The sequence below is a fragment of the Phalacrocorax aristotelis genome, chromosome 10 (assembly GCF_949628215.1).
Source record: "Phalacrocorax aristotelis chromosome 10, bGulAri2.1, whole genome shotgun sequence".
NCBI classification, from domain to species: domain Eukaryota; kingdom Metazoa; phylum Chordata; class Aves; order Suliformes; family Phalacrocoracidae; genus Phalacrocorax; species Phalacrocorax aristotelis.
Window position 1 is genome coordinate 4,274,343 of NC_134285.1, and position 68,885 is coordinate 4,343,227.

General features: G+C 44.6%; 1 protein-coding gene and 1 long non-coding RNA gene across 5 annotated transcripts; one reads left to right on the top strand and one right to left on the bottom strand.

Annotated features, from left to right (window-relative positions):
• Positions 1 to 1,570: 1,570 nt before the first annotated feature.
• ARPC1A (actin related protein 2/3 complex subunit 1A) lies at positions 1,571 to 17,283 on the bottom strand. 3 transcript variants are annotated; one of them, XM_075104813.1, is made up of 11 exons: positions 17,099 to 17,205; positions 14,981 to 15,071; positions 13,789 to 13,870; positions 13,100 to 13,204; positions 10,628 to 10,850; positions 8,824 to 8,931; positions 5,231 to 5,443; positions 4,035 to 4,110; positions 3,641 to 3,834; positions 2,839 to 2,929; positions 1,571 to 1,962 (listed from the first exon to the last, which is right to left on the bottom strand). In XM_075104813.1, exons 3-11 carry the CDS (start codon positions 13,850 to 13,852, stop codon positions 1,924 to 1,926), a joined length of 1,113 nt encoding a protein of 370 aa, XP_074960914.1. In that variant the 5' UTR covers positions 13,853 to 13,870; positions 14,981 to 15,071; positions 17,099 to 17,205; the 3' UTR covers positions 1,571 to 1,923. The 3 variants fall into 3 exon arrangements, with proteins under 3 accessions (XP_074960914.1, XP_074960913.1, XP_074960911.1); XM_075104812.1 differs by lacking the exon at positions 14,981 to 15,071 and having other exon boundaries at positions 17,099 to 17,283; XM_075104810.1 differs by lacking the exon at positions 14,981 to 15,071 and having other exon boundaries at positions 13,789 to 13,893; positions 17,099 to 17,283.
• A 6,753-nt stretch (positions 17,284 to 24,036) lies between these two features.
• Positions 24,037 to 60,433, top strand: LOC142062959 (uncharacterized). 2 transcript variants are annotated; one of them, XR_012662591.1, is made up of 3 exons: positions 24,037 to 24,258; positions 24,385 to 24,517; positions 59,627 to 60,433. It is a non-coding gene; the product is annotated as an uncharacterized LOC142062959 (long non-coding RNA). The 2 variants fall into 2 exon arrangements; XR_012662590.1 differs by lacking the exon at positions 59,627 to 60,433 and adding an exon at positions 40,764 to 41,365.
• The last annotated feature ends 8,452 nt before the right edge of the window (positions 60,434 to 68,885 follow it).

A 68,885-nucleotide genomic window follows, 5' to 3' on the forward strand; every position in this document is an offset into this window, starting at 1 on the left:
CTTTAGAGATCCATTTTCTCCACTCGTACATTGGATGATTTTTTCCCATCCTTTTATGTTATTTGGACCACATAATTTAGAATCCATTTTTTTACTACTTTTTGGAAATAAACCATCACAATTTCAGGAAGTGACTTCAGAAACAAAATCATTCCTGTCTGTGAGATATAAGCATCTAACAGTACGCAGGGAGCCGGACAGAGCCAAAGCCGTGCTCCTCTGTCGCCCGCCAAGGCTGGCAGGGTCACTTCGATCCAGAAGACACTAACTCCACCAGCATTGTATCCTAGCTGACAAACCCAACCCAACCACAAGTCATCGCACACATCAGGTCACTGGACTGCATGATGAGTAAAGGTTAAACAGTCATTATTTTATGTTTAGAAGGGAGGGGAAATTGCAAAGCCACGCCTGACTGCCAGGGGAGGAAGGTGGGAGACACAAGAAAGCCAGAAGGAACTGGGAAAAGAGTCAATTCTCTGCACCCAACCAACACCCCACCTGGAAACGATCCAGGTCTGTGATGGACACAGTTCACTTGCAGCAGAACAACAGCAGTTGTTCAGCTTCATGAGCTTATCTTCCACCCTCCCTTTTCAATCACTCCAAGCTGAGAAACGATCAGTGTATGAAGCAACTCTGGTTCCAGAGGAAGTGGTTAAATTTAGTCATTGGGTTTTTTTTAAGACACTTCTGCATTTTCGACAGAAATGACAAAGTCTTTTAAACCTTATAAAGCAATGCTGTGAGCCAGGCAATCCCCTCCAGAGCACAGCCTGCCTCAAGCCTCCAGGCAGCAAGACAGTTAAGAGTAACTAGACCACGTGAATAAAATAAGTTACTTGCAAATGCCTCCACGAGCTACCAAGGCTCAAAACTGAACTTCAAAAGGAGTCACCTGGAGACAAAGGGTCTGCACAGAAGCCAGACCATGCTGATACCTCTGGTAAGTGCATTTCATTTCCCCATCAGTCATTATAAACACAGAGTTTTACAGGCCGAGCACTCGGCTCTAACACAACCCGCAGGCCTGCGTAGCTTCACAGACCTAAGAAGTGATTTGCTTTTAATTTGTCCTCCTAAGATCTGGCTCAGCAGATTTTTGCCTCACTTTCTGCATGCAGCCTTCCACCCCGTATCCCAGGCACTGCGCTGTGAGAAGGCTTTGTACAAATCCTGAAGGGTAACTACAAATAATTCTGAGCATTTGCCTTCGGAAAACTATGACCTGCTAAACGGACAATAAAAGACAGACAGAATAATTGCTGTTATTACTGGATTAAATGCTAGGCAGGCAGAATTAAGAGTAGTAGGACAAAATCGTTCATCCGCCAAAACCACCACCTCAAGGGAACAATTCCCCTGAAAGAAGCCCAGCTGAATCTTCACAACCAGATCATCAGAACTCCAAGTCTTCACCTGCCAACTTCAACAAACTTCCAGTTAAGATGCACTTTTCCTGTTTTAAGGCCATAAAATATCAGTGCAGGGTTTTCCCCGCTCTCTCCTCAGAGTTAATTCCCTTAAGATTCCTTTTTAAATCACTGCTAATGAGCATCAAAACGAAGAATCAGTTTTTCTTTTTTTTATTATTATTATTTCTAGCAGACAATTTACATAAAATTCCCCTTTTAAGTTAGTGATTCAGAACTTCCTGCAATAAACTACTGAAGGAGCAGCTTTGGTAAAGAATGGAATGAAACAACCAACCAAAACAAAACAAAAAAAAAATAAAAGAACAATCACAGCTGATTTTGAAACCAACACAATTCACCAAATTTAGATTCAAAAGAAAATCTGCCAAGCTGTATTTTCTCAGTGTTTCCAAATATTCCACCTTCCTTCTCCCTTTTCAGGTTTGTGCAGATGTGGGAGCTGCATTCTGTCAAGCAGTTTGTCCTGCTAGATCACGGAAATCCATCTTTACATGATTCGTAGACCTTGAATAGAGGACTCTAAGGTCTTGAAAGAGAGAAAATCTTAATCACAATCTGCTACAGTATCCTGTGTTAAATAATTCAGTGTAAATGCTGATGCTAAGAAAAATGAGTAAAAACCCTAAATACTTGAGATTAGACTCATATTCAAGAGCCAGAGACCACTATGGTCATTAATTTCAAACTTGTGCATATGTAGACCAGCAATTCCATCCCCTTCCCCTGAAACTGCCTTGAAGCAGGTTATACATCACCTCAATTTCTTATTTGGCTCCTGTCCCCGCCAGAGCTTTCTCATTACAGAATACAGACAAACTACTCTTTGCCTAAAAGGCAGTGCACAGCTCTCGGCAGCGGGGGAGGCCAGCAGAGACCTCTGTTGGCCAGTCCTCAGCATAGCAAGCACTTGCATTACTAAATCCTTCTAGGGTTTTCACCACAGTGCTAACTGCATCTTCTAACTGCCATAACTTCTTACTACTTCGATAAATTAATTATGAGAGGGCAGGACCGTGTTCTGTGGAAAGGAAGTGAACAGAGTCCAAAGGGATGGGAGCACAGGGCAGCAGGCCTTGTCACACCAACGATCTTTCCAGCCCAGTCGGAGAAGGAAAGAATTAGTGGGATTCCTACAGGGACATTAAGCGATTCCATTAAAAAACTGCCTGGATTAGCACCACCTGCTAAGCAAGGTGGTAATGCTATCTGCATTTATCATGGATCTTGGATCTGTCTTCTTTATGGAGTTCACTAATGGTCTTGAACATTCCAGGCTGGATTTCCTACTGCTAATAAAACCTGCATTAGGGCTGAGCCCCAGAAGTTGACGTTAGAGGTCAAAAAACCACAAACAACCCCACCACCACACCCAGTTCACATAAACATGGTAGTAAAAGCAGACCTTGAAATCCCAGATGGTCATTGCTCCATCAATGCCGGTGGTGCAGAATTTACGACAATCTCGTTTGTCTATCTCATAAATAGACACTTGGCTGAAAACAGAGAGTGATAGCTGTAACATAGACACCCATTCCAGAGAGCCAAAAAGCTGGGAAATTTGGGCTGAATTCAACTCCTGCTCTCTCAGAGGGAGATATGAGTATAGCAGAGCTTATGCTAGATTTTTGGTACAATGCTTCAGAAAAATAAGCAAAGAAAGAGGATGCTGAAAGCTCTTTTACAGCTTGGTGACTGTAGCCTAAACACCTTACTTGAATAAAGACAAACTGCTTCAGAAATGTCAGCATCCTCTGGGCTCACATATTTTTTTAAATGCAAAGATATTTTACTCGATTAACCTGAATCAAGCGTTTTGATGAATAAATACACATGGAAGTAACATCTGAAATAGGAAGCTGGTATGTGAATTCCTGTTTCAGGTGAGTTTTGTTGACCTTATTTTGCACAGTGCTACCAACCTCTTGAGAACTATCTACATATTTGATAAGATAAACTCAGTTCAAGTTACAGAACACCTTAAACATGAGCAAACAGCAGTAGCTGTTAATGATTAACTTTACCAGCTTCAATACAAGTCCCAGAAATAGACAGCTGTTAGTGAAAGACTAAGATGAAAACAGGATGCCAGCTAAACCCATCTGGTATAGCAAATCTGAGCTCTCATAGGTTTGCAGGACATCCTGGGAAACCAAAATGACGTGGAGAGAATTCCTTCCCCTCACATTGGTGGCCAAGACACTCACGTTATACTGTTTTGGTGCAGCGTCTCCAGGGTAGTGTTACGATCTTCTGTAGTGGCTCTTTTATCCATGTTTCGGAAGCGTTCCATAGCGGAAATATTGCGCTGGATGCTCTGTTTTGGAATGTCTAGTTTGGAAACGAAGGTCAGCAAGCCACGGTCATCACAGTTAAAGAGCATCGGGCAGCAGTCGTGGCCCTGCAACCAAACATCACGAAAGCGTGCCAGGAAATGTAACCAACAAATTCACCATTTCATTTTTCTGCTGCTGTTAATTGCAGAAATGCAAAGACTGACACTCAGGGAGAGCTTGCTTGTTACTAACTTCGTAATGTACAGCATTTCTCCCTCTCCAAAACACTACAACACTCTACAAGGAGAATATAATAGACACTTACAGCTGCCACCACGCTGTTCTCAGAGACAAATGACACGCTCAGGAGTGGGAGGAACTCTGTTTTCAGCTGCGAAACCCTGAACACAAGAATATTTGTTAGAGGACTTCATTGAAACCTCTCATCTCCAGCTCCAACAAGAAATAGAGACCATTCCCACACAAGGATTACTGGAAAAGAAGTCAGCGTAGTTCAGCTGTCCTGAGGTGACACCAGATGGTTGTAATTTGTAATAAAAAGTTTTAACCTAATAAAAGCATCCTGCAAGATCTATAGCAAACATGAGGTATCCCAGGTGAAAGGCTGAAGTTATCTAGTACTGTGTGTAAACCGTGGCATGACTTTAAAAAGAATACCCCCAGAAAAGGTTCCAATTAATGATGCTATGACTTCCATTCGCATATAAGACACACTTGAAGTTTTAGTGCTTGACATCTTTTCAGGAGGACAAAGCCTGTATCTTAAATTAAGTCAACTTTTGTGATTTTATAACCAATGAGGAAAGAATTCTAGCAGACTTTATACTTAATGATATCCCCAGCCAGCTACTTATACAGCTGTAGCCATCAGAACCATAATTCAAAATGAAACATAGCAAGGCCTGGATGATCCACCAGAGATCTCTGCTATCAAAATGTACGGGGAATCTCTCTTCCTTGGTTAGAAAGCCACGGACACTGAGAAGTTATTCAGATCAAGATGAGGAGCAGAAGGAAGAGTTGTTAATAAAATATTTCGTTGAATTGGAAAGTGTAAGTTGAAACCTTGCAGCAGCAGTGTCTTAAGGTCAGTGGTTGGAATTAACATTTCATGAAATGAACAGCTTATTTTCCAGATCCTGGCTGGGGATAGGGTCTTAGCGATTACGGAGTGAGATAATTTCTGGATTCTCTTGAATCCATTTACAAGGAAATATTGTTTCCCCAATCACTGGAGTGGAATGTATTTTTTTCCAAATGCTGTTTTTTCCCCCCAAAGTAAATTGACTATACCCTCACTGAAGAATTCTTATAAGAAATTTATATAATAGAAAATTCTAAGAATCTGCTTTATTTATATAGGCCTCAAAGAGACTCCTGGAATCTGCAGTAAAATTGTCAAAACTGGAAACAGCAGCCACAGCCCTCATTGTTGCAAGCACAGTATTCCACATCCTGCTTCCTCCTATGTCAAACAGCTAACAGAAAGAGCATACTTACATCATGTTTTTTGAGGCATCAGCAACTGACACGGTACTATCATGACTGACCCAGGCTAGGCGGTTACCGCTGGCAGAAAAACTGACACTGTGCACCCATCCACCACTTCCAGCACCCCCAAATTCTGACATCAGCTGCCCAAAAGGCATTTTGGAGCCCCACGGCGTACTGGCTGGTTTTTCATCCACTTCCTTAATGTAAGCAGAAAACACCCTGCAAATGAAAGATTTCAGCATGAACAAAGGCAGAAAAAAAAAAAACCTTCCTGGGAGCTTCATATACATTTCACATTGGAAGCAAATAGATGCATTCTAATTCTACCAACATAAAATACTACGTCATCTTTAAACAACAAGCCATTAAGCGGCTGGGAAGCTTCAGTATACGGGAGAAAGCAACAGTACAAAGGGTGTAACACATACAGGTTTCTCGTAAGTGCTGTTCCTGTATCTCTCTCCTTTTTTTCCAGAAGATGGCACAAAACCATACATTGTCATTGCGTTTTCCACTGTGCTAAGATTTCCCTTTCATCCTTTTGCGGTGCTCATCATTCTCAGAGTCTATTCTTCAATTAGACAAAAACCACGAATTGCACTATATCATTAGAAGCTAATACAAACACCTACAAAATCACCCACTTTTTAAGAACATTCAGTTTTTAACAGGATTTCAAAGAAAGGAAATTGATATTCAAATGCCAGCAAAGGGGCTCTGAGCCACCTTATTCTGGCTCATTACTGAAAGAATGCCTTGAAAACCTGAAATACCACCATGTTTTTATAGTTTTGTTCCCAGCACTACAATTTTCAAGATATATTGAAATAGAAAGCCTCCCCCTTTCACCAGATTCCTTCTGCATGATTCAGACATGCCACAATATGGCGTTCTTGACTGTTACCATGGAAGTTACCGGGACGTCACAAACATAGGATTAGGGTCCATTGAACAGGAGGAGCAAGCGAGCGACGCCATACTACCACCAGAGAAACATCTCAGTATAAGCAAAAAAATGTGATCAAATATTCATGGTTGCAGTCACACACAAAAAGGACTTATTTTATAGTGAGTTTAAGGAAATGTTGCTCCCCCTTCCCTGTTTTTCAAATCTTTTACATGTGTGGGGTACGCACTTCAAAAGGTAGCTATATTCAGCTTATTCAAATCAAGCTGATCATTTGGAACAAGAAGGGTTTAACTGCAGCTCTATTACGTACATATTTTCAGAGAATTAAGTATTACTTTAAATTCGGCTCTATCAGTTTAAATATAATCTAATGACAATCCTTCAACAAACAATTTTATAGAGACATCTAAAAGGATGATTCTCTTAATGTATGGAAATAGGACAAGATGTTTAAAGCATAGCCTTTGACACAAGGCAGAAAAATTATTCCTAAGGAGTGGAAGACCTTGAAGATAACTGCTAGTTAAAAAAAGGGTTTTCACCTTCTAAAGTCTCCCTCTCTTTTAAAACCAAAATCATCTCAGCTTGAAGGACCCAGCCTTCAAAGAACATTGGGAAATTACTTTCATTCCCACAGCAACATCGTCCCTGCAAGAATATAAAATTCACACCTATGCATTGCTGTTAGCTATATATATATATATCTATTTCTAAAGACAAATGTCAGAGGAGCTCATCTAGGCCAGCCACCAAAAAAGCTCTGCTGAATACCTATCAACGTGGAGCCTCTTCTGCCCTCCATTCTGTTTCCAAAATGTCTCCCACTCAGCTGCTTATTAGTTGGCAGTGGCTCTGGCAGATCCATTTAATAATTTTCTTCAGAACCACCTATCAGAACAGGTACATACTTCAAGCCTAGATATCTTTATTAACTTTAATATGTAACTGAAAATTCCTTAGAACTGGAATTTTAGAGATCTGTATTGATCATTTACCAAAGAGAATATTCTTTTATGGTTTTGGGGAAGAAATAGAAACATAAATGCAGTACCAATCTCCACTACTTTTCCTTTCTTTAACGTTTCTGTATGGAGATTTCTACGACAAAAGCAGCAAAATTATTAAATGATTCATCCTAAAATAAGATGTTAAGCAAGAGTAGAAAGTTTCCCAAATGTTTTAAACCAAGATCTGGGTTTTTTTTCATAATATGCACCATTTTTCAGAGAAATAAGATGCTGGACACATCTGCATCATGTTTTCTGATGGGAAACAAAAGACTAAGCAAGTCTTCTAGAGAATACTCCTAGGCACATCTTGGCTTTCTTAAAAAACAAACAAGAAAAAAAACCCACCCCAAACCTACACTGAACGGAAAATAACTCAAGTCTAACTTCTCAACCAAAACAGGAAAGAAGAGATCATCAGGGAGGCAAGGTACATAACAAGCACCGAACAAAGCCTGTAGCCGAAGTCCACAGTAACAGAGATATGTGTCAGCTGACCTAACGTCCGAGTCCCAAGATGCTTTATGAACACACATGAAAAAAAACTTCCACATGTGAAAAGCAGCTGCTTCTGGAAGATGAATGAGTACATTTTACATCACATTTTTTTGTGAAAGGAAGTGAACACATATAGTTTAGCTAATTAAAACTGGAGATGAGGCAGGGAAGGGAGACAACTCTCCTTTTCTTCCCAGCTTTCATTTAACATCTCTCCTTACATAAAAAGGTATCAAAGGATCTAATTCAGATGCATGGGTTTCATTCTGAAATAAGGAATGTAATAGTCTGTCCCACCTCCCCCTCCCACTCCTTCTTAGTCATTTTTAGTACACACTTTGAAGCTTAAAAATCACCCTGTTACATAAAGAATTTGAGAAAAGAAGCTTTCCTTATTATTCAAGGTACAAGTGATTAAGTAAATACAAATTAAAGTCCAACCAACTGCAGACAGTTCCCCACGCAGACTTCATTGCAGTGACCCCAATCGCTCCGCACAGAGCAACTTGCAGGGTCTGTCCCTCATGCTGTAATTCCGCAGTCAGTTTGAAAGACCACACCATCCATCTCATTTGCCAGTCTGTTTTTATCAGCCTTTTTTTTTTTTTAATGCTCTTCAAAAACATGTTTTGTTGCGTTGAGTTTCAGATGGATCAATTCCTTGGCCCTGCCCACCACCGGGCTGCAAGAACGTTAAGGCTAGCACAAGCGACGGGGAGAAAACAAGTAACTCGGGGAAGAAAAAGATGAGATACCACCTTCAGAAGTGCCAAGTTACTCTGAATTTTGGAACTGCACCATCAGGATATTGTTTCTTAAACCCTAACTAGCAGTGTTGGTGTTCTACAAGATAGCACCTGCTAGTCTAATTTCAGCCTAACAGCTAGATCTCAGCACTCGGTGCGTGCACAGTAGTACTACTTCTGTGTGCTGCTAGTACCGAAACCCACCAGTTCATTAAATTCAGGAGCGTCCCACAACAGATAAACGTCAGTAGTCCGAAGTCTGCCTGCAGCAGCACCAAAGCCAAAGTCTCAAGTTGGATATTCTATTTTGGTAACACCAACAGTATGCAATGAGCCATCTTCTATCCTGATAGCAAACGCATGATCAACATGCTCATGCTGCTGACGGACTTGAACCAGTGATCCAAACTGATTTATAGACGCTTTATTTTCTCTCACCTGCACTTGAAGTCACAGGATCCAGCAGCCAGCAAAACATTGTTGGGGTGCCAGTCCAGGCTAAGGACAGTGGAACGAATGGGCTTTTTAATATGTTTGCTCACCCACCTAAACGAAGAGAGACATAAAATTCATACGAAAATATTTTACTGGGCTCTCCCAAACCCAAGAAATACTCCCCAAAAAGATCACCCTTTGCCAATGACTAAACACAGCAGTTTTGTGATAAAACTCACATGCTGCCCAAATCTTTCGTATTGCCTTGTACAGTCTGTAACTTTGTATGGTCACCTTAACTAGAATTTTAATGATTATAAACAAATTCACATTAAATATATATCTCTTCACCTGAATCCTATTCCCCTTCTAACTCATTTTTATAACACGTCGGACTGAACTCCTTAGTGTGAATTCTGCACAGTAAATGCATGATCCCTTACATCCTATGAACAAGAGCTCAGCTTTGACCGTAATACTGAGCTACGAAGCGCTATTTTCTTAGATCACTAAGTACGCTTCCTCTCCAGCTCCTTCCAATGAGTTCTACAGTCACCTCTCTCACCTATCGACTTTTCTACTGTCTAACAATACAATAACTATAAAACACAAGACGTAAACAGGTGAACTGCCAATATATGACTAGTGCCTGTATCTCCATCATTTAACGCACAGCAAAAAACGGTCCTGATGTTGAATGCATCAATATTAGCCTAAATATGTCTCGGCAGATTTAGTTTGTTTAAACTATTTACAAAATAGCAATGAAATCTGTCATTCAATTGATGGCCTTTGGGATGATGGTGCTTTTTCTTTGCATTTACTTCCACCAGGCACAAGCGGTTTTAGGGATCACATTAAATTATTTGTCTTCAACATATGGGGTTTTGATTCTTCTGCAGACAAGTGAGGCAGAGAAAATGTTAAGAACGGAATATGCTGGAAAGCATAAAAGTCCAAAACAATCTCTAAAATGTATTTTGCAGATGGTATCATTGTTTACCATCTCCACATGGAAGACTGCACACAGAACGGTAGGCACAGACACCTGTGTTTTTATGCACGGTTATGCAACCCAAAGTAACAAATACTCAACACACCGATTTCACCTACAGAGGATACAGTAAATGTAGCTCCGACATGTACGGCTAGAAATGTAGATCCATTAAAGATCAAAAGCACTAAGTTTAGATGCAAAGAGAAAAAAATAATTGTGGAAATATTTGCAATAGCCCTGTGTGAAATCTATAAACTGTGACAAGAATATATGACAAAATACAGAACAGGTACGTGACAAGCTTGAATGTCTTCTAATAGACCACCGTGGAGATAAGTAACAGATTTGGATTCTTCATTGACAAGAAATGGCCCAAAACAATCCATACAGAAGAAAGACTCAAGTCAAGGTTTCTTCATCCGTTCTGGAAGGAAGTGCGGGGAGGAAACATTTATCTTTTTTCAACCGTACACCTGCAGTAAAGAAATTTTTACTCTGCAAAAATTCTTGCACTTTTAGAAAAGCAACACATGTTTGTGGTAGTCGACCAGAACACATCCAGCCAACATGTATAACCCGAGAACAGGCTAAGTCCAAGGCCTTCAGGTGTTACACTGTAGTAAAAAAAGGGAAGCTTTTCCTAAGATGTAAAAAGTCCATGAAAGAACTGATGAGGCCTATCCTCTACATTTCCTGAAGTTTTCAGAAATAAGGAAAATAGTAACCTAGTTACTGCCATTAAACTCCAGGCTTTAGCTTTTCTGTGAAGACCTTAGGAGTATAAACGGAAATTAAACTCAAATAGCTCACCAGTCATTTTCAGATTCAAAGTAGCACACAGATATAAGTCGAGCTCCGCTTCCCACAGCAAATTTATTCTCCAAGGGAGACCATTTCACAAAGGTGGCTGCACGATTAATTCTCAGGATCACAAGGGTTGGTTTCCACACACCGTCCTTCTGACTCCAGACATAGGCATTACGGTCTGCACCGCAAGTTACAATGCGATCGCTTTTGGGAGCCCAGTCAATACCTGCAAGTTAGAGTTCACATTAATAAACTTTTCCCTTTTTACTGTTTGCTTTACAGAAAGCCAAAACAGAGACAGTTACACAGCCTTCTACTACAGAGACAGTTATTACTGTTATGCCAGTATTCCCCTTCCTCTCTTATTCTCCAGGCACCACTTCAAACTGTTAGTGGTATCAGCTTCTCCCACTAGCTTTCATCAAAATTGCAGATCCCAAATTTCCAGATTCCACAGAGAATTTGCCCACTAAGGAAGCATGCTCCGACGGCTGGCCAACAGGTGGAGCTCTGCAGGCTGGCTAAGGCCTGTCCGCCGGCACTCCTCAAACCACCGACTTCTGCCAGAGACCCGTTTCAACAGCTGAAACCCAGCAATTCTAAAACTATGCACAAACCTCTAACACACTTGCCTGGTTGCTGCCAGACCACGGTCATGATCTAAAAGTTTAGATAGCAGGGTTTTTTTGGGTTAGAAGTTATCAATCTTTATGTACTGATGCAATACTTATATTTTTTCCATGCCTATTTTAGCTGTGCCATGAGAAAGAAACATTTACCAAGCAAACCCAACAAATTCAAAGAATAAAACGAAGCCTTTGGTAAGCCTGCCATTGCTTCTCTCCCCTTCTATGCAATGCAGGATGTTCCCAACTGGAGAGTCTTATGGCAACGTTACTTTTCATCTCTTCTTTAACATCCTTCTCTGAGATGCACAGTGCAAGCCTTAACTCTCCTGCCACAAAATTATATTCCAATGGCTTTTCGTAACTGTGTTCTATATTCAAAACATTCCTTAAGCACACAAACTGAAAGAAGTATAAAAGTTATGAAAGAATTTGTACTAATTTTACCATGTCATTTGTATATTGTCTACTTAACAATAGTCTTATACTTAAGAAGTTTGGTTTTTAAGAGGTTGATAGCCTGAAACCTTAGTTACACGAATCACTCTAGCACTGCTCTCTTTACTTCTCCTCCCCACCCACCTCCCTTGCACCAGTGGCATTTGGACCCATGGCAAGTTCAGCTTTTTAGCTTAGCAGAAAACTAAGCCAGAAAAAAGAGCGAATAACACTCTTTCTGTAAGTGAACAGAAGCAGCTCACCACAAACCTCTGAACCAAGACACAGAAGGCAAGACAAGGGACCTTGTCCCCTGCGATCAGAAGCTGGAGTGGCAGCAGCTGAATCACTCCTGTCAGAGGCAACAAGCAGTTTGATCAGTCTGTCTCCTGTGCCTAACCACAGTTTAAGTCTACTCTTTATGACAACTGCAGCATTTAGTATTCCAAAGGTATATGCTATGCAGGGAAGTGGAGAGAACTCTTTTCCCAAGTCGTGAATATTTGGCTTCTAACACGAACAGGTACAAGTAGAACGCAGAGAAATGTCTCTGGGGAACAGCATGTCACTTGTAAATTCAGCCCAAGTGACTCTTCACAAAAGAGCACACACAGTTGTGCTCTTTGACAGCAAGAATCAGATAAATTGCATAAAGTTCCTGCAAAACACTACTGGGCAGAAACTTCTGCCCATTAGTGAGTTGAGAACAGAATAAAGGATATTGCTGTTTTGAACAAGTGCTTGTATTAATTACTTTCATTTCCTTAGAGAATAAAGCCCTCATAAAAATATCACCACAAAAAAAAGTAAAGTAAGAGACCACCGGAGGACAATAATATTTTAAAAATAACACCTTGTGACCCATCACAGCAGCTCTTGCATTTTCGTTGTGGGGCTACAGATACTCTGGGCCTCCAGTAAAATATGCTCACTGATGGTCTGTCATAAATCCAGGACTGACTACTTCAAGTGTTTATACAGTCCCTAAAAACAATATTTATTGCTGTTGCAAACCACAAACCAATGCAACAGTTGTATACTTGATGAAGTTTTAATACTAGCACTTGAAAGGGAACAGCATGTATCATCAGGAGGGTTTGACACACAACCAGATTACTTCAGAAGACTGAAAATTTATTCTCGTTATGCCATTATGGATTGCGCTGGATGAAAAATAAGCAATAGACAAGAAAGAGAGGCTCAGTTACTCTACCAAAATGTCCAGAAACAAAACAGGGCTTCTCCTGCTAACATTCATTGCATGCAGTTCAGAAAAATGCTGCAAAGCTCTCCATAAGCAGGAATGCCAACCTATAAAAAGATTTACTCAACACTTGCAGATTTCCTGTTCAGATTCACAACTGGGGAAAAGACAGGGTGGGCTGTCTGGCACAGCACAGTATTGTCTCACCTGTGATGTGTCCATTGTGTTCCTTCAGCTCATGAGCCTTTACCCACTGGTTCCCACTCTTCTTGTAGATGTGGACTTCATGATTATTAGGGCTAATGGCAATCTCTTGAAGAAAAAATAAAACAATCCAATAGTACAGAAGGCTTTTTAATACCAAATGCTTTACTTGGAAAGACTTTCCAATCTAAAACCTGTATTCTCAAGTTTCAGAGCATTGCATGGGTGTTGTAAACTAAGGGCCAACATCCCTGGATAATTTCAAGTAATTTTGGTCATAACGTGGCCACGAGCATACCGCACAGAAAGGCAATACATTTGGAACATAACAGTCCACATTATAGTAGAAAACCAGGCTATTAAAAGAAAGGGCTACGGAAATAGATGGTCAGAGAGGGTAACGGTGTCAGGCCATTCTCCCAAGATGCAGACCAAGAGGCCAGGCTTTCTGGAACTCTAGGAAGACTAGCTCTGCTCATGTGCCAGAGTTCCACTAATGGGTTTAGAGAAGTTCAGATTTAGAAGTTGCCTGCTTTTTGGATCATAAGTGGAACATTTAACATGTAGCACCATGTATTTGGCCATACCTTCCCTAGACATGATCCAGAACATTACAAGATCACAAACTGACAGCAAAGATAAAATAGCAATTGAAAAAAAAAATTAAAAATTAAAACTAGCCTATTACTTACGAGTACGGTCTCTGTTCCATGCATGGCAGGTGATTGGCTCTAGTAAAAACTGATGTAGAGACATTCCGAGTTAAAGATATTCCTATGTTGTAAAAATTGAAAAAGCTGAAAGGCGTAAAATTGAAAACAAAACACTTCAAAATTAGACAATTATTAAAACAAAATCAGCCTTCAACATTTACCAAGGTCATTTCAGTCCAGTATTACAATTTACTTACAGAAATCACAACTTAGTAAATAAGTTAAGGCCGCTAAAAAGCTACCTTTGCCACACACCCCGGTACCTTCAGCAGGCTGATGAATTTTACCTGTCCTGCTCACTATAGCTAATTGTAATTGCCCTAAAAGCCATATACACTTGCTTCTTAGCGAGAAGGCGAGAGAGCAGGTGCTTAGGAAATCTAACAAACCTAACAGTTTTACCATGGAAGTAGAATACTTGGAAAATAGAAAATTCTAGGGATGTATCTCAGTGAACTGATTCAAAACCCTGTCATGTATCGAGGCTCACAGGCAGCACTACAATAAAATCTTTTTCTTTTATGTTTTTTGTACCAGGAGGTTAAATTGGTGTGTCCAGAACATTGATATATAGCTGTAATCTGCTGATTTATTATTTGATAAAGCCATTTATATGTATCCTAGGGTAAAATTATTAAGATTAGTAATTATCTAATTACTAATTTATTCAAATTAAATCTAGCTCTCAACTGTTTTAGAGTTAGGCTTTTGCCCCATGAGATTCAAACACTAAAAGAACAAGCTGAATCGTTCGAGTTTTAAGTATTTTGTTTAAAAAAAAGCTAGACACCCAGCTTTTTCTTTAACTTATCACTGCTACAAGAGACAATACTGAATGCTGCACTTGGAGGCACGCTGGCCAGCAATTACAAAGTTGTTTAAAATACCCGTTGTATTTTATGTCCTGTGTTAAACAAGGGCAGCATAAACGGATGGAACATAACATCGTAAAAACTCAGAGTCACCTGTAATAATTAAGATGTGTGTAGTTCCATACATAGAACTTGGATTTGTCAATTCCTTCCATATATTCCACTAATTTTCATAGCAATTTATCCTTGGCTGATGGATCAAAGTCTTTTTTACCCCTACATATATGTCTAAAAAGAAATATCTCTGTGATGTCATTCCAAGACATCCACACCCATTATAGCCTGAAATTACAACATACCCAAGTATGGCCATGTTAGCAGAGGGTGGAGACTTCAGGACAAGGTAGGAATTTGGAAGCAAACAGGAAATGAAGGGCAGTCCAACAGAAACTCCGGAGTGAATGAAAGATGAGTAAGATGTTAAGTTCTTACAGAGCTTAGCAATTACTATCACACCAATAGTTCAGCAAATGCTGAAAGTGCTGAACCTTGGAGCAGAGGTGGTACGGTACTTCGCCAATGCAAATAATTGGAGAGACTTTTCATTTTCCCCCTTTTTTTTAAGAAATCAAGTATCACTATTTTAAAGAAATAAAACTTCTAGTTTAATTTCAAATGCGCTTCAAATAAAACTTTTAACTATATAAGCTCCAAGCCCAGTTCATAATTTTAACCAGCATGATAATCATATTCTACCAATCAAGTGAAGCTATTAAATATACGCAGACCTAAGCAAAATAATTAATTGCGTTTTACTAGTGTGAAAACATTGACATGATCCGAGTTACCTTTGACCTTGGACAGCCATGATTTCAGATTCCATGCTTATATTAAATATAAGCAAAACAGGACTGCAAATTGCTTTTTCCACAATCTTGCTTTAGCACATGCCAACATTCAGTAGCAGTACATTTCCATATACAGGAAAAGTTGAAGAGCTGTTCTACCAACAAGGAATGCTCAGCCTTTTCTAGTCTTTCCGAAATAAAATTTAAAAATATCCAATCTCCCCTCCCCAAGGAACACAGCTATTTTTGAAACACTTTCTAATACAACCCTGGTATTTTGTCCGCAGATTGGCACTACGTATAAATGATACGGTCCCATTGTAACTTCTACTTCCAAGATTTTCACTAACCTACACGCTGCTCCCAAAGACAGCCTAGACAAGCAACATGATCCATTCCTTCCCATTGACTGAGTTTCTTGAGCACCGTAACTTGTAGCAAGCGACTGTTTTCTGTTTTGGTTTGGTAACAAACTCATAAAAAACGAACAGTGATGATAATCAAAAAAAGCACTACTCTTTCTGTCATCTGATAGTTGCAGTGATATTTTCTTTGGGAGGATAAATCTTAACAAAGTCTTCCTGTTATATTTATTCCTTACCAGTGTGTAGACAAAACACTTCACTAAACAAAATGCAACTGGCTCTGATTCTTGATATAATTAATATATATTCATATTCAATGCCCTCCTGTCAGCCAACCTCGGAATCTCACACAGGGAAGATACTGTTATAATAACTTTATGAGCCAAGTACTTAATGCAGCTATCCCTGATCTTTTTTTTCAAATGCAAAGTAACTGTCCTTGAGTTTCAATAAAATTTTTTAAAAAGGATTTGGAAAAAAATAGGAAGTCTTGCACCTTTGTATAGCAGGAGTCCTTTCAGTATGTAGACTGAAAAGATCAAGGTTGGGAAGCACAGGACTCAGCTGCTGTCATCTCTCAGTGGGGTGGGGAATATGAGGTGCAAGGCCATCCCTACACAAGCAACTAGCAGACTCAGAGGTGGAGATAGCATGTGCGTGTGTGTGACAGAGAGAAGGAAAGGGATCGTTTTAATCCTTGCCAATTTTCAGCACACCTACATCACTTGAGAACATCTGGAAGAGGAGCGCCTGTAATTAAGGTCTGCCTCCCACTACTGTCATTCCCTTCCAAGTCACTCAGCGCAGCTTTCCCAGGAGGGTGACTCCTCGCAGGCAAGCCCAGGACACCATTAGCATTATAAACCCGATCAGCCGGGGATGGACGGCGGGCTCGGCAGGGGCACTGCCCCGCGCTGATAACGGCGCTGCCCAGCGCGGAGCCCGCCGCGGGGCCGGGGCGGGGGGAGGCCCCCGCCGCCGCCTCACCCACCCCCTGCGCGGCCCCGTCCACCCGGGGCTAGCGGCTGAGAGGTCCCCACCGCCTCACCCTCACAAGGGTGCCTTCGCCCCCCTCCCCGTGCAGCCGTAGGGCCGGGCGGCCCGGGGCTGAGATGCCTCCCCGCCGCCATCCCCTCAGCACCGGCGGGCCCGCAGGCTGCCCCCGCCTCCCATCCCTCGCGGGGGGGTGGGGTGGGGGTGTGGGTGGACGGGCAGGCCGGCCCGGTTGCGCCGCGGACAGACGCCCCCGAGGCGGGGGACTCACCTGAGACGGCGGGAGCGGAGCGGGACTCGCGGACTCTGGTCAGTCAACGCGACTCCGCTCCGGGCGGCGGGAGAGGGAGCGGCCAGCGGCGGAGGCCGAGGGCGGGGGGGGGGCCCGGCACTGACAAGGGAGCCAGGAAACGCGCTCTGCGCCTGCGCGCCGACCGCCGGCCACCCCCGCCGACTGCGCCTGCGCGGCCGCCGCCGCGCTAGGGGGGCGGGGGAAGGCGGGGCGCGCCGGGGTAGCCGCTATGCGCCTGCGCGATGGGACGGCGGGGGCGCACAAAGGCGCGCAGTGATGGTCGCGCATGCGCAGTGGGGTGTCTCAGTGGGGAGGGATTGGGTAAGCGTGGCGGGGACTGGGATGGGAAGGTGCGAAGTTGGGATCATAAAATCACAGAACCATTAAGGTTGGAAAAGACCTCTAGGATCATCAAGTTCAACCATCAACCCAACACCCCCAGGTCTCCTAAGCCATGTCCACTAGTGCCATGTCTACATGTTCTTTGAACACCTCCAGGGGTGGTGACTCCCCCACCTCTCTGGGCAGCCTGTTCCAATGCCTGACCACTCCTGCAGTTAGGACATTTTCCCTAATTTTCCTAATTTCTCCTTTCAGGTAGTTGCAGAGAGCGATAAGGTCTCCCCTCAGCCTCCTCCAGACTAAACAACCCCAGCTCCCTCAGCCGATCCCCATCAGAATTGTTCTCCAGACCTTTCCCCAGCTGCATTGCCCTTCATGGACACGCTCTGGCACCTCAATGTCAAGTTCTCCCAAGGAAGGGAGTTCTTGTCGTCCCTGGTGCTTTAGAGCCTTGTGAACTGAAGGTGGCTACGGCTGCCCCTGTTGGAGGGGGTGTGAGCTGAGCACCTGCAGGCCCTCTGGGCTCGGGGAGGCCCAAAGTGCTGCTGGAGGGGCTGGTTTGTGTGAGGCCTCCTGAGGTGGGGGCTGAGCCATGAGGGGGAAGAGCCATAGGCTTCGGAAGGAGGTTGTGAGGAATTCAAGGGAGATCATTTGGGCTTTTTCAGTGTAGGCGGATTTAGAGTTGGAGAGCTGCTGTGTGAGGAGTCTTTTGACCTCCCTCCCTTTTGGAGGCTGAAGGGTAGAAGGACTGCTCTCTCCGCTGCAGTGGATAACAGTCCTATCCTAACTCATTCAGATGCTGTAGGGCCTTCCCTCCTACCTGGCTGGAATATAGAAAGAAGTGCATTTGCAGTACTTTGCCCTACCCTTAATCCCCTTGACGAGTTGCTTGCTGTTTGGGTCTCACAGCTTCATTCCTGTAAAACGAAAAACTCCATTGTCTGTGAGGTTTTGTGAGCTCAAGTACAAAAAAAGAGAAAAAGTAAGTCTCAGGGGAATGGGGGGAGTTAGCGACTCCCAGATATACTGAGGAGCAATAGAGTAGTGAGTTTAATTTCTAGTCTGAGAGGCGATAAACAATTTATAAGCATCTATAAGGATCTACAAGGAAAAAAGAAGGTGAATGCTAGCCAGTATGGCTTTGTTGTGAATGAATTGAGCCAATCTAATTTCCTTTTCTGGCAGCATAACAGGGCATGCAGATAAAGGTGAGGCAGTATATGTCATCTGTCTTGATTTTTTTAGTAGAGCTTCTGACACTGACTTGCAGGATATTCTAATAATAAACTGGGAAACCAGTCTAGATGATACCGCTCTAAGGGAGTTGCAAAACTGGTTGAGGGAAAATGTTCCTGATATCAGTGCTTGTACAGGGAATTACCCTGGGTCCATTAATCACCCATGATGAAATAAAGAATGTAATTACTGCATTTGAAGACATGATCAAGTTTGAAGGCAGAATAAACACAGAAAAAATAGGATGCGGTTCAGTAGCAGGTGCACTGCTGTAAACTTCAACATAATCGACTTCAGAATTACAAACTGGGAAGAATGGGGCAGCAGGAAAGGTTGGAGGGGCTGCCCTGGGATGTAAGCTGAATAGGAGCCTGTAATGTCTTGCTGTTGCAGAAGAGGCAAACACCATGCAGGTCCATATAGGTAAGAAAATGCTAGTGACACATAACAGGAATCCTGCTCTGCTGAGCTGTGCTAGAAGAGTGTGTCCTATCTTGTCCTGGGCTCTGCACAATAGAAATATGGGTATTTGGAGAAAAAGGTGGCAATAATGATCCAAGTCTTTGAACACATGACTTTAGCTGAGCCTGTTGAGAGGACAGAAAACTGAGGAAAGATGTAGTAAGCCTTCAAATAGATAAAAGGCTGCTGCTAGGAGGGAAGGAACAATTTGTTCTCTAATGTCCACTGAGGGTAGGGCACAAAGTCATAAGCTAAGATAACAGCAAGGCAGACCTATGTTACAGTGAAAAAAATTCTCAATGACTCCTTTGAAGTAGTCAAGCCCTGCGTTGGACTGACTTGGCAGGGTGTAGGGCTCTTCTTCGAGGTTTTTAAGAATGGATCAGACACATGTTTGTCAGAATGGCAAAAGTACAATATAAGATCTCGCATTTGGGAAGGAGGCTAGTGTCGATGGTCTCCTAAACCAGCATTACGATGGTTCTGTAACTGTGAGATACGTAATCACTGCAGCCCTTATTGGCTTGACGATAAAACTAGATCAGCTGCACAGATTAAAGATGCACAACTAGGCCAAGTAAAATTGCGTAACAGGAATGAAATTACATTTAAGTATGGTTTTATGTTTACAAAATTATTTTCACCAGATGCGGTGAAAGTATCTAAATGAGGAACTCTGCGGAGCTTTTAAGCATTAAAAGCTAAGGCCTTGTCTGCAGAGAAGCTTTCCGGAGTATTTTCCACCTTTGTTCCTGCCATATTGCTGATACAATTACGCTGTGCTAATCCAGAAAGGATGCCCATGTTTTTGAGATTAATGCCTCAGAACTGAAGGCTGAACTGATCTTAGTGAAAGTAGTTTGGATGCAATCAGACCTTAATATACATATTAAAAAAATTTGAGCTGGGATGTCCTTTGAGGTTGTTATTTAAGTTTTTTAAACAGCAAATGCATTCATATGGGTAGTAGCTAGTCAAAAAGAGGTCTTTTGGAAGCAGGCTGTTGAATATACAAACATGTAATTGCAGATGAAAATACTTGCCTTGAGAGGCATTCTACATGGCCATCATTTGCCCCAGTACTTGAAAATGCAGCAGTTTCCAGCACAGTGTCATATCATGCCTGATATTTAAAAGGAAGATGCAAAAAATGTATTTTTTCCCCCCTAATTTTATTCCCTGATTCTCTTGAACTGCCATCCAGATCACAGTAACTTGTCAAAACTGGTTTTCATCAGTAATATTCTAGAATTATCAAGAACATCGCCTTAAGGTCAGATTAAGTCACTGATGATCTAAATAACAGCAAACCTGGGACTTTTAAGCAGGGGAAGTCGGTTTATCCAAATGTCCTTCTTTTTTGCTACTTAACTGTGCCTGCCTTGCCAGCTCCTGTTCTAACTCTGTGTAACGTGTGTGACGGTCATAACACAGAACGAGAAAGAAGGAAGACTGCTCCCACTGTGTGCAGCTTGACCAGACTTTTGGTGTGTGATCTTTTTGCCTACTGGCTTTCTAGGAGACAATGGGCTTGATACTGACTGCTTTTTTCCCCTGTGTGCGCAGGCCAGCAGGCCCCCAGGCTCAGGCTCTAAATGATCACTTTGAGAGCAAAGTGTAAAGTGTGTGACATCTGACAGCATCTGCGCTCTGTTAGCCTGCTTTTCAAAGGTTGTACGCCTAAATGCATTTGTTCCGGTTGTCCAAGCAAGGCTTGGTGAACAGCAGCAGTGTGTTCGGATGACAGCTCTAGCTCCTACAGAAAATGATCACTAGAAAAGAAATGGCAGCAGTGTTTATCACCATTTTCTTAGATTGTGGCAGCAAAATTGGATGTTGGCATTGTTAACATTGGCTAGATCAAGGCATTCACTGGGGGTCAGCCCTCCTAGTTCCAGAGTCATTCTCCTCCAACCAACAAAGTCTCATATCCTGCAGACTGTGCCCCAATGTGCTCCCGTGGGAGCTGCTTTTGCCTCCCAGTTCATCTGAATGTGCTCTCTGTGCTACTCTACCCTCCTGTTGCAGCACCCCGCTATGTCTAACAGCTTAGGTTTGAGCAGCAACCCTGAACACTATGTTCTGCTGTCTCGCTGTGAACAAAATCAAGTGTTTCCCCATAGAGTAAGCTTTATTAAGATTATGAGTGAAGGCTATTGATGAGAGGAATTATTTGCAAGAGAAGGCCCAGGTCTCGCTTCCTATCCTTGGCTTGAAAAATACCAAATCTGTGTTAGCACAGATCCTTTTCAAGTAGTGCTGGGTATCTTCTGTTGTTCCAGGTATACTTGAGAAGTATATTATTTGCAGATTTTTGGGTCTGACACATAGATAATTCTTCTGTCTGCAGACTGTTGGACACTTTTTTCTGTCTCCTAGTCTTTTTCTCATGTAGGCCACTTCTTGATATCTCAGGCCTAGTGTTTTAATCAGTTCTATAGCAATTTTTCAATAGGCAGCTCTTGGCAAGCTACATAGTACTCTGGAAGAAAAGAGGAGATTGGAGCAGTGTTGCAGTAGCATATTATTTTCCTTTCAAAACCTTGCTAAGAAAGAAGGTAGAAATGCTATAATGTCGAGGCACATTTGATAAGCAATGATGTGTTATGCCCTTGTTTTTACCCCAGGGGAAGGAGGAGAGGGAGTAGGAGTTAGGTGGTACCTACTTCATCTAGTTTTGGTCCCTGTCTTCTCTGCTAGGCTGCTGGAGTGTACGGAAGCGTCCTGGCGTACCATGCCAGGATGAGGCAGGCTTTTTCCTGAGAGGGGTCTTTGCTGTGCCATTTTGATGCTCTTGAGAAAAGATTTAGCCCTTAACATGCATCCCTTTTGGAAGTAGAAGGATGCTGCTCTTTTCCCCTTTCTGTTTTACTGTTAGTGAAAACACATCTATACTAACCATTAGCCGTTTGGTTATTAGCCAATAACCAGTAGCCAAGGGCAACAAAGCTGGGGAAAGGTATGGAGAACAAGTTTTATGAGGAGCGGCTGAGGGAGCTGGGGGGGTTTAGCCTGGAGAAGAGGAGGCTGACAGGAGACTTTATCACTCTCTGCAACTACCTGAAAGAGGGTTGTAGTGAGGTGGGTGTTGGTCTCTTCTCCCAGGTCACTGGTCATGGGATGAGAGGAAACGGCCTCAAGCTGCATCAGGGGAGGTTTAGATTGGATATTAGGAAAATTAGGGAAAATGTCCTAACTGCAGGAGTGGTCAGGCATTGGAACAGGCTGCCCAGAGAGGTGGGGGAGTCACCACCCCTGGAGGTGTTCAAAGAACATGTAGACATGGCACTAGTGGACATGGCTTAGGAGACCTGGGGGTGTTGGGTTGATGGTTGGACTTGATCCTAGAGATCTTTTCCAACCTTAATGGTTCTGTGATTCTATGATTTCAGAACTTATCTCTGTGCATGAAAATACTCATGGAATATGTCTGTTCCCTTTTGTAGGGAACTGCATGAGTCTGCTAGTGTTGAGAACACACCTATGTTTTCCTCATCTCCATCCCACACCCTTTTCTGCTCTAATAAATTCATTTCAGGTGGATTCCAACCTGCAAGCTCTATCTTTGGTGCCTGTTCCTCAGCTGCTGACACAGAGGAAGAGGGTTTAGGCACTTGGATAATCTCTCCAAAAGCAAGCCCTTTGCTTGCTGAGACACGATGCCTGGTGTGTGGTTCGTTTAGAGCTGATTCAGCCATCCCATCTGCCTCTCCTCTGCCTCCTCATCGTCCAGTTCAAGCATGGTCTTCCTTTACTTGGCCAGGCTCTGGCTAGTCTCCTGTTCCTGTACCAGAAGCGGTTTGATTTAACAACAGAAATCTTTGCACTAGAAAAACAGACCTGGAACATGTCCGATATCTGTGCATAATGACATCAAAATAAAGAGCATAGTCATGACCCTAAAGAATAGTAGTTAATAGGTATTTTTTAAATTGTGTGTTTGTACCTGTGCACATATTAGAGACAGGCAGTGGCTGCAAAGAAGGGAGAGGGGAGTAATCCTTTGTACAGAATGATGCACATTTTTGGGTGGCTGTCTCAACAGGTGCATGCAAGTCTACAGTGGGCCAGGTATCTGGGGTGCCATGGTAGAAATTGAATGTGTGCTTCCTGCAGTATGTGTTTTGGGGAGGCAAAGTGCCCCTGGTGCACAAGGTACAATTGCGTGGTGAAACAGTGAGCTGGAGCAGGGAATAGATGCAGCCTCCTCAGTTTGCCTCTTGTGAGTTTACAGTTTGTTTGTGTCTTTTCCAGCAGCCCCTGCATGCACTGGTTGGTTTTGTGGCCATCTTTTGTGGAAGACCAACTCCTTTAGATGCCTCTTGTTCTTGTGCAGAATTTTCAGTCTCCACATGGTGTTTCTGTTTGGAGTCTATTTCCAGTTCCTTCATCTGAAAAGGAGCAAAAGGATAAATGATTATGGAAGGGATCTGAAGTGTTGATGTGGAATTATGAGGATCAGAAAAAGAAGTAGGAAGATGGCATATACCCCAGGAGTAGGAAGCTGCTCGTGCTCTAGAGTTTTGTTGCAGTTGAAAAATAAATGGCAGGTCATGATGCTGATGACTGTACAACTTGCAAATTCTCCGTCATGGGTGTAGATCAGCTGCTGATACCAGTGGTTTGTTACTGCTCTACTCAAGCACCATAAAGATTCTGATCGATCAGTTCTGCACGGGGTGCAAAGTGCTGAAGTTCTCTTGCGCTCCAGTGGGCTGAGAGTGTCCTACGTGTGTCTTTTCTGCCTAGTCTGGATTTCCTTAAATTAGTGCATTCCCTTTAGGACATGTTGGCTGTTAAATGAAAATGTTCCTTTCCAGGTACTGGTGCTGAATGTGGAAGCTCAGGTGCAGGAAAGAGTTTCATAGCTGCTCTGTTGGAGTGATCTTTCTAATATATTTGTACATGTTTTTCTTACCCTGGAGTTTCACCTTGGTGCTTTTTTTTTTCACCTTTCCTGGCTAAATGCTCAGCCTATTCTGTCTTGACTTACAGGTCTTTTATTGCAGTTTCATAGTTCTTCTTAATCTTTTCCAGGTGCACACAATGATCCTGCTCCTGACACAAATCTTTTGCCACACAGGAAACCTGTGAGGAAGGTATGAAACAGATTGACAGCACAGCTATTTATGCAGGGCATTGAAAGCTAGGATATATAGACCCAGTATCCGTATGTTACCTTCTGAGAAATTTTGCTATATCTTTAATTTTTCTGTGTGTCGTAGGCTGCCTTTCTAAAGACCGGACCCACCGTTCACTGAAAGGAATGGAAGTAATCCCGGCTGACTTGGACAACTCTAGGTCAGACCATAAACCAGGTGGTGGTATGCTCACTCAGTACCACTGGAGTAGTCGAAGGTATTATCCCTGCCTATTATTAAGTCAATAGCTTTAGTTCTAATGACACTTCAGGCTTTGATTTCTACCTTTCAATGGAAAGAAGGTGGCTGAGAGCGTGCTGTAGATGGAAGGTGAAGATACTGTCTGAACAGGCAGTAGCTGAAAGCACAAAGGTGGCAGAAGGCTCAGCCGCACTCTGGGAGGAAGTGCTGTGCATTAAATCCATAGCTAGCTGTGATATTTCTGAAGTGCCAGTTGTCAGCACAGTGCCAAAGGAGCAATCTGCTCAGTCCTGGCAACTTTTCTCCCCTCTGTGCCAATTACGAATGCCATTGACTAGCTAGAGAGGGAAGCCGGCCTACTCTTTGCTGGAGGCCTGATAGGTGTGATGAGTGGAGTTGTGTAATAAGTGAAAGAAAGGATGAATCGAGAGGAAATGGAGGAATTCCTCAGGGTGCCATCTGTGATGTAGATTACCAGGGAGGCAGAGAGGAAGTGGATTTCTTCTTTTGCGGATTAATTTTGCCAGCTGCAATCAGTGAGCTAACATGCATTCCGCTTTTCAGGATCATAAAAAGCAGTGCAAGTGCTGACATGTTTTATTAACAGTGCGCTTTCAAATCAGCACTGGAGAGAAATAATGGAATATATACCTTAAGGTTTCCAGCTACCAATGTAAAGGGTAGAAAGGTGGGGAGGTGACTTACATCAGCCACAGCTTGCTTTGCACTCTCATCAGCCTCTCAGTACTCACTGATGATTTCCTCACGCTCATTAGTAGTGTACTGAAGGTCAGGCTCCAGCTTTCATTTAGTACTAAGCAGACTGATTCTAGAGGCCAGAAAGAAGTCTTAGAGACCCAGAATGTCTTACTTGCTCAGATCTTCTATTTGGCTCTCAGAGATGATTTGTGCATCACAGCTTTCTGTAGAGTTTGTTTTTTCTCTATAAAATTGTGCACTGTTAAGCCAAGTAGGATTCATCCCCGCTGAACATGCATTACAGAACATTAAGACCTGTGTATTTACTTGCATGCTAAATGAGAGCTAAAATGATGATACACCTCTGAGGCAGAAATAGACCCTGATGTTCATGAAGGCCTTGAGTCAGTCTGTTTTCCTGAATTTCTCTGTGTATAGTTTTGAGTTTATATACCAATATTATTTATTTCAAAGTTATGCTGCAGTAGCAGCAGCTGGCTTTAGACCCAGCTGAAACTGTATTTGATTGCATTCCCAACAAACATAGTCTCTGTTCCACAGTTTATAATATGATGTGTCTTTTTATCTCATGGAAAATAGGAGCCCGCCAGCTCATTTAGTGCTTACTGTTTACTGATATGAATCACTAAAGAACTGTGGTTGTTGCTACTGTAAAAATAATAATAATAAAAAAAAAACCCACTCTAAGGAAGGACATCTACAAAGGCTTTAATAGAAAAACTGCATTCTAGCAATACAAGCTGCTCTTCAGCAAAACAACATCAAGTAAATGTGCCATTGTGTTCCAGAATGCTGCACAAGTTCTGTGCTATGCAGGTTTTGTATAACAAATAAGTTTAAAAACTCAAATTTGCTATGGAGATAGCAGCCTACCTGCTAAAACGGTATCCTTTTACCATCAGTCAATTGGAAAGTAAATGTATTGGTTGCATTTTTTAAACTATTTGAATAAAACCCACATTTACAACTCAGTTTTTATAACTGATGTCCCATAATTGCAGCTGGGAAATGCTTCTTGTGTTATCAGTCCTTTCCAGAAGTTATACTCTTCTTTTTGGAAATGTCAGCATGTGCAGTCTTTATGTTAAGGCAGCTTCTTAAATCGACACACAAAATGAAATGGCAGGTATGTTATTTCATACTGCAATCTGTAATGCAAGGATGCTTAAAACTTCACTAGAATGGATCGCGCTGTGGGTTACAGTCTATGGAAGAAACCCCAGCGCCATGGAAACAGCTGGTAAAACTGTAGCTTCAGTGGGGACAGAACTTTACACTGTCCCTTTTAAGGTGGGTTTTTCAGAAGGGCTCAGCACTGTCTTAACTCTTCCACTGAATTTGCTAAAAGTCTTTTCATAGGCTTTGCTAGGAGCAAAGCTGGGCCAAGATGTTGGTTTTTTTAATCCTACTATAATATCTCTAAAGACTGAGCTCTTTATGTTCCATAGAGTTATCAGACCTGTCTTATAGACCTCTGTCATATTTATCCATCATTGGTCTAATCCTGCGCTTGTACCCAGAGTTAAGATTTAATGTTAAACCACATACACATAAACTCTCTGACAAGAGAGATGTTGCATAAATAGTTCTACTTTCTCTGTACGTGGACATTGAGTTCATTATGTCTTCTCTGTGACCTCTACCTGCTCCAGGAGTTTGTGAGAGTGCTCGCTGCCCTCCAGGCTGGTCTCTACTTCTTCCAGCTCTGTCTGTAGTGGACTGAGGCAGCATGTACTGCTCCTGCAGCTCCTCCTCGTGCTGGCGAGCATCCTCATCCATTTGGTTCCAAAGGTCCTGAAAACAGATGAAAAATTAATGTAAATAATGAAGGGAGAGGAATCTGAAAGATGTAGGAGGTCTCTCTGCAAAGCTGCCCTTTAAGGTGATGCCAGATTTAAAAACAAAACAAAACAAAGAAACCAAACCCAAAACCCAAACAAAAAAAATCCCTAAAGACCAAAACCAAACCCTCCAAAAAACCTCCATCACTGGATCCCGGTGTCACGTATGCCTGTCTTATATCAGTGTAGCCACACTGACTTTAAGATAATTACTTCTGACAGAGATTGATGTAACTGAGGACAAGTTCGGCTTGAGCGTATGTGTGTGGATATATATATACACACACACGTGTATAGGGAGAAAGAATCTTTGTCGCTACTCTTTAAGTTACTAAAATTGGATTTTTGGCAGCAGTTGTATCACTTTGTTCCAACAGAGAGACTAGCGTTTTACTAATCTACTTACTTAGTTTTAATTTACAAATGAAGAGCTGAAGGAAGCTCCTTAGTTTTGCATCTCTGTCAGTTTCTAGTCCATCTCTTGGCTGTCCTGTTCAAACAGCAATTGCAACTTCTCTTAAAAACAGAACTGTTTTGTTTTAATTACATAGGAATAGTTCCTTGGGTTTCTAGTTTGACAGAAGCTGATAGTAATTCTTGCCTTGTATAAGATTTGTTGGAACTACTGCAGATTGAAATTGGTATGAGTGGGAGAACCAGGGCTTGTGAATATAAATTCTCAATTTGTTCAGGATGTCTGTCTAAACAAGAGTACATAATCTTCTGCTTTGTTGCTTAAGCTATAAAATAGAACCCTTTTCCAACCAGGGACCTGCTTCCACCCTCTCCAGCTTACCTTAACATGCTATTGCAGTTTAGTTGGTGTCCTGACAAGCTCACTGTTGTTGGTGGTGGTGTGATCCAGCTCCATTTCCATGCTGGTCAGGTCAGTGTCGGTCTTCTTGAGCCTGAGAGCTTCAGCACTCCCCTTCACTTCAGCCTCCAGACTCGCCTGCAGAGACTCAGTTGCATGCTGGTGATTATTTCTGCAGAGTCCAGTGAAGCATATGGTGCAGCATTCTGTTATGTTGAGTCTGATCCAGCCTTTGTATCAAAGTATAAAAATACAGTAACTTTTCAAACCTGTTTGAAACTGAGATGCCAGTATTTTGCACCAAGCCATTCACAATTGCCTTCTTTTAAAACATAGGCCTGGGAGGGCTTTCAAGAGGTCATATTAAAGATCCACTGCCTAAAATCTGGATCACGTCCTGCTAAACCGGTCCCTCCAGACAACATGTGACCAGACTGCACTTAGCTTCCAATAACAGAGACTCTACAACCTCCAGACAATCTGGTCAAAGGAGTAATTCCCCTTAATGATCATAAAACTTTTGTAGTTTCTAACTTAAAACCTCCATGCCTTTGCCTGTGGCTTAATGTCATATCATTGCTGTACCCAGTTGTTTCAAATTCTTCCTTCACATGTTGTCCTGTCAATGCCAGCTTTAACCTGAGCCCATTTCAGCTGAATGCAAATCAGTTTACTTTCTTCAGCCTGCAAGGGTGCAACAGATGGAAGAACAAATGCTGTTTTTGGGGTTATACATACAAAATCCATCTGATGGAATGTGGGCAGCAGCCACCGGGCTGGCATGCTGCTCTCACATCTGTAGCTTTGGTACCTCCAGGGAAGACTCTGCTTCCTCCAGTGCCACCTGCAGTTCATCCTTCTCAATCTTCAGTTTCTATCTTTTGCAGCTCGTGAATGCTCATCCCTCCCTCCTCCAGCTGATTGATTAGATCCTTAATTTCCTCTAGGGAAGAAAACGGATATTTCATATGATAGGTTTATTTCAGGACTATGAACTTTACCAAGTGCACCAGGCAGATTCTTTGAATGGAAACGGCATGAAATTATTCCAGTCACTTTATATCAGCTGCCCTTTTCTTTCGTTGCTAAATATTATCCTGGATTTCTGAATGAGCCCTGCTCGCTCTATGTGTTCATGGAGGTGGAAGAATGAAGCCTAGTAAATCAAGAGAAATTTTTTCCAGTTGTTGTCCAGCCTTCCCCTTTCCCCCTTTCAGATGGTTGCTCTTACAAAATGAAAACAGGATGCCACATCATCTCTGTAGAGCAGAATGGGGTGCTCTGCCAGCCGATGTAGGCCAGAGCAAAGGGTTGGGGTAGATAGCCCAGAAAACACTGGGTCTGTGCCAGGGAGTCCATTGCTGGTTTCTGTTGGCTGCAAGGGCAGCAGATTGTAGCATCTTCTAAATATTTACAGTGTCATCTTCCAGCCTCCTGTAAGAGATAAATTTTTGCAATTTACAGAAGTGTTTTTTAAAAAAAACAAACAACCAACAACCAACAAACCCCAAGAGCCAATGCAGCTGGTCTCCATGTACAGTCAGGGGGGAGAGGTGATGCAAAGAGGGAGACTCTGAGTGGGAGTCTAACTGACTTGCTCTGAACTAATTCCTGGAGATGCCCAATCCTCCCAGCTGAAGTTAATGGGAATGTCATCTTCCCAGCGTAAAGCTGGCCATTGTTAATAGTCCCCTAAGTGAATTGCTCAGAATTAGAGAGAATGCTGGTGGCTAGAACTGGGACTGCAGCCTGTCTTATTTAAGCCTGGTGCTGTAACCAATCCATTATTCCCTTATGTGGAGCTCTAGTGGTGATACACGGCCCAGCCTGGAGTAATGGCCTCCTAGTATAACAGTACAGCCAAGCTGCTGTTGTGATTGTGGTTTGAGGGTTCAGAAAGGACTTTGATCTTGAACATTATCCCCAGAGTCAGTGTCCTGAAAGCAGTATACTGGTGCTGGTTACAGTCTTGGGTGGTCCAATAGGGCTGGTGTGTGGGGGAGAGCAGACTCTGCCCCGAGAGCAGAACCTACCCTGCAACTAGGTGCATCAAATGTGTGTTCCCAGAGAGTGAAAGCACTGCAAGAAGTGAGAAAAGTGGAATTGGTGCTGGAAAATACCACAAGAGATCATTCAGTAGGAATCAAGGGGCTTATGATTTGCAGAATTTTTTAACATCAAACCAGTACTTACCCTGAAGGGTCCTTGTTCTCCTCTCTCATAGATTCCAGGTGCTCCAAGGATTCTTCACAGGTGGTCTTAAGCTCAAAATTTTCAGTTGTGTACATTCCTTCTGGGAACTATACACTTCCACCTGCAGCTCTTTGCATTTTTTGTTGCCATTCTGCCAGCATCTTATCAAAGGCTCTCTGCTTCTTGTCCAGGGCAGCACAAGCAGCATTGGCCTGGAAAGAGAAAGCCAAGTATTCACCGGACACAAGTTTTCTTTACACTTCACTTCTCTGTGTGTCCTGCCAGCTAGTCGCAGTTAAATTGGCAGCCGCTCTAATGACTGCCAGAGTTTCTCTTGGTCACTCTGAATGGATGATTAAAATGTTTACGAGGCTTTCTTTCCTCACCATTAGGAATTTAACAAGATCGCCCAGTTCCCATCAGTGTAATAGTCTTCCTTGCTCCTGCGGTTATAATGATGCTGCTGTGGAGCAAATGTTTTCCACTTCAGATATTCCTTGTGCAGATGTGCTGTTAGTAATTGCCTGGGTTGATTAGTGTGACTCTTTATTTCAAAGACGATTCGGTTACAAACAAGATGTTATTCAAGACTATTTTAGAATCTGTTTAACTGCTTGTCATGAAGGGAAAGAATAAAGGCACATTTTTCTTTCCTAGGAGCGTTTAATCACAAATATTCTACATATCCTTATGATCTGCACATGCGTTCAGATACCATGGTGACAAGCACACCACAGGAACCATAGAATAAAGAACTGCTTCATTAAAGAAAGTGATGAAGAAACAGATTTTTTCAGCCCAGTCATGTAATGCTGTATGTGGGATTTTCAGCTCTTGAGACCTGTTCTAAAGCCAACTGCAGTCATTGGCAGATACCCAAGGACTTCAGTGGATTTGGAGCAGCCTTTGTGTCTATTTTAAGTAACATTTTTATTCAAATGTCCCACAGTTGCACTACTATTCATGCTCTTACACTAACACTAGCAAGAATAGAAATACTAATTTAATGAAGGAGCGTTTCTTGCTAGTGTTTAAACTACATGTTGTTTAGACCTGCTTTGAGTATGGTAGTTAATAACCAGTGGCCAACCCACTGGTACTGCAACACTGGAAAGTTCAAAGGAGGATATCATTATCCTTAAAAAGAAGATGAATACCTTGCCTTGCAGTAAAGGAGGGCTTTTTCTTTAGCTGTGCTCTTGTTTCTGGAAGTCAGCTAATGAGCTTGCCAGAAGCATGCTGTGTGCTCCTAGGCATTAGCTGCAGCTCTCATCTGGGTTTTCTCTTGATGTGATAAATCTTAGCCTTGCTTCTCATGGCCGTACAGATTACTTGACATTTTATAGAGAGATCTTAAAATAGTAAGAAATAAAGGACTAGTCCAAAGCTGACCTGAGTTGACAGAAAGACTCCCAGGGCTTCTAGTACCAGATCTTCCATCTTGCTGATCAGGCTTGTGCTGGGTGTGCTCTTGAATGGCTGGATTTCTTGCCTTCTCAACACCAACAGTGAGGTCCCCTTAGTTTTCTCTGAGTTGGCAAACCAGGCTTGGACTGATTCAGCTGTCTCCTCTGGTTCCTGGAGCCTCACAGCCAACTTTGTCCTGGGGGAAGGAGGGCAGAAATATCTTGGTGCATAAGTAGTTCATGGAGTGAGGAGTGGTAGGATTCAGCAGCCCTCATCTCGAGCACCATCACTATTTTCACCAGTGCAAAGGTGAAATCCTGGCAGCAATCTCAGAAAAAGGACTGTAAAACCAGTGGCTGGTTCTTCCCCTCCACTGGTAGATACGGCATATTGGGCCGCAGCTCAGCTCTTTATTGCTGGATTGTAACCTGGTGATGGATGGACACTTCCACCTTCCCTTCAGGTATCTCAAGAACTGGGGTATGTCTAAGAGCAAAGTAGCCTCTCTCCCTCGAGAATACCCCTGGAGCTTCATACAAAGTCATGCAGAGATGCAGTAGCTTATTCTATTTGTCTCAGCTTGCTCAGGCACACAGTGAAACCCTCCAGATGCCTCAACTTCCGTTGCCATTATGTGAATGCACCTTTGTTAACTCTGTTAGGAGACTGCTACAAAGATTGGCTCAACTTCTAGCCTGTAATACCAGTTCTCAAGAACCAGGTTCTAAGGGGTTTACTCTGATTTGATGCTTGCTTTATTCGTAGGAAATGCTAGTGGCTTTTGTAGGGCTGCTGGAAAAGCAAAGCTCTTGTTGGAATAAAGAAAGGCTATCCAAATTGAAGCCTTTATCAGAAAGGATCGATGTTGGTTTTCTGTTATCAGTGTACAAGTGTTAGGTCTAAATAGTTCCTGTTTATTATTGCAAGTATTATTTGCTTTCTTTTGGTTGGAGCCCTTTGCTTTCTCTCTGTCTTACCAAATTGAGTCCTAACAGATCACACCTATAAGCTGTGACTCAGCAGCCAAAATAAATAACGAGACTGCCGTAAGTCCCATCCCAGACTCCCTGAAAGCTGAGTGCTCACTTGGTTTCTTCCAGCTCTTCAGTTCCTTCAATGGCATCAGTCTTGTATTTAGTCCTCCAGATTACAATTTCAGCGTTGTGTTTAGAGACCAGGCAATGCAGCTCAGCTTTGCTCTCTTCAGAGGAGGAGAGGAGGAAGAGTCCTCCAACTACTCTTTCATTGGGTCCAAATTGTGCTTGGTGTTGGCCAGGCTCACTACAGCAGTAGGACAGGACTAGAGATAGCACGGCCATTACTACGTGTCTGTCCTGTTGGAAGTACAAATACACTGACCTCGCTCCCCAGAGCTGGAGTGCTGCACTTGTACAACTCAATTCTGGATCAGCTAGAAACATCTCAGTCTTCAAAATATCTTCCTGGTCAGCAGCCAAGTTCCTGTTCTCCATACCTGTTTTTTACTGTACTGCAGTGAATTGAATCGGGCTCATACAACTGAAAACAGAACATAGCTTGTCGTCATCACTGTTTTCTCTCAAAAAGTGTTTCAAAGGAATTATGACAGTAAACCCGTTTGGTGATTCTTCTGGACACAGAGGGAATTATTGCCAGACTTTTGATATACAGGTACGGCACTAGAATTACTCTTCAGAGTGTGCAAAAATTTCCAAGAGAGATGTGTCAGACAGAGACCCGAAATACTGGTATATCTTAAGCCAAACTTGTGTGATCTATGCAAATAAACAGCTGTACCATCCACTACTGAATGGCCAGTGGACGGAGAATCAAGAGGTGTGTGGTCTCTCTTCGCTGCTGACTCATGGAGATTCTGTATCTTATTTTCATATCCATACATGGCTCATGTCCCTCACACCACTTCCAAGACCAGCTGGTAACAAGCCCAGAGATTAATTTGGATGAGAAAGTTTTCCTTTGTGAGAGCTAACACAAAAGATTTGTTACTCTGAAGTGGACAGCATGCAAAAGAGCAGGCACTGCATGTCCCGTGACAGCAGCAACTTCTGTAGGCAGCTGGTGGTCCCCAGTACCTTTAACTCTTCATCTGGCTGCCTCTTGAAGTCATCTGCTTGCAAAGTGAGGGAAATCTTTATGTGGACAATCTGGTTATGCCTGCTCTGAGCTTCCTCATGCTCCCGACTCAGCTGGCTGTTTTTGGCTGTGGGAAAAGTGCACAAAGAAACAGGAGAGGAACTAATTCAATCTGACTGGAGAGAATGAGAAGCGAAGGCTGGAAGGACTAGAGGAGACAGGGCAGGGCTGCCAGATTTAGGTGAAATGTAGAGGAAGAGGAGGATCAGAGGGAGGTAACATTGCACAAAGCTGTCAAGGAATTTACCTTGGATCCTGCTGGCATTAATTTCAGCTTGGCTCTTCTCCACCTCAGCCGACTGGGCATTGGCTTAAGACAGGTAATCTTCCAGCTTGTGAGCACGAGCATCTGAGTTCAGCTGTAAGCGAGAAGTCAGTCATATGCTGCTGAGTAAGGCTTGAAGGGCCGAAATATCCTCCCTCTCTCACAGTTTATTCCAGTTGGTTGTAATTATAAGGGGATGACTGTAATAGCCAGGGGGAGTGCGGAGTGTCCTGATCTTTAGCAAGGCAGATGCCCGCTCCATAAACCGGGGCGGGCAGCGTTCAGCACCACCTGCAAACAGCTGCCTTCTGGTATCAGCTCACACTGCAGAAAGCTGAACTCTGCCTTGCACTGATGGCTGCACGCGGGGCTGCACTGGTGGCTTGTTCAGGAATTCTCTGCTGGCCTCTCGCCTTGGATTTCTGCAGAGGCTCCATGCTTGCACTGAAGTCATCCATCTCTGCTTTTGTGACCCGTTTGTCCATTTCCAGCTTCACTTTCACTCTGGGGATTCTCCACGAGTTCTGCCATCTCAGCTGGGGCAACTGTGTGCTTCCTGCGCAGGATAGAGCCCGTGGCCTCGCTCTGCAGGGCTGCCTCCTCCAGCTCAAGGAGAAGCTTCAGCAGCCCAGCTTCCCACTTGCAATTCTGTTAGATCTGAGAAGGGGCCAAGTACGTGTTGTCAGCTGGGATCTGGCAGCCTTGGAGTCTCAGTAAGGCCCTCGGGGATGCTTTATAAAAAAGGTTTCTGGAAGCCTTTTATTTATCTTTAATAGTCTCTTTATCTGAGACAAATCCCATCATTGGTATTAATCCATTAGAAAGTCAGTGGCTGGTATCTTCGAGAAAGATTAACCATCTCTAGGCCTCCTTGCTAAAGCTCAGAGTAATTCTCTGGACTCCAAGCCATTTATTTTCCTTGCAAAACAATAGAAACACACCTAACAGCCCTGCCTACTTTTTTTTTTGTGTGTGTGCTTTTGAATTAGCAACTTTCTAATGAATCTCTGATCACCTTCCGCCCCAACTCTGTAGGAATAACAAAGCTCACAGTGAATTTCATGGAGCCTTGGTGCTTTACCCCTTCCAAGGCCTGCAGCGTGAGGGGAAGGTCGGGTAAGGTCTGCAGGATCTGGCCCGCTTAAGAGCTCAGAGAAGCTGCTGAAGAAGCTTCTCCTTTAGAGAGTCCCATGATGTTTCTCATGCTCTGAGGAAAGAGACAAGACGCTCAGATGTGGGGAAGGTGTCTGACCTGAGCAGTTGTTGCAACACCAGCGACTTCCAGGCGATCTTCCTTGTTTCTCCACCTAGTGGGAAAGAGGGGAAGAAATTCTTATTTCATGCCAAAGAGCCTGTGTATACTTAGAAGCATAACCATTTTGGAAACAGTGGTAGCAGGTGTGAGGTGTAATCAGCGAGGGAACGGGAATTCCCAAATGCTGTGCTCTGCTTTAACCAGCAATGCTGCTTTTTGTGTCACTGGGCAAGTTCCTTTACCTCTGTTTTCCCACCTGTGCAAGGTGTCTAACAACACTGACCTATGTCCTTGTACAGTTGAGAATTAATTAGCTAGCATTTCTAAAGTGAATCGAAATGGAAATGTTACTTATTATTGATGCTATCAAATTGTATTAGTCATTAGAATGTGTTCAGAGCATTCTATTAAAATATAACCTTTTTGGGACTAACCTTTTCAGACTTTTCCATTGTTAATGAACCTGATTATATATTTAACACCCACATCCTGCCAATGTACATAAGATTTTTTTTTAGTAGATCCATCCATCACTACAGAACTCTAAAAGGTGGATGTGGTGATTTGATAGCTGAAGCACAGGACAGAGAAATCCCCATTTTCCCCAACCTGCTACTCTCTTGCTCTGTGGAGGGCTGCCCCATCAGTAAGTGGCTTCTTCAGAGGTTTCTGGGAAAGGAGTAGCATGTGCAATTTGTAACGCTGAGTGTGCACAGGCTAAAACTGGAATTCGAGATTGTTGTCCATCTCATTATTCTTTCATGAGGGATTTTGGTTTTTAATTAGTAGTTTAATGTTGTCAGGTCTTTTCAGAGGTGTAACCACTCCCCTGAGGAGTTTTTTCCTCCTTAGATACTGTTACCTTTGTCCTTACAGCATGGTCAACTTCCAGATATTCTTCCAACTCTTCAATATACGGGCCAGGGGGGGCTCACACAAGCACAGCAGTGTCTATGAGCAAGAAATGTGAGAGAAATTTGTGGAAATATAAACAAGAATCTTAATTTCTTCACTGCCATCTCTATATGTTTGTCAACTCCGCTGGGTTTTTTTTCCTGGGTATACTGAGCCAAAAAAGCAGGGAAGACCTGGCCAGGTGTCTCAGTAGACAATTTATATTATCTGCAGCATGGTTAACTTCCTCTATCATGTTGGAATTTGGCCTTCAGGAATATAATGAAGCTGATTTGGTTACTTGATGGAAATAGAGGCTTGTTCATAGAAATAGCTGCAATCTAGGTTTGCGGGCCATGTTTTTGTTGAAATGGTGAGTTTTTAGTTAAATATTTGGGCACTGAAATACTTTGGATGAAAGAAATATTTTAATTCAGAATGGCGACGCTGTGCATCCCGTGAGCTGTTTTATTTACCTCCTTTCCTTCCATAGTGAGAGGGTGGGTGCCTTGCAGGAGCCTTTGGCATTAATGTGGAGGAAAAGATCCATCAGCCGTCTATGCTGGCTGCCTGCAAGCAGAAGAGGAGGTCCCTGCAGCAGATCACCTTTCTTCTGGCCAGAGCAGCTTGGCAGGAGATCTGCAGTGAGCATACATTCCCCAGACTTTAAAGAAAGTGGAGTTTAGAGTGAGTAGATAATATCCAAGGCAAGCTGGATCTCAGAGTTGGCTGAAGTACTGTTTCACTGGAAGCTAAAGAGGCAAATGTTTCCACGCCGAGGGGTTTCAGAAGCTCATGGAAGAGTAGTCAGGATCTACTGTAGAAAAAAAGTTAAGATCTACTAGGGGAAAAATAAATACTAGATCTCAGCTGGTTCTGTTATTTAAGGATTTAAAGGCTGATAGGCTACAGAATCCATTTTAACAGGGTAGGCTTAAAAGGTCTGTATTAATCTTTTATACCAACTCAGTTGTAATCAAAAAGATAAAGCTGCACAAGCAGGTTGCTGTGGTGTAAGAAAAGGTAGGATGTTACAGCAAATGAGTTAAGCCAAATAAGTGTTTCTACTCTGTAGTGAACAGGTTAATCTTTGTTGAAAGTGGGTTGAGATCTAGTGTCCTGTCTCCTTAGTGGGACTGGCAGGGCACTTAAGTCTGCTTTTCCTTTGGTGAAGCTCCTCCTCAGCCCATCATTACCTAGTCTGCAAGTAAAGGCACAAGCACCCCAGGAAGTCGATCGGTCTGTTTGCCGCACTGAAGGATTAACACCAGCACTTAATTTTTCTTCTGGCACTTAAGCGTCCTAGTGGCCTTGCTCTGAAGCACAAGTATCTTGTACTCCCTGTGGAGCGCTGTGTTAGAATTTGAATTAGCAAAGTTTGGCAGTGTTTATTAATGATTATACACATTGCCTTAGCTACTTAGCTCTTTAACTAGGTAAATTAATGGTTTGAATAATATAGAGTTGAGATTTGTATTCTGGGAAGTTAATTTCTAAGGGGAGGTTTGTCAGAGAAGTGCTGGCAGACCCATCACTAAAGTAGTCAATAGTGACACTAAAATAAGGTTCTAATTTGTGATAATATTTTGCATTTCTAAACCAGTTTTTATCTGAGGATCATAAGGCCTTACATAAACATGAATCATTTAAGCCTTATAACTTCCTGGTGATTATACACATTTTTTTAATGTGGGTGAGTGGGGAAGATGAATTACAAATATCAGACAATGAGTCAGAGAAAGGAAACAAAATCCTGTATTTCTGATTCTGCTTGTCTGAACTGCTGAACTGTATTTCTGCTTGTCATTAGGTTAATACTGAGGAGATCAGGGTATGACTGTGGATTTTCCCAGTGACTTTATGATCAAGGGACTTTTCAGGTGTAGGTGATGCTGCCAGAGCTGTGATGTAGCACAACTGCACCCAGTAGGATCCTGTATCCCGGGCAATTCTGTTACACTTGACACTTCTTTACAACGTCTTCCAAGGTCAGCTCATTTCATCTTGCTAAGATTAGCAATTGTCATTTTTAGGTCACTTTCTGCTTTATAAGCCTTTTCCACCTTGCCATGGGTTTTCTTTTCTTATTCCTACTTGCCCTCCAGCTAGCTGAAAAAAGTGGAATTGGTGTGAAAAAGGACTTTGTAACACACATACAGCTGCTGTTTTTCAGAAGGGCCCAAGATGTCAAAAACAGATGAAGAAGGCCAGCTAAAGTGTAGACCATAGCAACTGCACCTCACCTTGTGCATCTGAGTGGTAGGTTTGCTGTTGTTCTTGGTCAGGTTGTTCACCTTGTTCTCCTTGCAGTTTTCTAGGAGGGGAGAGACCAAGACTAGTGAACAGAGTTGGGTGAGAAACTAACTACCCTGCCCTGGCAAGAGTGAAAACCCAAAGAATAGATTCAGCTGAGGTGCTTCCTGAAAGCAGTATGCGCTTCGTGTGTGTATTTTCAATAGGCCCACAGGAACTCAGTCCAGCATTGACTCTTACAGAAGAATCCGGCTTGCCCTCAGCAACTCACGTAGCTCCTTTGGGCAGTGGCACAAACTGGCAACACTTCACCGTGCTGCCATGAGTTAACACCTAGAAAAACACGGCCCCCTTCCTGTTTGTGCAGCAAACCGTAGTCTTGCTGTGTTTAAGCAAGCAGGCAATTTTTTTTCTTTTCCTCGGAGTGGGAGAATGAGAAGGGGAGAGAGTGAAGAAAGATGGAGCAGTTATTTCTGCCTGATGAACTTCCTCCAAAGCCCTCTTCTCCTTCTGGAATTTAGTGACTGAGTCATTCTGAGCAGAGAGATCTGAAGTCAGAGTTCAAACGCTGTGATCTAACGCCCGCAGGCAGGAAAGGGAACATCACGCAGGTTTTGTGGATCACACAAGCCATTAGAAGCACTGGGACAAAATGTCACTGGAAACTTTTATTTCTTTAGAAGGAATCTGAGATTCAGTTAATAAATTCTGAGACATATGAGGCATCTGTGAGTTTAACATCCTCTGGATGTTAACACTGACTTCAGAAGAAGCAGCAGCCAGCCACATGGCTGCTACAGTACAGTAGCAGTAGTATTTAAAACTTCTTCAATTACATTAAATAAAAAACAGTTCAGGTGCAGGAGGGGAAGAAGTATTCCCCCAGGCTAGATGGAAAGGAATTACATGGCTGTGGAGGGGGACGTTTTGTAAGTAGAGGCCTACCGGCATTGCCATGTAAGAGTGGGCATAATTAATAATGAATGTAGAGCAGATGCAGATGTATTTATGTAGAGGGATCCCTGGAAATTGCTGTGAAATTACTATTACTATGGGGTAGAAGGGTGAAGTGTAGAGTTAAATCCATCCCAGGTTATATGAGATGCTGGAAGATAATATAAGAAACGGTAGGGGAGATCAGCTGAGTGAATCTGAGCATCCCAAAGGGTGCTGTGCCTGGAGGAGCTGTAACAGTTGCTGGGGTTCATTTCCCTGAAGAATGAGGCAGAAAAAAAAATCTCTGCCATGCTTCATACCTGCTTTTCCTTCTCAGTTTTAGCCAAGGTAGTCTCCAGCCCTTCCAAGTCACATTTCAAATAGCAGAGCTAATCCTCCAGCATCCACTTGCTGGCACTCATGTCAGCTCCATCATATCCAGGATCTGGCTCAGTAGGTCCATCTTTGATTTCATCATTTGGGCCAGGCACTCCTCAGCATCCAACATTTTCTCTTGTTCCCAATGAAGGGGTAGGAGTCAGTGTTCATCCTATGAAAGGCTGCTACAACTCCTGGCTCTTATGGCAGCAAACTTCCATTAGCAAGAAATGCAAGATTTTGCCTCATTTGCAGAGTTTATTAAGATTTCTTTAATGTACCTGTTGATATAGTTGATCTGAATCTCCATGACTCAGGCCATAGCTTCTTAAAATTAAGTATCAAAAAATCTCTTTGTTTATACACACACACATCCTTAAAGAGGAGTTTTTAATTTTAAAAAGATGCCACCCTGACTTGCCATAGACCATGCTGAGCACCAGTGGTGAACTCGGGGCTTGTGACACTAGATCCTTTGCTTTAGCAATGAGGCCTCTCAGTCTCCTCTGTTTTCTAAAGACTTAACTTTATTTAAGATACAGTCAGGCTGTCTGTGAATCTCACGCATCATCCCATATGCTCTTTATTAATTCTGTATTCTGAAAAGGAGCTTCTTATGAGTCATCTGAGAAAGCCAATGCCCTGCCTAAATGAATACTAACCCTTTAACCATTGATAACACTCCTCCTGTGGTCGGGTGGGGAGGTCATTCTTCTGGCTGAGGGTGGCTATTTGCTCCTCTGCTCTTTTGCGTGTTCTGTGAGCTCCCAAGTCTTTGACATGATGCTTCTCAGCTCCAATTACTTCAGTTACATTTTCTTCTCCTGTTGGGCTACCTTCAGCAAAGGCTTCACCTAGAAGTAAGGAGTTCAAGCAATGAGGTTCCCCAAACAAGCTTTTTCTATTATAATGTTCCCTGAAAGCCCTGAGGTGGTCCTTTTATTATCAGATCCTAGTATATTTTGCATACCAGTGGGAGGTCTGGTGTTTCCTGAAATGCTTGTTTAGTACAGAGGGTTCCATAACTATAGTGTGAGTAATACAACTCTTACAAAAGGTTGTTGTGGTGCACAGTAGGTCTGTGTGCCAGCATAGAAATCAGGACTGTATTCCAGATTCTGTATTCTGATATAAATGAAGAATGATTCTTATAATGATCTAGATTCATTCCAGTCCAAACAGACTGGAGATTCCCCTGCAGCCCGTGGAGGAAACTATGGTGAGGCAGGCTGTCTCCCTGCAGCTCATGGAGGACCTCACACCAGAGCAGGTGGGGCCCGAAGGAGGCTGTGACCCTGTGGGAAGCCCATGCTGGAGCAGGCTCCTGGCAGGACCTGTGGAGAGAAGAGCCCACGCTGGAGCAGGTTTGCTGGCAGGACTTGTGACCCTGCGGGGGACCCACGCTGGAGCAGCCTGTTCCTGAAAGACTGCATCCCATGGAAGGGACCCACGCTGGAGCAGTTTGGGAGGAGCTGTAGCCTGTGGAAAGGACTTATGTTGGAGAAGTTCATGGACATCTGAGTCTTGTGGAAGGGACCTCACGCTGGAGCACAGAAAGCGTGTGAAGGAGAAGGAGTGGCAGAGACGACATGTGATGAACTGACCACAACCCCCATTCCCCATCCCCCTGTGCTGCTTCAGGGGGGCAGTAGAGAAAATCAGGAGTGAATCTAGGCCCAAGAAGAAGGGAGGGGTGGGGGGAAGGTGTTTTCTAAGATTTCGTTTTATTTCTCATTATCCCACTCTGATTTGATTGGTAATAAATTAAATTAATTTTTTCCCCAAGTCAAGTCTGTTTTGCCTGTGACGGTATTTGGTGAGTGATCTCTCCCTGCACTTATCTCCACCCACAAGCCTTTCGTTATATTTTTTTCTCCCTGTCCAGCTGAGGAGGGGAGTCATGGAGCAGCTTTGGTGGGCTCCTCGTATCCAGCCAGGGTTTCACTTAAAGTGAAACCACAGTTTCACTTAAGCTTGAGTATCTTGATCAACACTTTCTTCCCTCCCTTACCAGCAACCAACTGAATTAACCATCCTGGGACAAAGTGAGGGGAGTCTGAGCTGGAACTGCCCCTTCATGCTGACGGTGTGGTCCTGCTTAAGAGAATTGAACCAAACAGCTTTGTTTCAGCTTTTAAATGTTAATGAATAGTGAAATCTTGTATTCCCATGCTCACAACCTCACCACCTCTCTCTATTCTGTTTTTAGAAGTGGGAAGTCAGGTCTTGTATTTCTAAGACACTCTCTTTCCACTCCCTGGATGTAGCAGACTTAGACTCAGGTTTCAGGGCTGTCTCCATTTTCTGTCATTGACTTGGAAATAAATCATTTAGTCCCCTTGCCCTATTAACAAGAAAGTCACTAGCTTTCTCAGTGTCTTTACTCAAGTGAACATGGCCGTTATTTTTTCTGCCAGCCCTTATCTGTCCTGCCCAGACATCCCAAGGTTCTCAGTGCCTGTAATTTCCACTGTTCAATTCTGCAGAACAGGACAACCTCAGAGTATTTTCCTCATCCTACTGTATGATTTCCACCCTCCCCAGAAAAGGAGCTGCAGAAACTTCTGGCCAGTCCTCTGAATTGCCGTCAGGCCTAGCCCGTAGCACACAGAACACCTGTGGCTTAGAAACAATTCTGTTTCCAGGCAAGGTATGCAGGGCAACTCAAAGTGTTCACACTCAATTGTACGCAGCAGAATGCTGGAGTTGGTGTGTAGTCTCAGTCAAATGGAGGAGGCCTTGATGCTTTGCAGAAAAAGTGCACAGATTGAACCCAAAACACTTGTGACTCATAAACCTATGTCTTGTGGTTGAGTTCCAGGAGACTCACTGCATCGCCATGTGAGTTAGGGTTTCTGGACAGGGATAAGGCTCACTACCAAATTACAGAGAGCTGTTGGACTTTGGAGTGGATGCACAGGAGGTAACAGAGCTACCCAGTTGTCCAGCTGCAATGTTGTCCTACTGCATGGAGCCTTGTGGAAAAATCAGGAGAGCGTTATTGCTTTGCTAGGGTGTACTGGGATGCGGAACTCGGAAGTCCCAGTTTCATTTCATGGTTCTTGCTGGTAAATGAATTACGTTAGTGGTTGTTTCTAAGACCACCTTGGATTCACAGAACAGTTTCTAGTTTTTTCCCCAAGGATAGCTTCTTTACAGCACCTTTTTCTACTCAATCCTCATGAGGAAGCCGTGAGCGTGGCATTGTGGCATGGTCATGATCTTTGCCTGAAGTTCCTTTCTCATGTCATCCAGTGTGGCCAGGATCCCAGCACAGAAAAATATGTTGGAAGACAGGAGACCGTTGGAACCTGGAGTTCTAGGTAGCCTTCAGGACTATGTAACTCTGGGCTTGCTGCGTATTAACACACAGAAATGAGGATATTTTGCTTCTTTGGTCTTTACATGTCTATTTATTTTATTGTGATCTTGTCTCTTCTCTGCTTACATTTACAAAAAGGCTAATGTTTGGGGAGGTTATGGGAACGGACGACTAATGTTTAGGAATTGGATTCCGTTCACCTTTAGCACACATTTTCCCAGAGTTCTTTAGCCATTTCTGTCCCCAGGGTGTCTAGCTATAAAAAATAATGTCAGAATCATTGTAAGATCTGGCTTAGTGGCATTTATTAAAGCAGGAGTGAAAGTCTTTTCCATGATGAAACCCAAATATATCTTGTGCTCTCCTGTGCCAGGAAACACACTAAGTAGATGCAGTGACAATGAAAAAATACTAGTGATCTTGTGGCTGCTGTCTTTAAAAGTAAGATCGGGGCAGTGTCTGGCCCCCTTTAACCTCCATTCCTAAGTTGAAATTCAAGGATAGAATGGGCTGGAGGAGTGATGACTATTGTGTAATTATAAAAGTGGGGGAATGCAGATTTTAGATTTGTGCAAAGAACTCCCTTTTGTGTGGCTGTTACAATAGCTACTTCAATTATGTTACGACAAAAACTTATATGCAAAATTAATGATATATGCTGCTAATATTAGATAGCTACAACAGCCTCTCTCCATTTTCCTTTCCAGTCTTAAATTGGATAAATGATCAGTTAGTAGGAATTTTGCCTGACTAAGGAATAGTAAAGAGCAAGTGAGATTTATTGCATAGCTTAAGGTGCACTTCATTTGCATTATATTAACTGGACTGTCTGATTAAAAGTCAGGTTTGGGAGCATGTGTAAGGGAGAACATTATATGCATGCAGAAGTGGGTTGCTGTAGAAACTCTTAACTCTGAGGCTATATCTACACCAAAGGCATGCTGAGTCATAACTGCCATCAATTTATTTAGCTTCATTTGGTAGGAGTAAACAGTCCCTGTTTATATCCAATTCTGTACTCTTTCCCCGCCAGGTCAGTAGAGCCAAGCAGCAACTCTGATGCCTTCTTATTGTCCACAAACCCTGGAGGGGTTGTGCTGGGTTTCAGGCTTTTGTATCTAAAATGAGAAAGACAGGTATAATGATATAAGAGCTACAGCTAGCGGTAGTGCAGAAAGGCTAATCACTGCTTAAGATCTTCTCTGGTTTAGCTTCCTAGCCCCATGGGCATGGCACTGAAATACTGGTGGCAAGGATGCTCGTGGATGTTTCTACCCATCTGTGCAAAGTCAAGTTCTTGGAGGGGGATGCAGAAGAGTTAGAGGTAGGTATTCATACCTACCCACTCTCTCAGATTTCTCATGGACAAGATCACTGCACAGGATGCATACCTCCATCATCCAGAAGTGGAAGATGTACATTCAGTAATAGCATTGGAATTCAAACAACATGAGTAACTGCCTGTTCATAGCAGATTTGTTTGCTGTTCACTGCTTTCCTTTACTTGCCCTTCCACTTTATGTATCATAGGTGAAAACTTACATTGCTCTTCCCCTCTGCAACTCACTTTTTTCTGTGGTTGACCCTACAAAAAAAACATTGCAGGAGGCAATGCAGCCTCATAAATGGTGGTGCCAATTTGTCTAGCTCCAGGTTGTGCATTTCCTAATTCTTTGTGCTTCTCTCATGAAATGAGAGGCTTATTAGACATCCTGTCTCTAGCCCTGGCACTTAGAAGCATCTCCCAGACTAACATTCCCTTGAAGGGGTACAAGGTAGTCTGTGATGACCCAACTTCTTTCATTCCTGAATAAAGATCTGCTGTTCAGCCAGCCACAGCTTGTGCTGAAGGCACTGTGTGGCTTTGCCTGAGGATTGCTCTGCAGTGCTGCAGACACCTGCCAGACTGTTCGAATTAATTTGGAATGATGCAGTGGATGAAATGCAGTGATGTGCCGTGCAAAGTGGTCATCACCTGCTCCTGGAACGAGGCAAAGAGGAATGGAGTGAAAAAACCAACAGGAGTTACCAAGGCTGGAGAGAGAAAACCACCTCGTTTTTAAAGTAATTTGCATTTCACAGCTGGAAACAAACAAACAAAAAAAAACCCCGCACAACAAGGTAGGAAGTGAGCCTGGTCCTGCGTGGCCAAGGAGAACAAGCTTATGTGCATGGAAGCAACCTTGGTCATGGTGTGAACCTGTAATGGTGTCAAGTAAATGTTTCATGGCTCTGGCTTATAGCGTTATATAACTGTTCCTTCAGGGATTTCCATCATACGAAGAGTTAACAATGAAAGTCCTGCTTGCCACCAGCAAGCCTAGAGGAATAGCTCCATGAACTGATAACAGTGATTGGCTTTTATTTGCTGGGTGGACCAGCCCCTAGAGACAGAAGCATGCTACAGAGGACAGGCAGCACGCAGTGACCTCATTTAGGCTTACGTGAAAACTCCTGCGTGGCTGTCAGTGATCACAGGTGGGTGAAATGGCAGCGTGGTGCATAACAAAAGCAAACAAGGATGTCTGAAAGGACTGGATTGAACTTATCCATGACTGTATCAGCTGGCATTCAGCTGTGGATACCATAGAAATAGTTACACAGGACTTTCCCCATAATGTATTTCCCCTCTCCATTTGTGACTTTCAAGCCAAAATGTTAACAGGCTTCTTTAGTCCTTTCTTGTCCCACTTCTAGCATTTGTGACAGCTAATGTAAGTACTGTGACACCGGCCTCAGAAGGGTGTACCACATCCTCCGCATGCCAGCCTGCATCTCAAGAGACTGGGATGTAATTCTCCTCTCTGCCATATCCTTCCTGTGTGACCCTGCAAGTCTCTTAGAGGGGCTTCAGACATTTTAGATGCATTCATGTATCACCAACCACTGCTCCAGAAGAGCACAGGTCTCTTCTAAGGCCTGTATTGTATCTTTTTGCCCCTTGCGGATATCGCAGATACCCAAGAGCATTTTAAATGACACCAATGACACTAGATGCCGCAGTTTCTGTAACTGAATGCCACCCTTCTCTCTTTTAGTTCTGCATTGGTAAAATCAGGGTAATAGCATTAGCCAGCCTTGGGCAGGGCTGAAGATAAGCTAGGGAGACTGAGCGGCTGCTGGAATACAAAGGCAGTGATGGCAGTTTAAATACAACGGCATGGATGATTGCTTGCCCTGTAGAAGTTGGAGGCAGTCACAAAAGACGACCCTCTTTCCTGCCTCTTGCTGCCACCAGCTAAAATCAATATTATTGCACAGAATATGTGAGAGATGCTCTTGAAAAGGAGTCACACTGAAGTAGTATACTGTAGCCTCCAACATAAATCTGTCTTAGCTGACCTAAGTTAGCGGTTCAGTGCTGTCTGGATAAAATATAACCAAATAAAAATATGCATCATTTTACCTGCATTCTGCTTTGGTTTAGAGGTTGTTCTTTCATTGTTTACTACTGCTCTAAAGAAATCCTCAAACCAGAAGTGAACATAGTCCTTGGAAAAGAAGAGAAGTTGCATTCACAGTATGTTGGCATACACAATTTTTTGCACTCTAAGTCAGCCTCCCCTCTCTTACCCTGGTGCTGCTTTACCAGTTTAGCATAGGCTGAGATGGAGTTGCACATGCAGGACGTGGAAATAAGGTCTGACCCTGTCTATTTGATAGCTTGAAATCTGAAAGGCAGTTTCCTAAACTGTTTCCCATTCACTTTTCAACTGCAGAGTCCTGGGCTGGGCTGATGACAATCCTAGTAGGCAGCAAGATTTTCTGGTTGATAGAAACCTGACATTTGCCTGGGCAGCAGAAGGGCACTGACTGCCAGGAGGGGATTACGTAGCCTGTCATTAAGCCGGGATTGCACTCACGCTTCCATCTGTGCAACCATGTTTCTGCAGCAGCGCTTGGTAGTGCCTTCACTGAGCAAAGTGAACAGAGTGTGTACCGTCTGCCCCTCTCAGTGCTGGAGGGGCAGAATTTTCAAGGACAGAGCTAGATTGTCTTTCAGCATGGACGAGAAGTATGCAGAGGCAGACACAAGCAGTTACTTGGATGAAGTGAGTGTTACAATGACAGGCTTAATCCTTTCCACAAAAGAATGATGGGGAAGCACTGGGCACCAGAACAGATGGCATTTGCTTGCCGACACATTGAGCTGGCAGTATTGATTGTACTGCATAATGTTCAGTCTACCTGCAGCATCCTCCTCTTTAAAGAGGACCTGGAGTAGGGGCATGCTGCATTTCTGGAGCAAACCCACCACTGCTTGATTCAGGGGACCCTCGTTCTTCTGTAGCCACCCAGCCACCACTTCTATTTCACACCCAGAAAGGAGCAGGGGAGAAACGGCATGACCGGTGCAGATACAGCGAGAGAATAGCCCAGTAGCAGTGCATGAGAAAGCAGATTTCTGATTTTTAATCTGTATAGAGAGAGGGAGAAATCCTCTGTGGGTACAGGGAAAGGAAGTGAGTTAATGCTGTCATGGGAATAGCGTTAATGCACTCCCTGGAGTCTCAGAACTCATGGGGGGCCCTTACCATGGAAAACCAGTTTGCCCTGAATAAAGGATTCTGCAGGACTGCGAAAGGAAAGGATGTTGTGGAAAGATTATATTTTTACCTTTTAGGCTCATACTTTGATACGCTGACAGAGGGGACAATGTGGGTTATAGACCAGTATAACCAAGCACAATCAGAACATATTTTGGCACAGTCAAATGTCACTTTCAAAAATCTGCTTGGGAGCAAAGAAAGGAAATAGTTGCTGAGTGTAAAAAAGATAGAGCAAAAGGCCTGTGATTCAGGCTCTGATCATGTTCTGTCAGGATGTCTGTGCAGTGGAGTATATGAATAACTGGTGGAGTTTGATAATATGCTTAAATACTGTTCCCGCTGCTAAGCATTAGCATGGCTGCTTGACAGCACAGCAGAGAGGCAAGTCACATACTCCAGGAAAGGCTAGAAAAGCTGCAGCGAACTGCAGGACTCTGGCTCTTCCAGCAACACACAAGCAACAGAAGCAAAAATTAATTTAATCCTTTGGCTGATGTGCCTTTGGGTAGCTTTCCTACAGCTTTGTGTTAATAGAAACAAGCTTAGCTTGAGTTTTTGGGGTTTTGTTCCTTTTCAGAATATCTATAAGGATTATATTTTTAATCAAGGCCAGTGGCAACATGTTGAAGAGTCATTAAACAGCCTTGCTGTTCTATGTACATTAAAATGCTCAACTGTTGCGTCACTGGTCAGACGTTTGCACAAGCAGTGTTTTCAATTAATTGTTACTGGAAAAGCTTTCTGAGATGCACATTTCTGTGCAGCAGAGCTGATCTCTGGCTGCAATGCTTCTTTAAGGCAACAGAATCACATGAATTCGCACCAGCAAAGTACTTTTCCCATTATTGCTCTATGTTAAAACCTATGGAAATTTGATGGGATCTGTTCTTGCAGAGGGCTTGGCCTCTACGTCTTGGCCTCATGTTCGACCTCGCTAAGTGCGTGTTCCAGCTTACTCAGCGTTTGAGACAGGGGTATGGCAGAAACAGCACTGGTCTTCACTTACTGTGCCAACATAATGCACCGCAGCGCTCAAAGTGAGCTTCTTCCCCTTTGCCTTGCCCTCCCTTGGGCTTGAGGATGCTGGGTGATTTGCTCAGGTGGTTGTTCTAATGGCAGCCTTCAATGGCCATCAGTGGCCTTGGGTAACATGCACATGCTGGCCAAATCCCTAGTTCTGGCACTGTAGCGCTAAGAGGGCGCCTTTCTGCTCCAGCCTGTTCCCTGCTTTCACCCTGCACCTGTTGATGTCTCCTCTGGAGCTCTCCAGACTTCAAACCCATGAGCTGAGTAACTTTGACAGCCACTATGGGAGGGAAGATTAACATGTTAACCTGAGTAACAGGAAAAAAAAGTCACTTATTGTCCCCTTCCCCTTGCTGCATACTCAGAAAAATGGTTACAGGCTCTGCTTCCAGGGGCAGGCGAGCTCTCCAGCCCTGCTGGGAGCTCACTGGGAAGGACAGAAGGGAAGCAGGTCTCAGCTCTGTCCCTTCCACGCACACCATTCAGCAAAGCTTGCTGGATGGAGCAGAGGCAATAATACACAACTCAAACAAGGTGTCTGGGCTTCCATATGCTCTGGGAGGTATGTGCCTTTTTGCTCCACCATGGCTCCAAAAACACCTGCAAAGCAGGGCTGTTCAACAAAGAAGGATCAAGTCCTTAGCTGACAACTCAGCCATCTGGCTAGGCCTGCTGCCCTGTGGCAGCTGTGAATGCCAGCTCTGACTCTCAATAGCACATCTGTTCATTTAAAAAAAAATCAATGTGTTGTTTAAGGTCATTTTATATTCCCTGGAAACAAGAGTCTGGTTTTAGCAGCCTTTTCAATCTTAACGAACTGGCTGAGCTCTTAGCATGCTGGTTTTGCCCTGGTTTGCTGTCACCAGGCGTAAGATCTCAGCCTACCTCCATGTTCTCCACCTCTGTCTGCTCGTCTCTTGGCTTCTGCTTGAACTTCACAGTGCCCAAGTGCACAATACCCCTAGTCAGCTTGTAAACACAGATCCCCTCCTCTGGACTGGAGCCCAGGACATCAAAGGCCACCTGGCAGAAGGGACACAGACCCACACAAGGGAATTCTTAATCTGCACCATAAGCTGGAAGCCAGCCCATAGTCCTAACCATCTAAAATAATTTTCCAGCCCATTGAAATTTGACCAGCCAGGTCCCTTCAGACTAGTATGGGACAGAGTAGTTTGATGTTGCTGAAAACCAGCGCTCTGCTTTTGTTTCGTATACTGATTTATGCTAGCTCAGAACCACGTGCTTTGAGAGCAGTTGTTCTAAGTGTCTCTGATACCATGAGCAAAATGCAACATATCATCTGGGATATCAGCTCATTCCACTCTTCACCATGCTTTTTAAAATCAGCAGGACATGAGCAGCAACATCCCCTTATAGCAATTATCCCACATCTCAGCTAGCACAGATAAGGAGGAAGTGTTGCTCTGCTGGGAACATTGTGCTTTGGTCTCACAGCATGCCCAGGGAATGGAGAGCGAGCGACTCTGAGCATGCCAGAGAATCTTGCAGTGTGTTACTCGTGAGCCATGATTTGGGACTGCCTGTCTTAGTGGCTATGAAAATCATATCTGCTTTGTACAAAAGGCTTGTTTGCAACGTATAAATCCTGGAAGCTGTAAAATACCAACAGCTGCTGGAAGGGGCACTGTAAGTTCAGCAGCTGGAGACTCTTTGATCTCTCTGTAGCTCAGGTCCTGCTTACAATAATAGTCTCGGGAGCCGGCGGACATTCCCAATAAGCTCTTTTCAGTAACAGATACTCTTCAAAATTATATAAAAAAGGAAAATATGTGTCCAAAACCAACAAAGAGTCAAGTCGTCCTCTTACAGAAGCTGCTCCTTGAGATTACACGTGTATGCGGGATGAACAGGTTTTAACCCATGGTGTCTACCACAGCTTTCAGATCTGTCAGTTTTCAGGCTTCAAACAAACCATATAACCAGCTTGTCTGAAGTCCTGCAAACTCCAGGCCTTTGAATGTTAACCAGAAACTCCTATGTCAAGCTCACTTGCTCTGGAGCAGATCTTTTACATTCAGGCTTCAGCTCACAGACAGTTGAACAAATCTTTAGGCTATCCCTAGCTGCTCTTCCAGTAGCTTACCTATCCTCAGGGTGAAGAAGCTGAGTTTTATTCCTAGGGGAAACTTAGGCCATGGGGGCAGCATCCTGTTTGCTGTATTTTCAGTTTCACTAATGTTTCTCCAGACTTACATTAGTGAGAAGCTGCACTTCCCCACCATCCACGTTGTCTGCCTTGATCGCACCTTGATGCACCCACTGGTAATGATTAGGATTGGGCACAAGAAGCAGCTTCTGCAGCAAGAGACAGACCAAGGGGTGATTACACCCATTGCCATCAGTACAATCAAGGCATAACGTGACCTTTTTGACTGAAGCCTGACGGTTCTTCTAGGTTTCAATTCCTGAGCATGTTTTGAGAATCTCACTTAAGAAAAAAGACCTGTTAAGGGATGGGTTGCTTAGGCTACCTAGGAGATTTTGACATAGCAGCCGCGTCAAAGTAAGCAGGATTGAACACCCAAACCTTTTCAACAGTATTGAAAGATTTGTCCTGGCTGTCTTTCCTGTCTTGAGGAGATGTAAGCAATTGACATGAATCAGCTCAACACTTCAGTTTGAAAATGATCATTTTTACCTTAGTGGCAGCCCTGCCAGATCAAGCAGGACCTCACCATGCATTGATCAAGATAAGGGAAGACAGCTTTCTTTTCTCACTCTGGCCTCCCTAAGGAGAAGTCACTTGCAATCCTCTTCTTCCTGGATAATTAGTATCAAACCCCCACTGCAGAGAACCTATTTCAATCTCTAGCCAAGTACAGTTCTGGTGAGTAGGTTTCTTATTCTAGAAACAGAGGATCGAGGGGGGATGTGTGCATTAAAGGGAGTGAATAACTCACACAAAGTGCCATACCAGTAAGTTCAGGTTTCTCCTTGGAGAGAATCTGATGGAAAATATGATAATATCTCTTAGCTACCTCCTGGGAAATGCCACATGACTTATCCAGACCTGGAACACAGAGGGAAACACATCCAGGTGTAGGTAGCAGCCAGAGAATGAAAAATCATGGCCCTATGTCATGTCGGTGAGAATTTTGCTTTTGATATCAGTGAAACCAGCATTTCAGCAATGTCCTTTGGAAGTCCTGTGAGTGCAGCAAGAACCATAGTATACTTCAGCGATGCTCTCAGAGCATGCTTTTAAGCTCCCCAACATTCTCACTGGCACAAGTTTTAGTACAGCTATCTATGTTGGCAGCCAGTGAAATGGAGGCAAAAGATGCCATCACTTGTCCAGTTATGTCAGTGCTGGGTTCAGGAACAGATCTCCAGACTAACTCATCCTGCTTCTAAGCATGCTCTGAATTGCCAGGATGTGGTTTGTAAGATTGACCTGTGAAACGTGTCCTTATACTACCCTTTCTTTCTGAGAAGATCTCTGGAAACAATGTTTTCTACCTTGTAATCACTCTGTCCCAACCTTCTGTTAGGCACTAACATGCTTAGTTTGGCTTCTGGTCTCCACAAAAACCATCCTCCTCTAGACCTCACTGTATCAATTCATTCATCTGTACCAAATCACCAGACCTTGCCAGAAGTCCTAGCTGGGCGTTTTTCATCCTTGCCTCTCAGCTGAAGTCTTCTGTCCATATAGTTCTGCTGGCAAACAGTGTCATGTGAGTTCTTCGGACAAATTTGTGTTGACTCAAACCACCTTTATTGTCAATTTTTGTTAGTCCAGGTGACTTCAGGGAGCACTCCTACAACCTCTTTTGCCTGCAGAGCTCCAGTGAGGGTGCAGAAGGTCCTTGAGCCAGTGCTGCTGCTTGCACAGTGAAGGTCTGGCCTTGCTCTCCAGGCCAGGCTGGAAGAAGCTGCAACCTGCCAGTGAGCAACCTGGAACTTGCTTTGGCCTGCTGTCCAGGGAGGCAAATGCAGCATATGGTCTCTGGGTGTGATGCAAATCTGGGATGAGTTGAAAGTAGGAGGGATGCAGACAATCCCACATTAAAGAATAACCGGTCCATATGTTTCCTCTCTCCTTTTTCTGTATGCTAAAGGGCTTTAGTCAGGAAACATGGTGGGGTCTTTTTACATTGAGAGCTGGGATTTGTGGTTCTCAATTTAGTCTTGGATGCACGTGTGCAAACAAGGAACAATGCACCTTCCCTGGATAGCTATTTTTAGGGTCTTGGTTGCAAGACAATTATAGTGTTGTACTGATGAATATGAGTAATGGTTGCAATATAATGAAAAGTGTACAGCTTTTGGGGGAGGCATTGTGTCTTTTATGTGTTCACGCAGAGTCTCATAGGCAACTAAAGAAAGAAGAAATAAATTTGTCATCGTCTATAGCAAGCAACTTCATTGTGGAAGTAGGGGCAGATTTTGGTTTCATTTACAGCAGTGCGGATCCCTTGAGTTAAGAGAGTTCATTTCAGATTTGTACGTGTCTGAGGTATTTGGAACAGGGTCCATTCAACACAAGAAAAAGTCCAAAGCAAAATTAATATGAAGAGTTATGTGCTTACTTACAGCTCTCAGTGTCAGTCCCAGCCAGCTTGCCTGTGCTACCAAACTGAATTCAGATAAATTTGCCCTGGATGAGAAAATAAAAGATGAGTCTGTTAATCAAGATTGCAATATCTGTAGGAAAACAGAAAGTAGCTGAGAGGTTCTGAGCGTTCATCAGGGATAGACAGCATTGCCTGTAGGGACAAATTTGCAAGTCAGTGAGAGGAAATTTAATCTTTTCAAAGATCAGATCTATAAAAAACCTCTTTCTTCTTGGATTCTGTATTAGAGCTTAAAGAAATCCTCCTTTCTCTGCAGCATATGGCAGAAGTATGTAGCACACAGAAACAGAGGAATGAGACTTTAGATGAAAACCCCAATGTTTTACATTCTCACTGACAATTTCAAAATTAAAAATAATCTGAAAAAAATGAAAGCATTTTGAATCTTTGCAGAAGTAAGCAGCTGAAAGGGCATTGCTTTGGGGTCGATCAAAACTATTTTTTTCTTTTGACGTATAAAAATATGAAGTCAAAACAAAATCGACTGACGAACTTAGTTCAAGAAAATGGGAACCAATAATGTTTCATCTGAAATGTTAGTAAATATCAACTAATTCAGTTCTTGAGGAAGCATTTAAAAATAATTTTTGTTTTTATTTCTTCTGAGGGAACTTTTTCATATGACCTACCAGGGACCTATCAGTGAAATCTAAAGAAGGGCTAGTACATTGAAAATGAGTACTTACAAAACTACTTCCCTGTAGTTTTAGCATCTCCAGGGTGTCCAGAGCAGGATTCACCCAGATGATTTGATCTTCAGAGATCCCTACAAAAAGAAGACAGAAGTCAGCATCATCAGGATGTTCAACACTGAAGACACAGGCCCGGAGCACAACTACCCCTTACAATCCAAAGCAACCTGCTAAATTCATTTCCTATGGTCAGCTCCCACAGAAAGCTGAATTACTGCTCTGAGCAGTAATTACTTTTCATGTTCAGTCCTACCCAAGGCTCTCCTCAGAGGCCCAGCCTGGTGGATTTGGGGCAGGCAGGAGTCTGCTTAATCTCCCCAGACCCAAGACGCAACACCAAATGCAAAGTGTAAGGCAGTTTTAGGTACTTAGTACTTTGGTCTTCCAGAAAGAGTTTTGGGATGTCCAGGACTGAGAGAGCCACGGGGGAATGATAGGGCAACGCTGGCAGGCAGAAAGCTAGGAAAGAGGAGTGAGGTTTATTGCCTGTAGGAAGAGGAAGGTTATTCCAAGGATAGAGGGCAGCATAAGACAGGCTAGGAATGTGTGCAGGGTAGGGACAGCCTCGGGGGGAGAAGTTGTGGAGGAGGAAACAGCGCAGAGGTGCAAGCTTGGACATGATAATCCAGAGCTCTGGTGGTGAGGAAGCTGGAACGAGAAATAGGAAGCCACTGAAGGAATCCCACAAGGCTAGAATAACAGGATTTTTGCTGCAAGGCCAAAGGTAGCTGCTATTTATGCCTTTAAATTCTGAATTGTTTTACTCACCCCCATAGTACAGTCATAGGGGACGTGGGGGGAGAGAGAGAAGAGAGAGGAGAGGAGAGGAGAGGAGAGGAGAGGAGAGGAGAGGAGAGGAGAGGAGAGGAGAGGAGGAGAGGAGAGGAGAGGAGAGAAAAGAGGAGAGAGAGGAGAGGAGAGGAGAGAGAGGAGAGGAGAGGAGAGAGGAAGGAGAGGAGAGGAGAGGAGAGGAGAGGAGAGGAGAGGAGAGGAGAGGAGAGAGAGGAGAGGAGAGGAGAGAAAAGAGAAGAGGAGAGGAGAGGAGAGGAGAGAGAGGAGAGGAGAGGAGAGGAGAGGAGAGGAGAGGAGAGGAGAGGAGAGAAGAGGAGAGGAGAGGAGAGGAGAGGAGAGAGAGGAGAGGAGAGGAGAGGAGAGGAGAGAGAGGAGAGGAGAGGAGAGGAGAGGAGAGGAGAGGAGAGAAAAGAGAAGAGAGAGGAGAGGAGAGGAGAGGAGAGGAGAGGAGAGGAGAGGAGAGGAGAGGAGGTGAGGAGAGGAGAGAGGAGAGAAAAGAGAAGAGGAGAGAGAGGAGAGGATGGAGAGGAGAGGAGAGGAGAGGAGAGGAGAGGAAGAGGAGAGAGAGAGGAGGAGAGGAGAGGAGAGGAGAGGAGAGGAGAGGAGAGGAGAGGAGAGGAGAGAAGAGAAGAGGAGAGGAGAGGAGAGGAGAGGAGAGGAGAGGAGAGGAGAGGAGAGGAGAGGAGAGGAGAGGAGAGGAGAGGAGAGAGAGAAGAGAAGAAGAGAAGAGAAGAGAAGAGAAGAGAAGAGAAGAGAAGAGAAGAGAAGAGAAGAGAAGAGAGAGAAGAGAGAGAAGAGAAGAGAAGAGAAGAGAAGAGGAGAAGAGAAGAGAAGAGGAGAAGAGAAGAGAAGAGAAGAGAAGAGAAGAGAAGAGAGAAGAGAAGAGAAGAGAAGAGAAGAGAGAGAAGAGAAGAGAAGAGTAAGAGAAGAGAAGAGAGATGAGAAGAGAAGAGAAGAGAAGCCACTGCGCTCAGCCTCAGAAGCTGCAATACCTCTGCGATGCTGAAGCAGCCATGAGCATGGAGGGCTTCTTTCTATTTGCTACCTAACAACATACTTCTTTGCTGTCATAAGAAAAAAGACCAGGTCTCCCTCCCTGATTATTGATGCTTATGTCTCTTTTATTATGTGGACAACTTGCTCTTCACAATGTTTCACCTAGATAAAACACTTTTTACTATGTTTCATTTTAGCAGGTGGCAGGAAATAAAGTGCTGGGAAATCCCACCTGGCCGAGGATCCCTGAGGCTGCTCTACAGCGCTGTTCTCTCAAGAATCTCCATGCTCTCTGCAAACACTGTGATTATTCCTCCCACTGCTATTTATTTCAGTTTCCAGACCACCTGCAAGCCCCCAGAGCTCTGTGTGAGGGTAGATTCATTGCAGCACAGATCAATATTACCCTCAGTTTTATGAATGGGAAAAAAGAAATGCAGGGAATTCGTTTGAAGACAGGGCAGAGCAAGGCAAAGAACTCAAACGTCCTGGTGCTTTGCCGTTTGCTTTTAACAAGTAACAGACAGGCAGGGGCTTGGACATGAGCTAACATTGCAAGGTTTAAGTCACACACACACCCAATTTACAGCAGCACAGGCTGGCCCTCTGAGTCAGGACCAGTTCCTGTCCTGCCATTACCCCATGCTGCTTTGCTATTCCCCTCTGCCCTTTCAAATCATAGAACCTCATGTGGGCATAGTGCTGACATAGGCTGTCCAGGACACTGGCCTTGTTCAAGAAGGTCACGTCTGTCATGTCTTGTTGAACTTGGGCGGGTTCATCATCTACCGTTCCATCCATCTGCTGGACATTCTTCACCCTGATGGTCTGCAGTGTTGGCGAACAGGAAGAAGGTGGTGTTATCCCAGATAGGTCTCCATGGACCACATGGGAAGACACTCTTTTGGACATGCTTCCACTTCAAGCTTTGTTCTAGCTACTACTGCCCCTGGCTGGTGGCCTCAGGAAAGGAGTCCTCCAAATCGGCTGACCCACAGAGCAAAATAGGTCTGGACTCATCCGTGGTTGCACTTCCTACACTTCCTCTGGGGGCAGTAGGCTACTACTTTCCTGTTGAGCCCATAAAGTAGAGCTTAGCTGGTTGATTACCATCTTCACCACGACTTTGTCATCCTTTTCAGACTGGATCTCCCCAGCAAGGAAACACCCTTTTTCATCCTTCACGCAGCAGGATGTCTTGACGTCACAGGGCTTGTTCGTGGCCTCTGTTTTCTCTTTCTTAGGAGGAGCCAGGAACTGCATGGGGTCAGCATCATCCACACACTCTTCCTTATAACTGTCAGACATCTTGGCTTCTCTTCTAGGCAGAAGGTAAAACTAGAAGGAAAGAAGGGGAACATTGCTTCCCACACAGCTGAGAAAGCAGAGGTTGAAGAAGCCTGGAATTTCCTGTGGTGCTGTCCTGTTCACACCAACAATACCTTGCAGTGCAGTAGGAACCTGCACCAGAAGGAACAGGCCAAACATCCCAAACCTGGGTGGTAGTTCCTAAGAGGGGCCAGAAAGTGAGAGATGAGCTGAGGAGAAATATGGAGAATATTCCCACTTTCTCTTCAGCCTCCCTCCTTGTCCAGTGCTGGGCCACTGGGAACCTGCCTATGGCTGTGAATGAGGGCCTTTCTCCCATCGTTTGTTCCTGAACACTGTAAGACCCTAAGGCCCAGTTCTGGTGAGGGCAGTTCTTGGATGGGGGGTGCCAGTGGGATTTTGGGAGTACTGAGGGTGTTGGTGGTTTCCTTGGGTTCCCAGAGAAACACATGAAGTAGCTGTCAGAGCAACCACAGAGCTTCTCGCTCCCTCCCTGGAGTAAGGCAGCTCCCATGCAGATGCCTCCTGTGCAGTATGGGCATAAACCTTCTTGGCATGCGAGGCTACAGCAGTGCACAAAATAGCACAAACACAGGCACAGCTGTAAAAGGGGTTCAGAGGAACCTGAAAGGGAGGACCTTGTTCATCAGCTTCTGTCCTCAGCCATCAAAACCCACCACAGTCATCCAGGAGAGGCGGTGGCACATCTACTTCACATGGCTCTTGGTGGTTTTCACCCTTGTCACAAACCGAGACCATACCTGCGGCAAAGCCATTCCACAGGAGGGAGCAGGGAAGTTCAAGGACATGACTCATGTCCCAAGGCTTTGCATTTTTTGGGACCTGTTCCATGTTGGAATCAGACTATGTCCCACACTCCAGGCAGTCTTTCTTCCCTCACCCACACATCTGAACTAGCTTTAATGTTGTCAAGGCAACAGTCAAACTGCTGATGGTGAGTAGACTTTGTCAGTGTCCAGCTACCTAAAGACAGTGCCTCCTGGGGACCTACAGTACCTGCTCAGCTTGTTGCTCCCCACAGAGGCAAAGCTGATTTCATCACTGCTATGCATTACTTAGATTAAAGGGAACACGGGCTATGCTGTGGCTTTGTTTTGCTGTGTGGACACACTGCCCAGGCCAAGGGCTGTTCTCCTTTCCACCTCTGCAGCCCCTGTGATGACAGCCCCAAGCAATGCTTCCCGCCAGCCTTGTGAGTCACGCTGTCTGCACAGGAGTTAGAGGAGTCAGTCTGGGGAAGCGGGAGAAGCCCCTGGGGTGGGTGGGGGACTCTTTGCCAGCAGGGTCTGGTTTTAGAGCCTACTGCTTGGGCTAAAGTCAGAATAGCTTGGCACTGGTTAGAGACGATGACAGCGCTGGCCCTTCTGGTGATCTCGTTTTCCCCACCATCTTCCTGAAAACCTTGGTGGTCTAAAAAAATATGTGTGCAAGGACTCCAAGGCAGCAGTGCTGCACCTTTGGAAACATATTCCAGGGCTCAGGGAGGTCGTGACACAACACTATCAATTGCAGTCTGCTGATCTGGAATGAATTCCACCCATAAAGCAGGAAGGAAAAGCTTTCCTCTGTCTATTTCCACTTCTGATCAGGCAGAGATAAGGAACTCTAACAGCTCAGCCATCATTTCCCCACCTCAATCTATAGAGTTAAATCTGTAGACTTGCTGGTTTTAGATGTCCGTATTTGCAATGTATTTCTGGGACTTGATTCTGTGGCTCCTTTCCACAGAAGGCTCAGGACTACACTGTATGTCACCTCCCTGAAATACATGGTCTCTGAAACAGATCAATGACATGTTAAACCAAACACCTACAGAAGATAAATGTGTATGACTGAAAACAGTTCGTACTTGCATCAAACAGTCGCTTAGGTACAGGTCTCAGACCATTAAGGAACTTTAAATTCTTTATGCCTCACCATCCTTTTACAGCTGGGGAAACTGAGGCGCAGCGTAACAACTTAAACCTTCAGAGTTGTCCACTCGTCGTCAGTCCAGGCTTTGGCAGAGAAAGTACCTAGAAAAAGTCTATTTTATTCTGGCCTTTCAGTCTGAAATCAGTAGGAGAGACTGGTGCTTAGCTCCTCTAATGGCAGCCTCAACCGTGTTGTTTAGGTACCCAGAGACAAGATATTATTTTAAAAGCTTAGGCGTAAATTTAGTCCCAAAAGCCATAGTTGAAGGAAGTGCAAGGCCATGCCAACAATTGGGAGTGAGCTAAAATTCTGAAATTTCATTTCCCAAGTGTCACATGGAATTTAATAAACTTAAGGTTAAAATACCTGGAGGTTCAAGTCTACTTGTTATAAAACACAGTGAATATAAATTCAGACCATCTTCATTTATACCTGCAGGCACTGTGCTTCTCTCTTTTGGCCTCTGCTTGCAGTTTCTGCCCCATGGATGTGTAAGACCCTTGCTGATCTCCACTCCACACCTCTTCCCAGCAACCACGCAGAGCAAGTACCTACCAGGCTAAACCCGTGATCCTGGAAGATGTGTGTTTCCAAGGGCTGGCCAGGCTCTTTCATAGCTGTCCAAGGGGCCTGAGCCGGCACTTAAGTTTTAAAAGAGACAACACATTCTTTACCCATAAGTCCAGCAGGCTGTAGAGCTGGAAGCCTGATTGGGAAAGCTTTGGTCCCTCAGGAGAGATCAGATAATGCTTTGTTTCTTGGGGATTTCTCCTTGTGTTCCGTTTCCTTATAGGGTGTTTTAGGAACTCAGCTGCTGGAGTGTAGCGACAAGAGGCTGAAATGGAAAGACCATCTAGCGAAGCCCTCATTCCAAGTCACGCCTTTGGCTGCGCCCTTCTTGCCAAGGTGGACCAGCGAATTTCATCAGTAAGAGGAGCGGATATTTGGCAGACAAACCTCAGACTGAATCCTCGGAAGAAGCAGCCATGTTGGTGATGGAATTAAAATTTCATTTTAAAATCGTTTCTAGGCTCGATGGTAATGATGAATAAATTCTGTGTGTTTGCTACAAGCAGAGAGGATAACGACTACTGTGCCACAGTCTTGCTTGTTTCAGTTGCTCAGTGGATGTGAACTGCCCCAAAAGACAACTGCTTCTCTATCAGCTTGAAGTATTTCTCTCCTATATTTGCCTCAGCTGGAGTGTCTGGGATGTGGTTACTCTGCAAGCATTGCCGTGGTGGGTGTTTCGGGTGAATACACTTAGGATAGAGTTTCCAGGCAGGAAGATTCAGATAAACAGCCACTTTGAGGTGAAAATTAGAGACTTCATGTTACACCCACCTCTTGAATTTGTAACTGACTATTCACCCTGAAAATCTGATTCTAAGAACTCAGCATGTCCTGTCAGGAGCAGAATAATACCACAGAAACCGTGGCCAGCCTGAGTCTTGAATATTGAGAATTGTGATTAACTTCTCAGGAATGTATCCGGAGCAAGTCATACTTTCTGGGCTTTTTTAGCTAATTATTTCAAACCTTGAATCTGTGAATGGTGATTGTAAACAGTTCTCAGACAAACATCTTAGAGAAAGACGTGAAAGGCATCAAATAAGTAATGGGTTCTGACCTGTTCACTCATGTGTAACGTGCATAAATGTCTGTTCTGACTGCTTAGGAGGAATGAGCTGCAAAGGGAGCAATCGGATCTCACCATGAAGTGATACAGATCAAAATGGCAAACCTTAAATAGCTACAAGCTCACTCAGCCCATGGACAGATCGGCAACGGCTAGAACTCAGCCAAATTGCTTCCTGAGTAGCTAGGATGCCTCTTGCTGAGTTTAATGAAATGTCATTGCAGTTTCCATAGCACAGGCCCCGTCCTGTACCATCCCTGGCCACGCTGTTCTCCAGCACATCGCCACACTCTGTCAACCCCGCTGCGACAGCCTGGGTTGGGCTGCAGCTGGTTCATCCAGCCACATCCCGTGACAACGGTTATATTATCTGGTAAAGGAGGTTTTTCAATGTTTTCTTAAAAAATGAAGGAGACATTCTGCAGCGATGTGACCTGATAGCACTGCACAGTGAGCTCTGCAGGCCACGGAACGTGGGGAGGGAGTTGTCGGCTAAGCAGGATGTTTGCCTTTGGTGTGGGCTCAGTTTCTTGCCCTGACACGGATTTCTTCATCATCCTAAAGTGAGCCTGAGAGTCCAGCTTTCCTGCCTGAAGGGATGGGGAGCGTAACTGTGTTTCAGATTGGAAAATGGTCTTCAGATAAGGGGCAAATCAGCCCATATAATCCAGACCATGTGGAAGAAAGGCTCTGGTCTCTCCCACTTAGTGTTTCCAGGGATCCCAGGGTAAACACAGTAGCCCAGGTGTTCATAATGACATTCCCAGTTACAAAAAAGGAGGTTGTAGGGTGAGGAACGAGGTACAAAACCACTTTTGACGGCTCGCTGCAGAACCTCAGCCTCTGTACTGTAGTGACAAGCCCTGGAGAAATGAGGAACTCGGTTCAGATGCTGCCTTTTGGGGTTCCATCTCAGCAGCAGCAGCAGCAGCAAACTGATCTCTGGTGGTATCCGGATCAGAAAGCCCTGCTGAAGGGTCACAGGGTTGTATAAACACCTGGCCCAGGAGACCACGAGATGTTTTCGCATTTATTAGTAATTTAAAAAATAATGCTGGTTCTGTAATGAAAGCTGTACCCTCATTCTCAGCTGCTGTCTGTTACTTGCTTGAGGAGGATCAGTGTATTCCTGTGAGGGCTGGAGGGATATTGGCTGTACGGAGACACGACCAGTCTAACCAAACAAGGGAGATCACTGCTCATGGAGCACGGAGGGTCTGATGGGGACAACGCCAGGTACTTGTGAATTCCACTAGGTGCTCAGGGAGTCATGGGTCCTGCAGAAGACAGCCTGTGTGGTTATATGATAAAAAACTCTATGGGGAAGTCTCTGCACATGAAAGCAAAGCTAAAGTCTTTCTGGTGTCTACCTTTTCAGTGCTCAGCTTTTCAACTGTAGCAGTCTTTTAATGCAAGGAATTATGGAGGCAAAACAAACAGCCCCAAAACTTCTGAAGTTTTTTTTTTTAAGGGAAAATGGGGAAATCCCTTGAAACACCTGGCACGTGGTATTAAACTTACCCCACGCAGACCATTGGCAAGGTTGGGAATTTTTAATTTATAACACAGACTTTGGCCACTTGAGTTCATGGAGCAACACAGAGCTCTGCCGAGTGTCTCTGCCCTAGGTGGACCAGCTGGACAGAGGGCTAAGCCAACGGTTCCACCAGGGTTTAGCTGCGTCTGCCAACAGCAGAGCGGTGTTAACAATCAGAAAATAGGTCTCTGCCCAGACCTGGAAGGGAGTGGGGACTAGCAGCTAGTGCACCCACCCATCCCTTCCTGTCTGTCCTACCTTGGTTCTCAAAACTTATCTGACACAGAGGTCAGGAATGGCCAGAACCCTCAGAGACCACCCTAAGCCTGAAGCAGGTCTGTCCGTTAGTCTTCTCTTAGCCCCAGCCTTCAGCCTCAGGGCTCTATGTCTAGTTCCAGACAAGGATCACCGCCAACCGAATCCTTACGCTTAGCCAGAGCCCATCGGGAGCCAAACAGACCACACCGATTACCTGCCCACTCAGAGTGACATGCAGAATTTGAGTATATCTTTTTACGTATCTAATCCCTGAATATGAGCCACCCCAGTTACAACAAATCTGCTTGGAGGTTCACACCAGCGGATGGGGCTGCCCAGGGGCTGCGCTGGTGTGGGGGGAGCTGCTCCCACAGGCTTGTCCAGGACAGACCTCAGAGCAGTGGAGTGGTGGGAAGGAGATGGCACAATCAGATGTAATTACCGTGGCCCCCCTCCCCAACCCGAAAGCTCATTAACAAATCAGTGTGTGTACAAGATGTGAAGCAGTTGAAACGGGACGAATATCACCCCTGGGCTTAGCAAAAATTATCTTCAGCTCCTAGGGTGAGGTGGAATACGCACATTGAATCCTCTTTGTAGCATTTCCTAAGCATGGCTTTCAGGCAAAGGCCCCTAAATACACATTTTAAACAAAGACGCTAATTTCTGTTGAAATGCTGTCCTCATAATCGGAGGTGCCAGAGCAAGGTGAGCAGACATCTGGCAGCCCTCGCCACCGAGGAAACCGCTTTTCCTCTATGTGCGGGAAAGCTCATCTGTCTAACTAAGCTGCACACAGACTCCCTGACAGCAAAGTGGCATCCAGAGGCTCAAGACCCACGATTTGTATGGATTTTCTGGGGTTTTCATGGGGCTTCTCTTCCCTACATGATTTACAAGGTATTTCACTTCTTCAGAGAGCGCCTTAGCCTTTCTCCTGCTAGGTGCCATGCAGCAAGGTCATGTATGATTTATACAAAATCGTGTTTTCTCAGTAACTCCAAGGTTTCCCCTTCACTCCATTGTGTCTCACCCCCAAATTCACCATAGATTCGTCTGTTTCAGTTCCTTGAGTTACAGATTCAGGAACTAAAGGAATAGTTATTACTGAGCTCTGATAGAAAAAAAAAAGAAGGTTTTTGGCCAGAGGTGATTATAGTTTCCACAGCTGAATAAATCAGTGTCCCATAACAGACAGAGGCTAATGGATTTAATAAATAGCTATGATTAAGTCTGATGTTATTTTTAAATAATTTCAAAAACTGTTACTCTAATCCCCTCTGTGGCTGGCAGAAAGGATGCTGCTTAGAAGTTAAAATTAGTTCCTTAATGTTCAGCCTGGTGTGGAGTTACAGGCCCTCCAGGGCTGTGATGGGTTTTCTGGGGCATCCGCTTACACCGTCTGCCTAAGGGACATTAGCAGCTGCATTTGGCAAGTGGGAGAGGGCTCCCACAGCTCACACTGTTGGCTGTTCTCCTTCCCAGGGCTCGGTTAGCTCGGCAGGAGCTCCCGCCGACTCCAGCCCAGCCGATGGGATAATCGGTTCGTGTTACGCTTCATGGTGTTATCCACTTTACAAGCTGTCTTCCTGCACAGCGATTCCCTTCTCCTTAATTCCCAGGGAATTACCAGCTCTGCCAGGCCTCTTTGTCAGTAAATATAGACCTCTTCTGTCTGATAGTGACTTTTTTCTTTCTTTTTTTTTCAGGACCTACATTTCTGAGTGAGTGATCCCATTTCTTGGGTGTAAAAAGGCACTGAAGACCACTTTGCCATGAAAAGCACTACACAGAGGACAAGTTTTCTGGTCCGTGTAACCCCCTAGATGTGTAAGGCATGAATAGTCTATTTGCTCAACCAAATAAAAACTCCTAGCAAACTTGAACTATGATTGCAGGGATGGGGATGTCCCACAGCACAGAAGGTGACCACGGCTGAGTTATTTATCAAACCCACTTTAAAGGGCCAAATTCCCAGGTATTTGGGAGAAAATTAAGCTGCCTTTAAGACAGGCTTCCCTCCTCCTGGTGCCACCCCATTGCAGAGCCCTGATGTGTTCCTGTACCAACTGCACAGGTGAGGCACTAGACTGGGGACCAGTTTGCCCTGACCTGCAGTAACTGCCAGCAATGCAAGATGTGACGCTGCGCTGCCGCCCCCCCTCAGGGACACCTCTCCCCCTTGTCTACCAGCTCTAATGATCCCACGGCCACAGCAGGAATTGTTTCAACCAATTTGATGGAAAATCATACTTATTTCTTTATTTTCGTGGGTTGTTTTCCATTTGAATGAGCTGTCTGAACTGACGCATCCCCACAGCTCCCTGGCTGCAGAGGAGCGGGGGGAGAAAAACAGGGGAGGGGGTGAAAAGGAGGAGAGGGGGAAAAAAGGAGGGAAGGGGGGAAAAAAGCATGGCCACATTTTGGAGACTGCTACACTAAATTAGGGGAAACAACAGGCTGCACCTCGAGCCTTGGAAAATCCAACTGCGGTGCTCAGCTTTGCCTCTGGCTCAGCAGTAAGACAGGGATAACAATAAATCCCTTCTCCCACCTTCTGCACGTCCTGATTAGATAGACTGTAGTGGAGGGGGGCTGTCACTTATTATGTGCCTGTTTAGTGCCTGGCACAATGCAGCTCTGATCTCCACTCAAACCCATGGCTGCTGCATGAACAATAGGACTGAAATGAATCTCATGGCTGGCGGTGGGGAGGCCACCGGCTGCCTGGCGGCTGCCTCTCCAGAGGAACCGGTGCAGGCTGAGAGTTAGCGCTGCCTCCCTCCAGGACTGTGTGCCAGAAGGATGCATCCCAACCGAAAAAGGAGGAGTTTCCAGGTTCCGTCCCTGCCACACTTGGGAATCGCCCTCCATCCACCAGCAGTTACCTCAGCAGCTGGTCCAGGAATGCACACGGATATTTCCTTGGTGTTCCTGTAACAAATAAGTAATATTAGTGTGTTGGTGTTAACTTAATGGACTACATTAGAGCTGACAGAGAAAATACGCTGTCTGTGGCTGGAATCCCTACCTTCAATTGCTCTCTGCCAGGTGAGGTTCTCCTGTCACAGAAGGATCGCTCAGACCAGCTGCTGTGGCCATGCAACCTCCTGCGATGGAGCCTGGGCTGTTCCTGCCTCATCTCACCCTGCCACAGAGATGCCAGACGCTGACATCTTTCCTGACCAGTACCTTTGTCTGCATGCAGTGAGGGTAAACCTGTTAAAGAGACATGAAAAAACAGAGGAGGAAAAAATCAGTGCTTTTATCTCAGGGCTTAAAACTGGTATTTTCAAATCTGCCACCAGTCACAGCCTAACTAACCTGCAGCACCCTGGCGAGAGCGTGGGGCAAAGGGTGGCAGGGTGGGAGAGAGCAGCCACAAAGAAAACCTCTAAGCTGGAAGCTTTTCATACCTGTCACGATGTGGATTTTCAGCTCGAGCACACAAGGATGAGCTCAGGGGACGCTGTCATGTAGATTTAGGGTTTTATCTCCTTTCCTCTCCATTAGCTGTGATACCCTCTTATTATGCTGAAAATCAAAAAGGTTTTTTTTCCTCCAGCGATTGTTCCCCTTCCTGTTCAGCAAATATCGATCTGCCTGTGTCCTCAGCATGGGTTGAAATCAGCCCCGCTCATCCTCTGCCTGCTCGCGGGGCCGAGCGCTCGGCAGTGCCACCTCTCATGCCATCAGCGACTGAAGCAAAGGCCGGGGATGGGGGCTGCTAATCAATTTGCACGTGTTTTTCTCTCCCCATCCTCTCCCTCTGTGCGCTGGCAGTGACAGAGGACTGAACGGGATGGGTCTGATTGTGCTTGGCAGGTGGAGCGGGAATGGAAAGGGCAGAGAGGGAAAGAGCAGCCCAGGATAATGATAAACTTCTCGCAGCCTTGTTTCGCGTTTGTATCCTGCAGCACCTTGGGCGAGAGAGCTCCCCAGGCAGAGGTGCAAATGATGGGGGCCGGCCTGTGCAGGAGGCTGCTCCCGCTTATCTCAGGGCGTGATTTGCAGCCAATTTAATTAAATTGCTTGGAAAGGTTGTGAGGACTCATCTATTTCAGCTTGAGCCAGGCCTGTTTTGATTTCGCATCGGCTGATTAGGAATTCGCTGAAACAAACCGCTCAGAAAACACAATTAGAGGGTGCACACTAACTTTTGCACCAGATTAAGTTGAATTAAAAAACAACTGAAATGTAATTTTCCTGTCTCAAGCAGCCAAGAAACAAGATAATGCAACTGGTGACACTTGAAGCTTAAAATACAGGATATAGGATTAGCACAACTGGCTTTTTAATGCCCACAAACAGATTTATCTGAAGGTTTTCTCTCAACACATCATCCCCATTACCTTCTGTGCAAAGCTCTATATAACTTCTTTCATTTGCCTTGAAAGGGAGAATTGGTATGACCCTGGCATTTGAATCCATGGCTTAAAGCAGCCTGGGTATTGCATAGCGTATTTCCATAGGTATTTCCATGCTGGAAATAGCCACACAGTGACCCATTTGTTCCCTGTAACTCATATAACTTACTCTGAAAAGGCTCCCGTGTAGGTGGCTGCAGGGTACGAAGGCCCAGGTTGTGCTCCCAGGGTGCGGAGGGGGCAGACCCCAGTGGTGGGTGCTGCTCCCACCTTCCTGCAGCAAGCCCAGGTGCCTGCTCTGGATTACTGTGCTCCCCATCTCCCTTGCAGAAAAATACATCAAGTCATTTAAAGATCAGGTGTTAATTCAATATTTTACTAGCTGCTTTCCCTACCCACTTGGCAAACGCTGCTCCTCCTCTCCCTATCAGCTGGACCAGGCTGGCACCTCTGCACCCACAGAGGTGTATGGAGTAGATTTTATGGGGCTTTGCTAAAAAGGGTGATGGCTTGGAGGGTTTGCTAAACCAAGATGCCTTCAGGCATCGAGCATTTGAGTCCCCCGGACTGCCCGCAGTGCTGTAGCTAAGCCCTGCTGTGAGTGGTTCTTTCGAGGGCAGGGATGCTGTTGTCCCTGCTGGCCAGGGCGGTGGCGCAGGCAGGAGCACAAGCTGTGCAAGCAGCCTGAGCATCGGTGTGTAACCGGTGTTAGCACCCTCTAAATGCAAACGATCTCTTGACTAAAGCTGTTGGAGACTGAGAATGGCACATCATGTAGCACGTTAAGAGCTGCCCAGCAGCTCCTGGCCAAAATCTCATGGAGATAATAGCTTCGTGCTGGGTGTCTGTCCACGCTACCTCCTGCTGCAGCTCCGCTGGGCTCCTATCTCCACCAGCCAGCAGCTCAGCACCTGCTGCTGCTGCTCCAGGTTTCTTAATCCTGCCTCATCCCACTTGCAACCTCTGCTTGGCCAGTTCCCCTCACCTACCACCTGGCTCCATGATCCTTGTCCCTGCTAACCAAAGGCATCTGCTCTCCTGGCCTGCATCACCACACACAAGGACCTTCCAGCTACCCAGACAAAAAAGAGGCATCCCCAGACTGCCCGTCCCCTGCACTCCCCCTCACCCACACAGCAATGGGGAGGCAGCACCCAGACTGTCCCCCACATCGTGGGACATTGTATGGGCACAGGCTGGCATCTCCCATGAAGAGTCTGGCCGCAAACAAGGCCAAAGCATAAATGTACGGAGGGGGTGTGAGCAGGACAGCGCAGGCAGGAGGAGAGCTCAGGAGGGAAGGCATCACAATCTATTCTCCTCCAGGTGGCCACGGTAAGGGAGAAGCTGGAGATAACGGGGAGGCTGTCCTGGGAAGAGCCAATCGTGGGGAGGAACTGTGGGGTACGTGGCTCCATGGGGGCAATAAAAGAAGCAGTCTGAGTGCAATGGGGCATGAGAGAGAGTTGGGGTGAGTAGTCTTCTTCATCTTTGGAGCGCTGGTTGTATCCTATGATAAGCATGGGGCTGTGCTGAGTCTCCTGCTTGGCTGGTGTGGGTTGTGGTGTACCTCTGCTGACAAGGGGAGTGGAGGAAGCTTCCCCAGAAAGAAGAGGCTTTTTAGGGTGTTATTGTGGTCTCCTCTTGGAGGGGAAGGAGGGCTGAAATATTTTTTTAAGGTTTGAGCATAGGGCTTAAGGCTATGGGCCATAACTGGCTTGAGCCAAGAGGTGGCTCATCCTGGCCCCTTTGTGAGTTGGGGGAGGTCTGCAACTTGGTGGTTGGCTGCTGGTGTCCAGCCTTGGTTGCTGGGGCAGGAAACAAGGAGAGAGAGAGAGGACTAAAGAACCCCACCAAAACCTTTAAACTTAGAAAGATGGAATAAGGAGAGCTCTTGGAGGCTGTTCTGAGCCACAGGTTTTGGCTGTAAGCCTGGAGGGAAGGTAAAGATGCACCACCTGTGTGTGATCAACACTTGAGTGTCTTTATGCACAACTTGGGTTTAGGGGACCATTGTCTGACTGCTCTGAAAACACTCTGCTTCTGTTGGGTGGGAGCCCTGCCTTTTCTGACAACTGTCTGAAGGCCTGCTCTTGGTCTTATTTGTGTGTGTATGTGTGCCTGTGGCTTTTACTAGGAGAGGCTTGAAATTATTTTTACCTGTCCCTATTTAATGTTTTTCACCTGGAAATCCTTATGGGTAGCTGGCTTTCCAGGAGAACTATGCTTAGTTGCGCTTTGTGCTGCAAGT

Excerpts from the sequence above, each read along its gene's own strand:
- ARPC1A (XM_075104812.1), bottom strand. The coding sequence starts at position 13,852 with ATGTCTCTACATCAGTTTTTACTAGAGCCAATCACCTGCCATGCATGG. Across the intron at positions 8,932-10,627 it reads TTTGAATCTGAAAATGACTG|GTGGGTGAGCAAACATATTA; the intron begins GTGAGCTATTTG and ends CTCTTCGTTTAG. Across the intron at positions 1,963-2,838 it reads TGACCATCTGGGATTTCAAG|ACCTTAGAGTCCTCTATTCA; the intron begins GTCTGCTTTTAC and ends CTCTCTTTCAAG.